The sequence below is a fragment of the Sciurus vulgaris genome (assembly GCF_902686455.1).
Source record: "Sciurus vulgaris genome assembly, chromosome: 4".
NCBI classification, from domain to species: domain Eukaryota; kingdom Metazoa; phylum Chordata; class Mammalia; order Rodentia; family Sciuridae; genus Sciurus; species Sciurus vulgaris.
Window position 1 is genome coordinate 18,396,947 of NC_136464.1, and position 72,089 is coordinate 18,469,035.

The window sequence follows — 72,089 nt, forward strand, 5'->3', positions numbered from 1 at the left end:
CTTTGAGGTAAACACCTGGTACACTTCTCTGGACATCAGCTCCCACCTGTGTGTGGCACTGGCCCCCATTCCTGTCTGCAGAATCCTCCATCCCAGACTCTTCCCACCACTCTCAGAGAGATTACTTAGTTTCCAAGCCCTGTCTCCTCCCAGACCAGCCACATCCTTCAATTCGGCCAATAGGTAATAGTAGCCAAGGAGCTCTTCTGTGTAGGATGCTGCACCACTCCGGAGAGGGGCTTTTCAGCACCTTTTAAAGCTGACATGATGGACAGCTGCCAACTGCTGGGAAGAGTTCTCTCGTCTTCTCAAGGAAGCCATGGCGTTCTTGCTCATTTGACTCCATGTTAACATAGCCTGTGCCTTTATCTGCATGTCTGCTGGGACTCCTGCAGAAGGGCATGGAGAGATGTGATAGTGGCCAGTTGTCAGGGAAAGACCATCAGCCTACACTGATGCTTTCTGCACAGGGCTCTACACTGCACCAAGTGCCAGGAGCGTTTGGTGCTCTCTCAGCTGGGCCAGAGTCCCTATTCCACCGGCAGGATGAGCCTGATGATCATGGTTCTAAGAGGCTAATGTGGTATTAAAAGCTCAGTCTCCAGCGAGCATGACTTTCCAATGGCAGGAAAACGGGGCCATTTTATTGCATAGTGTTATCTTGACCTGGAAAAGCACTTACATGACCACAGGCGACCATCACCCTTGGAGCAGTCAATGTATCCTGAGGCCTGAGTGGGCAGATGTTTTCTTCCTGAGACCCGGGAGTGGAGTGCTCCTGCTCTGGCCGGGCAGTGCTGGGAAGAGCTTCCCTCCAGGCAGGGCCTGCAAGGGTGTCAGGTACTGCCAGCCTCCAGAAGTCTCTTCACTTTTCTGCACAGATCCTGTGAACAAGTGATGTTGCTTTCCCAAGTCCTTCCTGAGATCCTTCAAAACCAGCTGCAGGAAGAAATTTTCTTGGTCTTTTCTCAGGTTTTTAGTTATACAGATTTCATCTGATAGTCTATCTCAGCCCAAACCCTAATATAATTTTTGCAGTAAGATTCGAAGCATGTGTGCCTAGTTTGGGTCTGCATTCTTATACTGATGGCCGTGGCTTGCTTTGAAAATAAGTTTTACCTCGGCAGAGTTTTCTAGCTAATGAATAAGAATGCTGAAATTCACATCAGTGCCAAGTGTGACATTAGTCTTTAAAAAGAATGCAAATTCAACTTTAAACAAATTTAGGTGGAAAGAACCTAAAAACAAGTATGATGGGGTTAAAGTGCTATGACGATTTTTATCTAGGCCAACTTTTCTGGGCATTTGCAAATTAGGAGGAACCATAGTCAAAGATGATATCAGCATTCAAAAGCAATCATCCCACCAGCCCAAACTTCTCTGGCTGGAGAACCAAGTTTCCTACAAAAGCCTTTGGGTGTTGCCATCCAAAAATCCTTCCCACCTGGAGGTGGCGCTATAGTCTGTCTCCAATAGTGCTTTATAGTTGGGGCACAGGTGACTTGCTTTGTTTCTTGTTTTTCAGTGTAACGTTAATACAGGCTTAATACTGTAAGCTTAACTTGGTAGCTTCTTTCCCTTACTTTGCATATCTTCTCCTCTGTAATCTTCCATTTTCTTCCTTTGTTGGCTTTCCTACCCTCCCCTCCCTTCCTTCTTTAATATTATAACAAACTTTACTCTAAATTAGTTCTATCCTACAGCAAAGGTCTCACATGACTGATGGTTGATTCTGCTAGAAATGTTCATTATGTGTATGTGCAATGACACATGTTGGTGGTGTTTTTCCAGTATTTTTCTTCACTATGTCATGATTCTTCTTCTTTTTTTTTTTTTTTCTTTTTTTTGTACTGGGGTTTGAACTCAGGGGCCTATTTTGTCTTTTATTTAGAGACAGGGTCTCACTAAGTTGCTTAGCACCTCACTTTTTCCAAGGCTGGCTTTGAACTCTTGATCCTCCTGCCTCAGCCTCCTGAGCCACTGGGATTACAGGCATGTGCCACTGCACCCAGTAATTCTTAATTGTGCATACAAGGTTTTATGTACCAGTCAAGCTACAGTTTGGGATTCTACCTTAATATCGACACAATTCATTTTGATAACAATCATTCTTCTTTGGAATAAATTTTCTGACTTTTTTGATATGTGGTAAGCTTCCCCAACTCCTTCCCCTATGCTAAAGAAAAAAAAATTTTTTTAAATTGTTTATTTTTCCTTTCTTTTAATCCTCTCCCTTCAGTCTCTGGACTTAGGCTGGGTACAACAGTCTGGGATACTGTGAATAAAGTGATAGGGAATTAAGAGAAAATTGCTTGAAATCTTTCATGCTGTAGCTTAGAAATAAACTGTTTTGTCAATCCAGTGTTCTGAAGAAATATATGCTGACCCATGGAGTCTTGTACCATCTCCACATCATCCATCTTGCTGTCTTTTCTGGGCACTTTTTGGCCCCTGTCATACACATATTTGAAGTTTATTCTGTAACCAGGACAAACTTATCAAGTGGAAAATTCCCCAGGTCCCAGCAGTAAAAACACAAACTTTGAACAAAGACCTTGAGAACTCCTCTTGCAAGACGTGCACTGTGTAATTCACTAGAACTCTTCCCCTGGCCCGCTCGTTTATCTTAGTGGAGCAAGAGCGCCACATACCTTCAGATTTGAAAGTTCCCAAGTGTGTCAGGAAGCCCTTGCCTGGCACTCCCTCAGAAGCCATCTGCTATGGTTTGGATCTGGACTGTCCCCCAAAGCTTCTTGTGTTGAAGGTTTGGTCTCTAATGCACCAACGTTCAGATGTGAAGATCATTATTTGGAAGTGATTTTAGATCCCGAAGGCTCTGAATTGCTCAGTGGATTAATCCCTTGAGGGATTAATAATTTGATGGCACTGTTGGGAGGTGGTGGACACAGTAGAAGGTGGGGTCTAGTTGGAGAAAGTAGGTCACCGGAGTCATGCCCTGGAAGGTACATCTTGTCCCCAGCCCTTCCCTCCCTCCCTCTGCCTCCTGGCCACCATGAGGTGAGGAGCTTTGCTCTGCCACATCAGTCTCACCCTGGTGCTCCTCCTTACCACAAGTCCACAGCAATGGGGACACGCAAGCGTGGGCTGAAACCTCTGATACCCTGAGCCCAGATATATCTTTTATTCTCTAAGTTGCTTCTCTCAGGTATTTTGGTCAAAGAAAGGCTAATGTGCCATCCCCATTTATCCAGAAATCTGGTCCTTACCTAACATTATTACTCAAAGAATTCAGCCTAGACGAGTTTTATCTCTAGTCTGGCCAGCTCCTTTTTGTCATTCAGATCTCAGTTTGAGCATCATTTTTTCAGAGGGATATCCTTGACTTCCAACCTTGGGCATTTCTGGAGGTCATCACATTGCCGGCATTTCTGGAGGTCATCACATTGCCTCCATTTCAATTCTCTGAAAATCTGGTATTTCTTGTTTGTTTTTTTTATTATTGTTCTCCCACAAAAGAATGTTGATGGTTCTCTAAGAGCAGGAACATTCTCTTCCTTATTTGCTATTGAAACTCCAACACTGGGTCAATTAGCTCTCACTGTGTAACAAACCACCTCTGAGGCTGAGTGGCTTAACACAGCACCCCACTTATTTATTTGCTCATGATCCTGTGCATCCGTCAGCAATCCGGGAGGGGCTCTGTTGAGCCAGCTTATCTCTCGCCCCTGTGATATCAACTGCATCGCTCATGCATCTGCGGTTAATGGTCCACTCGCACGTCCAGGGATTGGCTGACCACTAGCAAGGGTGATGGAGATAACTGTGTATTCACATGTCATTCTTCATCAGCAGACTTGCTTAGACTCTTTCATATGGTGATGGTCACAGGGTTCCTGGGAACAAAAGGAGAGGGCAAACCCCAAGGATTCAGCACTTTTCAAGGTCCTTGAAAATATCTTCTGAATATTGGTCATTAGCAAATCAGGCCGGCCAAATCAGGTCCCATGGTCAAGATTAAAGAGGTAGAGAAATATACTCTTGAGGGGAGAAGTTTCCTCGAAGTCACGTTACAGAAAGCGAATACAGAGATGGGAAGACTTTATGCCTAGACAATTTACAGTAAGCACGTGGCACAGCACTTAGTGCATGGACAATTAATAAATACTTGAATGAATGAATGAATGAATGAATGAATGAATGAATGAGTTGACCAGGTGAAATTCCAGGTCTCTCCCATCAGTTGTAGTTTCTGAGACTATCATGTTTATCAGTTCATGGTTTCTGCCCTAAGACTTCATGTTCTAAAATCACTCTGAAATTCACCAGAAATTAGTAGTGACAGAGCTTGACTCCTGGGTGTGTGCTTGTGAGAGGTCCTGTAGCCACAGTGGTGGATATGCTTTGATGAGAACACTGGACATGTGTAGCAAGGATCACATTGTCAGAGACACAAACCTATCAATCTGGCGTATAAACTGATAGTGAATTTAAAAGTCAGTCACTAATAGGCTGCGTTTTTGTAATCAGCCATAATTTATGTGTGTCCTTAAAACTGTGTGTGTTTGTGTGTGTGAACAGAGATTCAAACAGGAAGAATCTCCTTTTTTATAATGCTATGATATTGCTCATCTTTTCACATTGGATGGATAATGACATGTAATAGGTCAAATCAGGTTTTAAAACACATGCCCCAATGCGTCCCATCATTGCATACAACCGTAATCCACCAATAAAATCATGGAAAAATAAAATAAAATAATAAAACACATGCCATTGTGCCAGCCTACAAAGGTGGGGCCTATATAGATAAGCTAAGAGACAGGGCTTTCACTACCTGGCATTTCAAAAATCTCCCAATTTTAATCTTTCTTACTTTTTTATACTGAGACCATGAGGATGCTGCCATGCTCTTCAGATTCTGATCAAAATTATCTTCTGGTACACCCTCATTTGCCTCTTAATTTAATTCCACAGATGGACTTTTATTTGGCGGTTTTAGGGTCCCACCCCTTCCCTGTCAGATTGAGAGACATCAAAAGCTGATGGTGGGGAACAAATAATCAGTTCTGTTGCTGACAAAACTGTGCTGGAGACAGGCTTTAGACATACAGCAGCACAGGCTGACTGGTAGTGGACCCCAGGATGAGACTACAACCTGACCAAAGGCTGTGCTACCCACCCCAGTCTCTCTTGATGGGGACCTGTTTCAAAAGTAAATCAGAAAAGAACAAACTAGAATCCTGACTTCCAAGAAAAAGAAGAGAGAAACTACACCAAGATTCACTGCTTTTTTTTTTTTTTTCTGTAAATGATCTCTTCTTTCAGAGAGAGGAGTGAGGATAGAGGTGGAATATTCATAGAAAGAAGCCAGGGAGGTTTCCTTAGGACCATATTTTGAACCCAGAATCTATTTTATAAGATTTGCTCTGAAAGATCCATGTTTCTCCTGCCTAACTCCCCAGAAACACAATCAAAACCCCCAAACAAAACCCGTGCTGCTTAAATATTTTAATTACATCAAACATGTCTATACCTTGGGCAGAATGTCATTATTCAAGGTTTGGATCCAGAAAAAGTCTGAGACTTTCTTGAGTTGTTTTATCTAACTTGCTGCTTTGGGTGTGACTTGAATCTTTCTCCTGTCAAGCCTCAGTACAGAATGAAGATAAGAACTCCTTAGCCAGTGGACAGAATTTTTGGTTGCAGACCCTGAATATTCCAATTGTTCACTGAATTAAGGACTTCATTTCTAAGGTCCTTAGGTAGGTTGATCAGTCAGTTCAGGGTTTATTAAGAGGTTCCTCTATACCAAGTGCTGTAATTGCTCATAGCAGTATTGCCCAGTTGGTATGGTTGGTAAGTATCAGTGTTCCTCTGTGCTGTGTGAGTTATTATTAGAAAAGGGTAGGCATGCATACACCCATGTCACTCACTAAACTGTCAAGAATGTATTTCCAATGTGTGATACATATTAACATTTTCAAGTACAACTATTTTTCAAATGTATATAGGGGAATAAAAATGCATTAGCACTTTGATTCCCACTATCATTGTAAAGACACACACACACACACACACACACACACACACACACACACACACAGTTTATTAACAGACAAATGGGAATTTTATATCAGTTCTTCTTCTCTTTGAACATAAATTTTCATTCTACTTCCTGCATGGCATTTTATTCTGATGTAATGTATTTTATGTATGGAATCATTTGACAGAAAGCCCTATTATGCTTTTCTGCATCAAAATAGTATGCATAAATTGATAGGTAGCTTTTTATTGTCAGTGAACATAAAGCTCTACACACTAGTTTTTTTCTGTTAGTTAACACTAAAATTATTAATTCATATATTGGTCAAAACAAGAAATGTATTGAAATTTTTGAAAAATGTTCACTAATTAAAGCATAAAATTTTGTGGTAAATGTATTTCTTAATTGGATGAATAGGCTTTTATTTCAATTAGATTATGTATTTTTAAATGAAAATCATTTCAGGATTCACATGAATTCTATTTCATTCTTTTTATCTTCAAAATGTAAATAATCACAAACCCTACTCAAGGTTTGTTACAACAGTTACACACAATTCTTTGAACTCCTTCTAAACTTCAAAAAATTATAGTGATTCATCATAAAAATTATCATTAATGATCTGTTTATTGACAGCTCAGATTGAAGTCCCCTTCAATTTTATTGAAAACAAACTAAAAACTACCTGCCTTGCAAAAGGATTGGTTTCCAAGTCATTAGTCATTCACATTCTCAGCATCAATAATAGGACTTCAAACTGTGTCTTTGTTTAGTGCCCGTGAGGTTTCTACATCAAGAGGTAATGCTTCTTAGTGGGAATTAGTATAGCAGATGAGCTGTTCTTGTGTAGGGAGAAAAGACATCTGACCACCATCCCAGCTGCCTGAGATCCAATCACATAAAGCCATACCTGCTGATCATTGTGCTTATGAACCTACTCTCTGAAACAAAAACACCCAGATTTGTAGCTTTAGATTAAGTCCATGACCTAAATATTCACATGATACCACTGTGACCTCACTGGACTTCAGAATTGAAGAGAGGTATTCAATTGGCTCCTCTGAGCCAGTGTAAGCTAGATGTAGAACACCACTGTCCTATATTTGTAGTCTTCATCTGCACTAGTTGGAAGACTCCAGTTCTAAATGCTCAGACCTCTCTAAGTCTCCATTTCAATCTCTGCAATTTTTAGCCAAAAGAGAATTTAAATAATGATTATCTCTTCCAAATCTGAGTGTGCATTTTACAGGTAAAGAAGCTGCAGTCCATAAACAAATAAGTAATTTGCTCCAAGGAATATAGCTAGTTCGTTAGGAAAAGAATGGAGCCCACAACTGAGGTCTTCTGTTTACAGAGTTGTGCACAGTTCCCAGGTTAGTGCTTTTTAGAATTCTATAATCTCAGAGTTGGGACTATATGGAAAGGTTGGTTCAATCCTTACTCCATTCGGAGTGGGTAATCCTTACCCCTTCACAACATCATCTAGAGGTGAGCATCTGGTTAATGCAGAAATGTCCCCAGAAATGGTAGCTTTAGCCATTGCATCATGTTCAATTCCATTTTTGAGCAGCTTTAAGTATTTGTTTCTTCTTTACATTGACCAGATTCCTTTCTATTTAATTTTAGTAAGTTATTTCTGATCTGCCTTCTGAAAGTTTCAAAATAAATGTAATACCTCTTTCATTGGACAACTTTCAGTTATCAGAAGATTTTAATCATAATTGCAGTACCCTCTTTGCAGCTCTGTATGTATGGCACAGTTAATAGAGTCACACACAAAAAACACGGGTTTACATAGGGGTCCAAAATCTGTGAAAATCATTGGCTACCTAAAGAAGACTCTCTGATGTTATTTACAGAGACATTATTTTACCTTTAAAAATGAAGTCCTTTGAATCTATCATCTGAGATAAAACATTTTTCTCTCAAATTCTCTTTCCACACCAACTTCAACTTTCTTACCAAAGAATGTTATACTTGTTTAGTCAAATTAACTTTCCCTGCTTATGTGGAAGAAGCTTGTATATCATTCAAAGTGCATGATTGGAGAGCACACTAAAGCTTGTATCAAGGATTGATTTTGCTGGTTACACCACATTCCCTAGCTAAACACACTGATGCCTTGTTTCCCTGGGAAAAAAAAGGAAGTTAATTATGTGCTCAGTTCTTCTTCCAAATTCATCAGTTAAGAAAGTGACTCTTCCTTTCTCAGGAAGAATAAGTAAAGATGAGAGAAAGAATGTGTCATTAGACCTGGGAGGGAAGAATTGAAGCTGCACTCTCCAAAATGGCATGAATAGAGTACCTATGACAAATCCACATATGGTGCCTGACTTGATGATGAAATACTTCTTCCCAAAATCAGAAACAAGACTAGTACTTCCACTCTAGTCACTTTCGTCCAATGTTGTACTCTGGGTTCCAGTGAAAGAAATTAGGCAAGAAAAAGAAATAAATGTCATTCATGTTGGAAAGGAAGAAGTAGAGCTATTTGCAGATGATATGGACTTGTACACAGGAAATTCTAAGAAATCCACTAAAAAATTATAACAGTTAATAAGCAAATTCAGCAAGTTTGCTGTATATAAGATCAATGTACAGAAATCAACTGTTTGCATACATGAGCAATGAATAATCCACAAAAAAAGTTACAAATCAAATGTCTGCTCTATTAGATCACACCACAGAATCCTTAAAGTTGTGTGCTGGGAATTGGCCCAGGAAAGTCACAAATATCATCTGATTTTTGAAAAAGTCTTTCCATTTTGCATGATCTCATAGCCTAGACCATGTATATGGGTATGAAAAAACTGAAGAGATTCTTAAAGACTTGTGTCCCTGGTATGTAATGCTGTCAGAAAGTGGAGAGACATAATTCTGTAGGACTTGATTTGGAGAACATAACAGATCATCCACATATTATTTAAAATAGGGTCTTGAGTGATTTGGGTGCTTCTAAGGCTATGATTAAATAATTTTGAGAAGTTAAGAGAGTACTTTCTAAAGTGTTGGGACAAATTTTATGTGTGTGTGTGTGTATGTGTGTGTGTGTGTGTATAGTTGATTTCTCCAAGCAAATGCAAATAGGTAGTGTGAGTCTGCTTGCAGGAGTATACTGAGAAAGTAGAGCATAGCTATAACAACAAAAAGTAAGCAGCTGTCCTGGGGATTGACAGCAATGATGGTATTAAGATTTGAGGCTGTAGGAAAGCAGAGGGCACACTCTTATTAATGATATTTATATCTCGGACAATGCAGCCACCATGTCCATTTGTCTTCCTGACAGTTAGGATGAGGGTGAGTGTATAGGATAATGCATCTTATCTGGAGGCCTCCAGTTATCATGGGCTGTTGTCCTTCAATAGCCTCCCTTTTACAATTGAATATGGGAACAGTTTTGGTAAGAGTTTTGCTAAATTCAGACATTAAGGGTTCAGCTTCCAGATGTGTCTCACATCTGGACAATTGGACCTAGGCTTTCAGGGATAGATGTTATGTCTGAGATTCTGCTAGTGGGAAATAGATCTGTGAAATCATTAAGCTGTGGACTGGGGACTACTCTCCTTCTAGATGTTCCAGACAGAAGTATTGCTTCCTATGTAATGGTGGCACCCCATTTATAAAGTGGGCCTGGTTTCAGTTGACTCACTAGAGTGACGTCACTTCCTAGCGAGTGTGCTGACTGGCTTTGAGGGCAGAGAAGCAGGAGTGGTTGGGACAAAGGTAGAGGAAATGATATTTGAGAATCCAAAGATAGGAACATTTTTTGTTATTCTAAGAAATGAAGGAAAGGTGAAAGGGTTTATGGCAAAGAAGGTAGACCAGAATCATTTGGAAATAAAAAGATTATCTTTGAAATTGTATGGATATTTCTCCCTTTTGTGCTTAAGGGCAATTGTGGGAAGAGTTGGGAGGCTAGCTTTCAGAGGTTGTCATTCTGTCAAAGTATCCAGACTTTCCCCCTTCAAGCTAAAGCAGGGTAAGTATTCTCCCAGTGTCTCCTTTCCTTACAGTAAAGACAATGTCTTGGTCTATATCAGACTCAGAGGTACCCTTGTTAATGGATTTATCTAACAGCTTAATCTGAATAGCTATTACTTTGGTCTATAACTTCTCTCTTTCTTTCTTTTTCTTCCATCTGTCTTTTTCTGAGTCCAAGTAGCATCAATATTTTAAAGCACTAATATTTTAGGTGGTGGAGAGATGTTGCCATGCTGTCTTCTGCTTTTTTAACTAGACAGGGCAGCCCTGATTTAAGAACATCAACAAAGAATGCAAATAGAGCAACTGTTATATCTTTATGCCTATCAAGACTACAGTATTCTCTTAAAATGAAGTTTAAGCAATTTCTGAAATTAGAGATGGACTTATTACTCTTCTATTTATAAAACTGGATTATTGACCCATCAATTTTGTAGAAAAGACCTTTGGTATAGCTGCTAGTTAATACATCCTGTAGTTTCTCAGTAAGTTTTAGAATCTTTAAGTCACACAAGGTCATGAACCAACTGATAGAGATCAGGTAGTACAAGATTAAAAGATCATGGAACAAATCTACATTCTTCATTTAACTGTCTTCTATCCAAGGGTTTAATTACAATATTGGTGTGAAGAAAAGTGAAGAGGGTCTGGTGTAGGGTCAGAAGTACTAAAAGGAGCAGAATAAGGGAGAGGAGAGGGCTAAGGTAACTAGAATGACAGGAGGAAGTTGATTTGGGGTTGGACCAAGAGAAAAAAGAAGAGATTTTAAGTTCAAATTTTTAGATTCTGTATATTCTTATTAACTTTTTCTAAGGAGTCTCTAAGGGAAGTGCATTTAGAATTTTCTTCTCTTTTATGTGCCTATTAATAACAATGGAAAAACACTGCTCATCATTAATTATTTGGAAACTTCAAACCATTCACTCTCAGATGTTATGAAAATGGATCTTCTTATACACATCTCAGACTTGCCAGAGGGGTCACTGAAGTTCAAAACTGCTCTCAGTATGATCCCAACAGGTCAGGAGCCAGTGGATGCAGAACTTTGAGGAGAAAAAGAGACAACTAGGTAACTAGGCACTGGGATTCCAAACCTACCTTGTCCAGGAGAGCCCTGAGTAGTTAGGTACAGCAACTCCAAAAGACCAATCCAAAGATGATTAAAAAGAAAAAAAAATGGAGAGTTAGGTGGCACTTCAATGCCAAGGAAGCAGAACTCTTGTTCATTTGGATTAGAACTCACCTAGCTGTGGGACTCCTGGAAGGGAAGACAGCAAAAGACTTTGATGCTCTCTGATATCATCAAAGTGGTCCAGGTAGAACCAAAAAGTTAGTGTCTGTCCAAATGATGGCACCAAAAAACCTTGGAAGAAAATCAACCAGGACATGGATAAATATGCCTTTGCTTAAACTTGCTGAGCACAAGAAGGCTCCAAAAAGCATTCTGACTTAAGAGAGAATGGTGCAGAGTTTTATGAGTGATAGAAAGAGGGATCAGCAAGGCTTAGCCTCTTTGGGGAATAGTTTGTTTCAGAAGAGAGAATGGAACCCACTGGTTGGGATATGGTGGTTCCATTCACAGTCCTTTGAGGAATCTGCATACTATTTTCTTTTTTTTTTTTCTTGTTTATAACAGCTTTATTATTTTTTTTAATTTATTTTTATTGCAAACAAATGGGATACATGTTGTTTCTGTTTGTACATGGAGTAACAGCATACCATTTGCATAATCATACATTTACATAGGGTAATGATGTTCCATTCATTCTGTTATTTTTTCCTTCCCTCCCACCCCCCCCCATCCCTCTTTTCCCTGCATACTGTTTTCCAAAGTGGTTGTACTTCTTTGCAGTTCCACCAACAATATATGAGAATATGCCTCTTCCCCCACATACTTGCAAGGATTTATTATTATTTGTATTCTATTTAAATTTAATTTTTATTTGTTCTAATTAGTTATACATGACAGAATGCATTTATGCATTTTGATAAACATACATAAATGGAATATAATTTCTCATTTTTCTTATTGTACATATTGTAGGATCACATCAGGCATGCAGTTATATATGTACATGAGGTAATAACATGTGTTTTACTCTATTATCCTTCCTACCCCCTCACCCCTTCCCCTCCATTCACTTCTCTCTATCTAATCCAAAGTAACTTTATTCTTCCCTAGTGCCCCCTACCCTATTGTGAATTCGAATCTGCATGTCAGAGAAAACATTCGGCCTTTTGTTTCAATTAGAGAAAACTACTCTAAGATTTCATCTCACTCCAATTAGAATGGCAATTATCAAGAATGTAAGCAACAATAAATGTTGATGAGGATATGGGGGAAAAGGTACACTCATACATTGCTGGTGGGGAAGCAAAATGGTGCAACCATTATGGAAAGCAGTACAGAGATTCCTTAGAAAACTTGAAATGGAACCACCATTTGACCCAGCTATCCCACTCCTCGGTTTACATTCAAAGGACTTAAAATCAGCATACTACAGTGACGCAGCTGCATCAGTGTTTATACCAACTCAAGTCACAATGGTTAAACTATGGAACCAATCTAGTTTCCCTTCAACAGATGAATGGATAAAGAAAATGGGTGTTTCTAGATGGCAGACTAGAGGGTGGCTGCATTTCATGTTGCTCCAGGACTCAGGATTCAAAAGAGGAGATATTGAGAGACATGGGACCAACTCAAAGCAGCCGGGTGAGTCTCTCCCATTGGGGAGGCATCCCGGATGGGGCAGTAGTCCCGGAATGCAGGGAACTTTGTGAAGTAGAGCTGCCCGACGAGACACCCCTCCCCCTGCTGGAGCAGTGAACTTGGACAACTGGGAGCATCGTAGAGGAGGCTGCTCAGCACAACGCGTGGACTCGGAGCAACCACATGGGCTCCGGGCGGCTGCCCAGAGGAGGAGCTGCGAGGAGAGCTGTTTGGACTCAGAGTGACCACTCCTGAACACCGGGGCCTGCCCGGAGGAGGAAGAGGAGGAGGAGGAGGAGGAGCGCGGCGGGTCGCTTGGACTCAGAGCGACTGCACCAGAGCGACAGGCAGTTGCCAGAGGAGGAGCTGCGCGGAGAGCTGTTTGGACTCAGAGTGACCACTCCTGAACACCGGGGGTTGCCTTGGAGGAGGAGCGTGGTGGGTTGCTTGGTCTCGGAGTGGCCGCATCAGAGCTCCGGGCGGCTGCCCAGAAGAGGCGTGCAGCCAGTTGCTTGGACTCAGAGCAACTCAGAGCGACCACTCCTGAACACCCGGGGGGCTACCCAGAGGAGGAAGAGGAACGGGGTGGGTCACTTGGACTCGGAGTAACTGCACCAGGGCTATGGGTGGTTGGCGGGAGGATGAGGCGCGTAGGGAGTTGCTTGGACTCCTAGTGACCGCACCGGAACACCGGGCAACTGTCCAGAAGAAGAGGCATGTGGCGGGTGGCTGGGACTCAGAGCAACTGTACGGGGCTCCAGGGGGCTGCTAAGAGGAGGGGCCGCATAGCCAGGCGATTAGGTGCAGAGCAGGGTCCCAGGACCTAGAAGGCTTCTTGGTGGAAGAGCCGCACAGAGACACGTTTAGGGGTGGAGCAAAGGTTCCAGGACTGCGGGCAGATTCTCTGAGGAGAAGCAGCCTAAGGAGACTCGTCTGCAAAGGGTGAGGCTCCCAGGCGCAGGAGGTAGGTCCGGGCCTCTGGGAACGTTGCAGAGGAAAGCAGCCCAGCCCAGGGGGTAGTTGTAGATTGAGGGGAACCTCTAGGAGGGGAACTGACCAGCGAGACCTCCTGACTGGGTGAGTCTTCCCTGCTGGGTGAGGTTTTCCCACAAGGATGGTAAAACCAGAGACACAGGCCCAAACAGGCCTTGCCTCAGCCCACAGCCTAGTTCCCCTTTGGATGACCATTGGTCAACAAGTGGAGGCACCTCTGCCCACTAGCAGGGAATGTACCCCACCTGATGGCCACCACTCCTACAGAGGCAGCTTCCTTGTGGAGCACTGCACTATCAACTTGATCCAAGACTTCAGCCCACTGAAGGCTAAGAGGGGATATACTAGAAATCTTCAGGGACATTGTAAGTCAATAGAGGAAATCTGCAATATCTCAGCGGTCCACTGATACCCGACAATATGAGAAAACAAGGGAATAAAATGCCCCAAACAATTCTAGATGTTACATCAATAAAATCCAATGACAGCATGGCAGAAGAAATGACAGAAAAGGAGTTCAGAATGTACATAATTAAAATGATCAGGGAAGCAAATGATGAGATGAAAGAGCAAATGCAGGCACTGAATGATGAGATGAAAGAGCAGATGCAGTCATTGAATGATCGCACCAATCGACAGTTAAAAGAGCAAATACAGGAAGCAAAAGATCATTTCAATAAAGAGTTAGAGATATTGAAAAAACAAACAAACAGAAATCCTTGAAATGAAGGAAACAATAAACCAAATTAAGAACTCCATAGAAAGCATATCCAATAGGATAGAACACCTGGAAGACAGAACCTCACACGTTGAAGACAAAATATTTAACCTTGAAAACAAAGTTGAACAAACAGAGAAGATGGTAAGAAATCATGAACAGAATCTACAAGAACTATGGGATATCATGAAAAGGCCAAATTTAAGAATTATTGGGATTGAGGAAGGCTTAGAGAAACAAACCAAAGGAATGAACAATCTATTCAATGAAATAATATCAGAAAATTTCCCAAATCTGAAGAATGAAATGGAAAATCAAGTTCAAGAGGCTTATAAGACTCCAAATACACAAAATTACAACAGACCCACACCAAGGCACATTATAAAGAAAATACCTAACATACAAAATAAAGACAGAATTTTGAAGGCTGTGAGAGAAAAGAACCAAATTACATTCAGGTGGAAACCAATATGGATATCAGCAGATTTTTCAATCCAGACCCTAAAAGCTAGAAGGGCCTGGAACAACATTTTTCAAGCCCAGAAAGAAAACGGATGCCCACCAAGAATCTTATACCCAGTAAAACTTACCTTCAAATTTGACGATGAAATTAAATCCTTCCATGATAAACAAAAGCTAAAAGAATTTACAAAAAGAAAGCCAGCATTACAGAACATTCTCAGCAAAATATTCCATGAGGAAGAGATGAAAAACAAAGAAGCAAATCAGCAAAGGGAGGAATTATTTTAAAGGAATTGTCAAATAAAGAGGAACCAAGTCGTGTCAAATAAATAAATAAATAAATAAATAAATAAATAAATAAATAAATAAATAAATAAAATAAATGAACCAAATGACTGGGAATACAAATCATATCTCAATAATAACCCTGAATGTTAATGACCTGAACTCATCAATCAAAAGACATAGACTGGCAGATTGGATTAAAAAGCAAGATCCAACAATATGTTGCCTGCAAGAGACTCACCACATAGAAAAAGATACCCATAGACTAAAGGTGAAAGGATGGGGAAAAACATACCATCCACATGGACTCAGCAAAAAAGCTGGAGTATCCATCCTCATTTCAGATAATGTGCACTTCAAGCCAAAGTTAGTCAGAAGGGATAAAGAAGGACATTTCATACTGCTTAAGGGAAGCATAAACCAGCAAGATATAACAATCATAAACATCTATGCCCCAAACAGTGGCTCATCCATGTATGTCAAACAAATCCTTCTCAATTTCAGAAACCAAATAGACCATAACACAATAAGACTAGGTGATTTTAACACGCCTCTCTCACGCTGGACAGATCTTCCAAAGAAAAATTGAAGAAAGAAACCATAGATCTCAATAACACAATCAATAATTTAGACTTAACAAACATTTATAGTGTATACCATCCAACCAAGAGCGAATACACTTTCTTCTCAGCAGCACATGGATCCTGATCTAAAATAGAGCATATATTATGCCACAAAGCTAATGTTAGCAAATACAAGAAGATAGAGACACTACCATGTATTCTATCAGATCATAATGGATTGAAGTTAGAAATAAATTAAGAGTAAAAAACAGGAACTACTCCAACACTTGGAGATTAAACATATGCTATTATATGATGAATGGATAATAGAAGATATTAGGAAGGAAATTTAAAAATTCTTAGAGGTAAATGAGAACAAAGAAACATCATATCAAAATCTCTGGGACACTGTGAAAGCAGTACTTAGAGGAAAATTTATTTCATGGAGCGCATTTAATAAAAGAAGTAAAACTCAACAAATAAACGACCAACCACTACAGCTCAAAGCCCTAGAAAAAGAAGAACAGACCAGCACCAAAAGTAGTAGAAGAACAGGAAATAGTTAAACTCAGAGTTAAAATCAATGAAATTGAAACAAAAGAAACAATACAAAAAATTGACAAAATAAATAGTTGGTTCTTCAAAAAAATAAACAAAATTGGTAAATCTTTAGCCACACTAACAAAGAGAAGACGAGAGAAAACCCAAATCACTAAAATTCGGAATGAACAAGGAAATATCACAACCGACACGATTGAAATACATAACATAATTAGAGGCTATTTTGAAAATCTATACTCCAACAAAATAGAAAATTTCGAAGACAGCAACAGGTTTCTAGAGAAATATGAATTGCCTAAACTGAACGAGGAGGACATACATAATTTAAATAGACCAATTTCAAGTACTGAAATAGAAGAAGTCATCAAAAGTCTACCAACAAAGAAAAGTCCAGGACCAGATGGGTTCTCGGCCGAGTTCTACAAAACCTTTAAAGAAGAGCTCATTCCAATACTCCTCAAAGTATTCCATAAAACAGAAGAGGAGGGAAACCTCCCAAACTCATTCTATGAAACCAATATCACACTGATACCTAAACCAGACAGAGACACATCGAGGAAAGAAAATTTCAGACCAATATCCTTAATGAACATCGACGCAAAAATTCTCAACAAAATTTTAGCAAATCGCATACAAAAACATATTTAAAAGATAGTGCACCATGATCAAGTGGGTTTCATCCCAGGGATGCAAGGTTGGTTCAACATCAGGAAATCAATAAATGTAATTCACCATATCAATAGACTTAATGTCAAGAATCACATGATTATTTCAACAGATGCAGAAAAAGCATTTGATAAAATACAGCACCCCTTCATGCTCAAAACACTAGAAAAAATGGGATAGTGGGAACATTCTTTAACATTGTAAAGGCCATTTATGCTAAGCTCATGGCTAATATCATTCTAAATGGTGACAACTGAAAGCATTCCCCCTAAAAACTGGAACAAGGCACGGATGCCGTCTTTCACCACTTCTATTAAATATCGTCCTTGAAACTCCAGCCAGAGCAATTAGACAGACCAAAGAAATTAAAGGGATACGAATAGGAAAAGAAGAACTCAAACGATCCCTATTTGCTGATGATGTGATTATATACTTAGAGGAACCAGGAAATTCCACCAGAAAACTTTGAGAACTCATAAGTGAATTCAGTAAAGTAGCAGGATATAAGATCAATGCACATTAATCTAATGCATCTTTATACATAAGTGATGAATCTTTGGAAAGAATAATTAGGAAAACTACCCCATTCATAATAGCCTTGAAAAAAATAAAATACTTGGGAATCAATCTCACAAAAGAGGTGAAAGACCTCTACAATGAGAACTACAGAACACTAACGAAAGAAATTAAAGAACACCTTAGAAGATGGAAAGATCTCCCATGTTCTTGGATAGGAAGAATTAATATTGTCAAAATGGCCATACTACCTAAAGTGCTATACAGATTCAATGCAATTCCAATTAAAATCCCAATGACATACCTTACAGAAATAGAGCAAGCAATTATGAAATTCATCTGGAAGAATCAGAAACCCAGAATAGCTAAAGCAATCCTTAGGAGGAAGAGTGAAACAGGGGGTATCACAATACCAGATCTTCAACTCTACTACAAAGCAATAGTAACAAAAACGGCATGGTATTGGTACCAAAATAGAAAGGTAGATCAATGGTACAGAATAGAGGACACGGACACAAACCCAAATAAAATACAATTTTCTCATACTAGACAAAGGGGCTAAAAATATGCAATGGAGAAAAGATAGCCTCTTCAACAAATGGTGCTGGGAGAATTGGAAATCCATATGCAACAGAATGAAACTAAACCCATATCCCTCACCATGCACAAAACTAAACTCAAAATGGATTAAGGACCTCGGAATCAGACCAGAGACCCTGCAGATTATAGAAGAAAAAGTAGGTCCAGATCTTCAACATGACAGCTTAGGACCAGATTTCCTCAACAGGACTCCCATAGCACAAGAAATAAAAGCCATAATCAATAACTGGGATAGATTCAAACTAAAAAGCTTTCTCTCAGCAAAGGAAACTATCAACAATGCGAAGAAAGAGCCTACAAAGTGGGAGAAAATCTTTGCCAATCATACTTCAGATAGAGCACTAATCTCCAGAATCTATAAAAAACTCAAAAAACTCTACACCAAGAATTCAAATAATCCAGTCGACAAATGGGCTAAGGAAATGAATAGACACTTCACAGAAGATGTACAAGCAATCAACAGATATATGAAAAAATGTTCAACATCTCTAGGAATAAGAGAAATGCAAATCAAAACTAAGATTCCATCTCACCCCAAATAGAATGACGATCATCAAGGATACAAGCAACAACAGGTATTGTCGAGGATGTGGGGAGAAAGGTACACTCATACATTTCTGGTGGGACTGCAAATTAGTGCAGCCACTCTGGAAAGCAGTGTGGAGATTCCTTAGAAAACTTGGAATGGAACCACCATTTGACCCAGCTATCCCACTCCTTGGCCTATACCCAAAGGACTTAAAATCAGCATACTACAGAGATACAGCCACATCAATGTTCACAGCTGCTCAATTCACAATAGCCAGATTGTGGAACCAACCTAGATGTCCTTCAATTGACAAATGGATAAGAAACTGTGGTATATATATATACAATGGAATATTACTCAGCCATAAAGAATGATAAAATTATGGCATTTGCAGGCAAATGGATGAAATTGGAGAATATCATGCTAAGTGAGATAAGCCAATCTCAAAAAGCCAAAGGATGAATGATATTGCTAATAAGTGGATGATGACACATAATGGAGGGCGGGAGGGGTTAGTGTTAGGGTTAGAGTTAGGGTTTGGGAGCGGGGCAAGAATCAGGAAGGAAGGACTGTATAGAGGGAAAAGAGGGGTGGGAGGGGTAGGGGGAAGGGAAAAAATAACAGAATGAATCAAACAACATTACCCTATGTAAATTTATGATTGCACAAATGGTATGCCTTTACGCCATGTACAAACAGAGAAACAACATGTATCCCTTTGTTTACAATAAAAAAATGTGTGTGGTGTGCATATATATATATATACACATACACACACATATATATACACACACACTATGGAATATCATATATATGCATATATATACACACACACACACACACACACACACACACACACACATTATGGAATATCATTCAGCTTTAAAGAAGAATGAAATTATGGCATTTGCTGGTAAATGGATGGAGTTGGAGAACATCATGGAAAGTGAAATAAGTCAAACCCAAAAATGCTTTCTCTGATATTATTTGTATTCTTGATGATTGGCATTCTAACTGAGTGAAGTGAAATCTCAGTGTACTTTTGATTTGCATTTCCCTGATTGCTAGGGAGGTTGAACATTTTATATATTTATTTGTTGGCCATTTGTATTGCTTCTTTTGAGAAATGTCTGTTTAGTTCATTTGCCCAAGAGCCAAGTCATAAAACCAGCCCAGGTGTCTGGCAAGATGAATAGATTAAGAAGATGTGGCATTTCCATACAGTGGAGTTTTAATCAGTCATAAAGAAGAATGAAACTAAGGTATTTGCTTGTAAATGGATGGAACTGGAGAACATGCTAAGAAAAATAAGTTAGACTCAATGTCAAAGGTCAAACATTTTCTTTCATATGCAGAAGGTAGAGAGCAAAATAAGCAAAATAAAAAGAAAAAAAGAAGTCCCATGGAAACAGAAGGGGATCAGTGGAGTCGAGGAAGGGGGTGGAGGGAGGAGGGGATGGAAAAAGGAAAGATCTGTAAAGTAAAATTGACCAGATAATTCTATGTTCATAAATACACCACCGTGAATTTTGGCCTCATGTATATCTATAATGCACCAAATAAAAAAGCAATAAATAAAAAGAAGGAAGAGCAGTAGAGGAAGGGGAACAGGGAGAAAGAGAAGGGGAGGGAAAGAGAATGTACTGGGGACTGAAACAGAGCAAATTAGATTGCATACATGTATGATTACGTATGTTCTTCAGTCCCTGGAGAACTCCAAGATCCTCTTGCTGCAGAACAAAGACTAACCTACCTTACTTGAGGATTGAGACCCTTCCAGTACAACACCATAACTGACCGTGGTAGACACTCTGGTGCCCTAAGACCATCTCTTGGCCTGACTTTAATTTTAGCACCTGCTGTGGTGAGCAGCTCCCAGGGACTAATCCTCACTTCATGATGACTGTGTCTCACCTCAAGCATAAGATTCTACTGTCTTCTCTATAGCAGAGAAATCAACACCTTTAGGGACAAACCTCAATCAGTGGGTGACTAGAGCCTATGGACTAGGGCCCCTTGCTTCCTATTATTCAGGTGTGAATTTCTGTATGATTCTTAGTGGGTACCAAGGAAATTGGGTCCCTATGACTTAGAGATAAAACTCAGCTAACGCATCCTTAGAGTGATCGTCCTTCCTTTCCTGTTTCACCCTACCTACTATCTGCCTGCTGCTCTGGGGCTTCGCTCCTATATGTATCTAAGTCCTCCTCTCAGGCTTGGGGCTGAGGGTGAGGACTAAAGTTAGACATAAGTTATACCAGACATCAGTTATACCTAATACATATTCAATGTATAGTCATCAAGCATTTATTAAGTACATTGTAAACCAAATATTGGTGTAAAGGCTGGAGATTCAGCAGTGAAAAAAACAGGAAAATACAATTGAAGACAAATCCAAAAAACCAAAGGCTGAATGTTTTCCCTGAGAAGTGGATGATAATGCATAATGGGGGTGGAGGGGGGTAAGAGAAGAATGGAGGCACTTTAGATTATGTAGAGGGAAATGAGAAGGGGGTATAAAAGATGATGGAATGAGACAGACTTCATTACCCTATGTACATGTATGATTACACAAATGGTATGAATCTACATTGTGCACAACCATAGAAATGAAAAGATGTACCCCATTTGTGTACGATGAATCAAAATGCAGTCTGTATAAATAAAAAACATTTTAAAAAAGAGACCCGCCCAATCCCTACACCAGTCTGCCCCCCATAGTGCAGATGGTTGCTGGACACTTCACTTGCCTGCCCACACCCCGCTGACTCGGTGCGCTCTCCCTGGGGCTCCGCAGCTTCTTTGCAGCCTGGTGCAGGCATTTCAAATTACTCCTGAGGGTGTGGCCACCATTATTGAAAGGGTGGCTCCTTTCCTGAGACACCTACAGGAAACTGGAGGCCCTTTGACAGATACCTCTATTTACTCATCTACATCCTACACCCTTCCCCATCCTCTTCCTTTACCTCTAGAAATAGTGTAAATAATAATCAAACTCATCCTGTTTATTACAATAATGTTAAAGTCTTTACAGGGGCTATCTGGTTCATAGCTGCATTTTCTTTATATTGGGTGCTGCTAATATTGATCTCCCCTTCAAGGAGAGGTACTGGAACACTGCAGGGTCACAATAAGCCTGCAGGGGGAAACTTGAGTACCTCAGATCTTCACTGCTAGAGGAGAATATACAGAAAGAAACAATATGAAAAAACAGGGGAAGAAAGTGTACCTAACAAACCAAGATGCTATTGTGATAGAATCCAATGATAGCATTGCAGTAGAAATGACAGAAAAAGCGTTTAGAATCTGCATAATTAAAATGATCCCTGAAGCAAAAGCTGAGATAAGAGAGCAAATGCATGATCACTCCAATAAACAGTTAAAAGAGCAAATGCAGGAAGCAAAAGAATACTTCAAAAAAGAGACAGATTCTGAAAAACAAACAAACAAACAAATAAATACTTGAAGTGAAAGAAACAATAAACCAAATTAAAAACTCAATAGAAAGCATAACCAACAAAATAGATCTCATGGAAGACAGAATCTCAGACAATGAAGACAAAATATTTAATCTGAGAAGATGTTAAGAAATCATGACAGAACTTCCAAGAATTATGGGATATCATTAAAAGAGCAAATTTAAGAATTACTGGGATTGAGGAAGGCACAGGGATACAAACTAAAGGAATGAACAATGAAATAATATCAGAAAATTCCCCAAGCCTGAAAAATGAAATGGAAAATCAAATACAAGAGGCTTACAGAACACCAGGTGCACAAAATTACAACAGATGCACACCAAGGCACATTATAATGAAAGTACCTCACATCCAAAATAAAGATAGGATTTTAAAGGCTACAAGAGAAAAGCATCAGATTACTTATAAGGGGAAACCTACTGATATCAGCAGATTTCTCATCCCAGACCCTAAAAGCAAGAAGAACCTGGAACAATATATTTCAAACTCTGAAAGAATGTGGATGCCAACCAAGAATCCTAGACCCACCAAAACTAACCTTCAGATTTGATGATGAAATAAAATCTTTCCATGATAAACAAAAGTTAAAGAATTTGCAAATAGAAAGCCTCCACTACAGAACATTCTCAGCAAAATCTTTCATGAAGAGGAAGTGAAAAACAACAATACAGGTCAACAAAGGGAGGAATTATCCTAAAGGAAAAGCCAATCAAAGGAGAAACCAAGTCAAGTTAAAAACCAAAAATAACCCAAAATGACCAGAAATACAAATCATGTCACAATAATAACTCTGAATTTTAATGGACTAAACTCAATAATCAAAAGACATAGGCTGGCAGATTGGATTAAAAAGAAAGACCCAACAATACACTGCCTTCAAGAGACTCACCTTATAGAAAAAGACATCCACAGTCTAAAGGTGAAAGGATGGGAAAAATATACCATGCACATGGACTCAATAAAAAAGCAGGAGTCTCCATCCTCATATCAGATAAAGTGGAATTCAAACCTAAGTTAGTCAGAAGGGATAAAGAAGGACATTTCCTACTGCTTAAGGGAAGCATAAAGAGCAAGACATAACAATTTTAAATATTTATGCCCCAAACAATGGAGTATCTGTGTATATCAAACAAACCCTTCTCAATTTTAAGAATCAAATAGACCAAAATAAAATAATAGTGGGTGACTTTAACACACTGCTCTCACCACTGGATAGATTCTCCAAACAAAAACTGAACAAAGAAACTATAGAAGTAAATAATACAATAAATGATATGGACTTAATGGACATTTACAGAGTATTTCATCCATCATTGAGCAAATATACTTTCTTCTCAGCAGTTTGTGAATTCTTCTCCAAAATAGATCATATGCTATGCCACAAAAAACCATTAGCAAATACAAAAAAAATAGAGATATTCTCTTGTATCCTATCAGACCATAATGGAATGGAATTAGAAATCAATGATAAAGTAACAAACAAAAACTACTCCTACACCTGGAGACTAAATAACATGCTATTGAATGATGCAATGATAACAGAAGACATCAGGGAAGAAATCAAAAAATTCTTAGAGGTAAATGAGAACAATGACACAACATATCAAAATCTCTGGAACCCTCTGAAAGCAGTACTAAGAGTAATGTTCATTCTATTGAGCTCATATATTAAAAACATAAAAAGTCAACAACTAAATGACCTAACATTACATCTCAAAGACCGAGAAAAAGAAGAACAAATCAACACCAAAAATAGAAGACAAGAAATAATTAAAATCAGAGCTGAAATCAATGAAATTGAAACAAGAGAAACAATTCAAAAAATTGACAAAACAAAAAGTTGATTCTTTGAAAAAGTAAACAAAAACTGATAAACCCTTAGCCTCCTTAACTAATGAGGAGAATGAGAGAGAAAACTCAAATTACTAGAATTTGTGATGAAAAAGGAAAGATCATGACAGACACCATTGAAATATATAGCATAATTAGAAGCTACTTTGAAAATCTAAACTCCAACAAAACAGAAAATATTGAAGACATTCACAAATTTTTAGACATATGATCCTCCCAAACAGAATCAGGAAGACATACACAATTAAAACAGACCAATTTCAAGCACTGCAATAGAAGCCATCAAAGGCCTACCAACAAAGAAAAGCCCAGGACCAGGTGGATTCTTAGCCAAATTCTATAAGACCTTTAAAGAACTAATACCAATACTTCTCGAAGTATTCTAGGAAATACAAAAGGAGGGAACCCTTCCAAACTCATTCTATGAGGCTAGTATCACTCTGATACCAAAACCAGAGACTCATCAAGGAAAGAAAACTTTAGACCAATATCCGTGATGAACATAAATGCAAAAATCCTTAACAAAATACTGGGAAATTGCAAACAAAAATATATTTAAAAGATAGTGCACCATGATCAAGTGGGTTTTATTCCAGGGATGCAAGGTTGGTTCAACATCCAGAAATCAATAAATGTAACTCATCACATCAATAGACTTAAATAATCATATGATTATTTCAATAGATGCTGAGAAAGTGTTTGATAAAATACAGTACCCTTCATGATTAAAACACTATAAAAAATAGGAATAGTAGGAACATACCTCAACATTTTAAAGGCTATCTATGCTAAGCCCATGGTCAACATCATTTTTGATGGAGAAAAACTGAAAGCATTCCCTCTAAAAACTGGAACAAGACAGGGATGCCTTCTTTCACTACTTCTATTCAACATTGTCCTTGAAACACTAGCCAGAGCAATTAGATAGACCAAAGAAATTAAAGGGATACAAATAGGAAAAGAAGAACTCAAGCTGTCACTATTTGCCAATGACATGATTCTTTATTTAGAGGATCCAAAAAACTTCACTAGAAAACTTCTAGAACTAAGAAATGAATTCAGCAAAGTAGCAGGATACAAAATAAATACACATATATCTAATGCATTTCTTTTAATCAGTGATGAATTCTCTGAAGGAGAAATTAGGAAAACCACTCCATTCACAATAGCCTCAAGAAAAATAAAATAAAATACTTGGGAATCAATCTAACAAAAGAGGCGAACGACTTCTACAATGAAAACTACAGAATACTAAAGAAATAAATTGAAGAAGACCTTAGAAGATGGAAATATCTCCCATGTTCTTGGATAGGCAGAATTAATATTGTCAAAATGGCCATTCTACCAGGGGTGCTATACAGATTCAATGCAATTCCAATTAAAATCCCAATGACATTCCTCATTGAAATAGAGAAAGCAATCATGAACTTCATCTGGAAGAATAAGAGACCTCGAATAGCCAAAGCAATCCTGAGCAGGAAAAGTGAAGCAGGAGGTATCATAATACCAGACCTTAAACTATACTACAGAGCAATAGTAACAAAAAGGGCATGGTATTGGCACCAAAGTAGACAGGCAGACCAATGAATCAGAATAGAAGATACAGAGATGAACCCAGAAAAATATAGTCACCTTATACTAGACTGGTGCCAAAAACATACAATGGAGAAAGGATAGCCTGTTCAGCAAAGGGTGCTGGGAAAACTGGAAATTCATATGCAGTGATTCATATCTCTCACCCTGCACAAAACTCAACTCACAATAGGTCAAAGACTTAGGAATTAGAACAGAGACCCTGCATCAAATAGAAGACTAAGTAGGCCAAATCTTCATCATTGGCTTAGGATCAGACTTCCTTAACAAGACTCCCAGAGCACAAGAAATTAAAGCAAGAATCAATAAATGAGGTGGACTCAAACTAAAAAGATTTTTCTCAGCAAAGGATACAATCAATAATGTGATAAGAGAGCCTACAGAGTGGGAGGAAATCTTTTTCACATGCACTTCAGATAGAGCACTTATCTCCAAAATTTATAAAGGACTTACAAAACTTTACACCAAAAATACAGAGAACCCAATCAATAAATGGGTCAAGGAACTGAACAGACATTTTCAGAAGAAGACATATAGGTAATTAATAAATATATGAAAAAGTGTTCAATATCTCTCATAATTAGAGAAACGCAAATTAAAACAACTCTAAGATTTCATCTTACTCCAATTAGAATGGCTATTTTCAAGAACACAAACAATAGTGGATGTTGGCATGGATGTGGGGAAAAAGGCACACTTTAACATCGCTGGTAGAATTGCAAATCGGTGCAGCCACTCTGGAAAGCAGTGAGAAGAATCCTTAAAAAACTTGGAATGGACCCACCTTTTGACTCAGTTATCCTACTCTTTGGTTTATACCCAAAGAACTTAAAATTAGCATATTACAGTAATTCAGCCACATCAATTTTATAGCAGGTCAGTTCACAATACTAGATTGTGGAACCAACCTAAATGCCCTTCAACAGATGAATGGATAAAGAAACTATGGTATATTATTCAGTCATAAAAAGGAATAATATTATGGCATTTGCAAATAAAGGATGGAATTAGAGGATATCATGCCAAGTGAAATAAATCAATCCTGAAAAACCAAAGGCTGAATGTTTTCCCTGATAAGTGGATGATGACATATAATGAGGTTGGTGGGGTGGGGAGTGAGAGAAGAATGGAGGGACTTTAGATTATGTAGAAGGAAATGAGGGGGGTATGAAAAATGGTGGAATGAGACAGACATCATCACCCTATGTACATGTATGATTACATGAATGGTATGACTCTACATTGTGTGCAACCACAGAAAGGAAATGATGTACCCCATTTGTTGTACAATGAATCAAAATACAGTCTGAAAAAATTAAAAAAATAAATAAATAAAAGAAAATGTCCATCTGTTATGAGACTATGAAGAAACACATTTGCATCCTCAAATTAGGAAAGTAAATTCTTTCCAGGTTATGGAGTTAAGAATTATGCTCTTCCTGTTTTTCTTCATACAGTAACCAGAAGTTAGACTGTCTCTTTTTCCTATCTGTCTTCTATGATTACTTCAAAATATAACATTGTTTTATTCTGATAATGAGAGTAATACATTTGTATCATACAAAATTCATAGGGAAAGCATAGAGGAAAAAAGTAAAACTAGCCACCCCCACCCAAAGGCATCCAAAATTATCACGTTAGTTTAATAGGCATTTAAAACAATCTGGTTTTTAAATACTGTATATTTAAATATTAACATAGTAAAATTTAAGTACCAATAAATTAAAATCAATTGAAGTCATCATGCCTATTTAAAATCTGCCTTTTTCAGATCAACTTTGTAATTATTTTCATCATTCAAAAACAACCAGAGGTATTTTGATAGATATTCATTAAAATCTTACATTATTTAGGTGTATCTGACATTATAAAATTCAGTGTCCTTACCAAGGAACGAAGGCATAATTTTCCACATACTTAAGCATCCTTTCATGTCCTTTAGGAGAGATTTATAGTCCTTCACATAGGTTCCAAGTGTTCTTACTAAATTTATTCTTAGATATTTTATATTTGGGGGAAACCTTTTCTACTATATTTTAAAATTAATCAGAAAAGATAGTTGTTTTGTATGTTTGTGTTTTACTGTTCAGTATACTAAGTTTTGTTTTGTTTTGTTTTTACTAAATCTATGCTTTTTCAAAAGTCGTTTTGAATCTTCCAATTAGGTAAGGTGGGTACAAGCTCCCCGCTGCCTTCTTACACAATAAGCACCTTCCTTCATCTTGCTCTGCGCCTACCCATTATCTTATTGTCCGAGGAGTTGCGGTGGGTTAGTAGATTGGTCAGAATCTAGCAAAGCTAAATAGGTCACTTTTATCAGTATGTACTGAATGTGTGTGTGTGTGTGTTTTACTTATCAGATTTTGGTTATTAAAATAATGCTAGCTTCAGAAAACAAATTGGGACTCTTCAACTCTTTTTATGAAAGAGTTAAAACAACATGAGTGTTTTCTACTCCTTAAAGAAGTCAAGTGTAAAACTCATCTGATATCTGACATCATGGAGGTTGTTTTTGGAATTAGAGGGAAAAAGCCTTCTTTGATTCTTACAATTCTTATTTTCTACTTCTCGAGTTAACGTTGATCTTTTATATTCTCCCAAAATATTATAAATGTCATTACAATGCTTTAATGGCATTTAAAACTTTTTGTTTTTTCTATACCTTTAATGGACTCTCATTTCTAATGGAAGATAGTCCTTTCCACTAACCCACAGTCTCCCCTTCTCCCCACTGCAGATGTATCTGTTTCCCCTACATGTAAAATTATTTTATAGAACAATCTCTTTGGTTTATTAAAGGTTTTCTGTTTCTTTGCTTTCTAATTCATTTCTGCTTTCACTTTATTCAACCTTTTCTACTACTTAGGCAAATTTTGTTTCCTGACTTCTTAAACTGAACAATTATTTCCTTTATATTTATTCTTTAGTCTTTAACAGTGAAGCATTTATGATGATGTGATTTCATTTCAGTACAGTTTTGACCATATCTCATAAATTTGATATGTGGAAGTTTTATGGTAGCTATTCTCTGCACTGTTCATTTCCTCCATGATGTAAAGTTTATTTGGAAGAATGCTTTAGAGTTTCCAAGGTTTTAAAATTGAAATATTCATTATTAAACTTCTGTTCTTATTGCTTTATTTCCTGTCATCCCATTTAAGAGCATCTGCTTCTTAGGAAGGTGGAATTGCAGTGTATTTTCTGTAAAATCTCCAATTAGTCTATCTCTTAGTTGTCTCTGCTTCTTCTGACCCCTGTTGTACTTAGCTTGGATTGCTTGGTGTCAGATTTTTTTGGTATGTTTCTCACTCTGCTTCTCTAAATAGTAAAGTCAACTTGAGGATGGAATGCACATTTTATCATTCTTTGTGTGTCCACACATTATTTAACATTTTAAACGTATTATGTGATCAATAACTCTAAGTATATTACTTTATATTTCAGGGATAGTTAAGCTGATACAGCTTACCCAGGGAGCAAAACCCTTGCTAAGTGATGATATGACTGACCATTTGATTAAAATGCACTTACAATATGCGTCCCCCTTCTGGTCCTGAAGTGTATCGTAGGAGGGCATCCTTTCTTGACAATGATTGGTCACATGATAACTGGTATAGATTAATACTCACCGTTTGTTGAGCCCATGTACTTTCCAGGCACTGCTTTAGAAACTTTGAAAAAATATCATTTCATAATCCTCACCGTTTCTCCTTCAGATAGGCATGATCATCATCCTATTTCACGGACGAGGAAAATGGAACCTGAGACCAGCACCCTGCCCAGGCTCTTTCAACTGGCAAAGACGAAGCCTGGATTGGATCCTGCATCTTTTTCCTTTACTTCTGTTCCACTTTTGTCTTATTAATTTCTTCTTTCATTCACTTACTCATTCTGTCTTTTACTCTGTCCCAAATTCAAACAACCAAATATTTGCTGATTAATTTGCCTAATATAGTACTAAAAGACAAAGAACATAAATGTGAATAAAGCATGTTTTTGGTGACCATCCAGCGTCCACTAGGGTCTTTTTTTTTACTTATTCCAAATCTAGAAAATGTCAACAGAATGTACTCACTGTCCCTGGTCTTCCCTGGTGTCCCTCTGCTTGTCTTTCTCTGCTCCCACGACATTCAGGTATTTACCTCAACAGTTTGTCCAAGCTGAGTTGGATACTGGCTGCCAAAACTGAAGTGGGTGAACTCTGCTCTTTGTATGTGCAGAAAGAACTAGGGTTTTAATGACCTTTCTCCACCCACCCTCAACTATGTTTCCCTTAGGACAAAAATATGAGTTTAAAGCCAAAGTCAATTACAACAGTGTTATTATTTCTTATGGAGAAAATTGATGCTGCTAACCTGCAATATGTGCCAGACTCCAGAAACTTACCCAGAAACGATTCTTGGAGACAGGAACACAAGCTTTAGAAACATGTTTTATATGAAAAAAAAAAAAAAAAAAAAACAATCAGAGTCTTTGGTCTTTGTTTGCCCAGACTGTTGGTCATATGAGCTTAGAACAAACTTCATGAGCTCTCATCCATAACATCTTCTCTTCTACATTTTGGCCTCTCTTGTGGCACATTACCTAGTTCTGGCCCACATAATTGCCATCAGACCACCTGTCAATCACCGTGCACCACCTAGCATGACAAAGATTGGACTAGAGAATGGAAATGAAAGTGGGGCTCCCTGGACCCTGCCTCCCTAATTTGAAATCTTCCATGAGTTTTTGGTTTTACTGAGATTTCAGCTCTTAACCAGAATCATCATCACCATTATCTTGTCATTTCCCACCATTCTCTCTTCTTCACTCTGTTTTTTTCTTGCTATTCAAAACTCTTAAATTATATGATTATTAATCTATTTGTGCTTTCCCTCTCAATAGCAAATAAGGCAGGCATTTTATTACTGTCTCCATAGTGCTAAAACAGTGTCCAACCTAGAGTCAGCCCTCAGCATAGATTTGTTGAATGATTAAATGAATCATAATGAATCATCATAATGATCTTTACTGTTTTCTTTTGTTCACCATGTTCCCCATAATCTTCCCCAGCTTCTTCATCACCTTTATTATTGTTAATATTAACATCATTTTGTCATGGCCTCTCACACAGCAGTGGTGCTTTGTAATTCCTATGGAAACTTCCCATCACTGTTTCCTCTGATATTCTCAGTGCTCATTCCTGTTCTCAGGCGAAATAGAAATGTGACAATTATTGTTTTCTATCCACAGATGAGGACATTAACCATCGAAGAAGTCAATGAACTTGCTAGGAGTCACAGTCCAGAAGGAGCAAGGCCACTGCATTGTTTGTTCCTCTGCCATGGTGCTTCGGACTCACTCTGCTTGGGGCAAGGGTTGTTTGTAAATAACTTTTTTTTTTTTTTTTTTTTTCACATAAGGGAGTTTATTAAGCAAACAGAGTGTCTCCCTGAAGGGTAGGAAAGAAAATGAGAGGAAAAGAGAAAGGGCACAAGCTAGAGAGAGTGGAAAAGCCAAGAGGAGAGAGAAAGCAAGTGAGTAGGAGAGAGAAAGCAAGAGAGAAGATGGCGGGGTAGCTATTCTTTTTTTTTTTTTTTTTACTTTTAAAATAATGACTCATTTTTCTTTTAATACGTAGTTATAAATATATTTTGTCAAAATACATGATCAATATGGTCAAAACATTTGCACATAAAGTCATAAATAAGGTCAAGGTGAATGTTTAGGTTTTTTTTTTTTTTTCTTTTCTTTTCTTTTTTAAGATAAAAGTCCAGCTATAAGGAAGCAGTCTGTGTGGTGTGTGAGTGAGTGGATGGGAACGTGTGTGTTTGTGTGAATGTGTGTATCTGTCTGTCTCTCCTCAAGGACTACCTGATCTCAGCGGCACCCACATCCCTCTACCACCATCTCCTGATAATTTTTCAGTACCACCTTGTCATACTCATCCAGGTACAACATGGAGATGGCACTCAGTTCAGTGGGTACACAACAGGCCTTGGGGATACTGGAATTGACAGAGTTGACCAGGGTCTGCACAATGGCGTGGTTGGTTGAGTTGAGGTGGTCCGCCAGTGGAAAGGGGCAGTCCCCATGGCAGTAGAAGGCCTGGTAGCCTGGTGGGGCCACAATCCAATCATTCCAGCCCACATCACTGAAGTCCACATAAAGTGAGTGGCACCGGCAGTTCTTATTCTTCTTCCTAGACCGCTGTGGGTGATGTTTAGGGCTACGCTTGGCCCTCCGGCGTCGGGTCAAGGCATGGCCCCGGCTATCATGGCCAAAAGTGACCAGGAGGGGCCGGAGCTGGGCCCAATCCCCACTCCCTTGAGGTAATGATCGGCTAATCCTGACATGCTGGCCCTGGTGGGTCCGTGTATGATGGAGGTGAGTCACCTCAATGGCCAGCCCATAGTTGGGCTGCTTCTCCCGGGTCCAGCGAAGGACTGCAGGACTCACATCAAACGTTTCCCACTGTGTCACATTGTGGTGGACCAGTCTCGTGTCCAGTAGTCGTGTGATGAGATGCCCAGGCACCACTTCTGCCGGGGACTTCATAACCTCATAAATGTTTATTCGGTGGAAGCCCTGCTCCCAGTATTGTGTTATTGAGATCTATGGTTTCTTTGTTCAATTTTTGTCTGGAAGATCTGTCCAGTGGTGAGAGCGGCGTGTTAAAATCACCTAGTATTATTGTGTTGTGGTCTATTTGGTTTCTGAAATTGAGAAGGATTTGTTTGACGTACATAGATGAGCCACTGTTTGGGGCATAGATGTTTATGATTGTTATATCTTGCTGATTTATGCTTCCCTTAAGCAGTATGAAATGACCTTCTTTATCCCTTCTGACTAACTTTGGCTTGAAGTCCACATTATCGGAAATGAGGATGGATACTCCAGCTTTTTTGCTGAGTCCATGTGCGTGGTATGTTTTTCCCCATCCTTTCACCTTTAATCTATGGGTATCTTTTTCTATGAGGTGAGTCTCTTGCAGGCAACATATTGTTGGATCTTTCTTTTTAATCCGGTCTGCCAGTCTATGTCTTTTGATTGATGAATTCAGGCCATTAACATTCAGGGTTATTATAGAGAAATGATTTGGTTTCCCGGTCATTTGGTTCATTTTTAAAATTTTGTTTATTTATTTGTTTGACACAACTTGTTTCCTCCTTTATTTGACAATTCCTTTAGGATAATTCCTCCCTTTGCTGATTTGCTTCTTTGTTTTTCATCTCTTCCTCATGGAATATTTTGTTGAGAATGTTCTGTAATGCTGGCTTTCTTTTTGTAAATTCTTTTAGCTTTTGTTTATCATGGAAGGATTTTATTTCATTGTCAAATTTGAAGGTAATTTTTGCTGGGTATAAGATTCTTGGTTGGCATCCATTTTCTTTCAGGGCTTGAAAAATGTTGTTCCAGGCCCTTCTAGCTTTTAGGGTCTGGATTGAAAAATCTGCTGATATCCGTATTGGTTTCCCCCTGAATGTAATTTGGTTCTTTTCTCTCACAGCCTTTAAAATTCTGTCTTTATTTTGTATGTTAGGTATTTTCATTATAATGTGCCTTGGTGTGGGTCTGTTGTAATTTTGTGTATTTGGAGTCCTATAAGCCTCTTGAACTTGATTTTCCATTTCATTCTTCAGATTTGGGAAATTTTCTGATATTATTTCATTGAATAAATTGTTCATTCCTTTGGCTTGTTTCTCTAGGCCTTCCTCAGTCCCAATAATTCTTAAATTTGGCCTTTTCATGATATCCCATAGTTCTTGTAGATTCTGTTCATGATTTCTTACCATCTTCTCTGTTTGTTCAACTTTGTTTTCAAGGTTAAATATTTTGTCTTCAATGTCTGAGGTTCTGTCTTCCAGGTGTTCTATCCTATTGGATATGCTTTCTATGGAGTTCTTAATTTGGTTTATTGTTTCCTTCATGTCAAGGATTTCTGTTTGGTTTTTTTTCAATATCTCTAACTCTTTATTGAAATGATCTTTTGCTTCCTGTATTTGCTCTTTTAACTGTCGATTGGTGCGATCATTCAATGCTTGCATTTGCTCTTTCATCTCATCGTTTGCTTCTCTGATCATTTTAATTATGTACATTCTGAACTCCTTTTCTGTCATTTCTTCTGCCATGCTGTCATTGGGTTTTATTGATGTAACATCTAGATTTGTTTGCAGCATTTTCTTTCCTTGTTTTCTCATATTGTTCAGGTATCAGTGGACTGCTGAGATATTGCAGATTTCCTCTGTTGATTTACAATGTCCCTGAAGATTTCTATATATATCCCCTCTTAGCCTTCAGTAGGCTGAAGTCTTGGAGGAAGTTGATAATGCGGAGCTCCACAAGGAAGCTGCCTCTCTAGGAGTGGTGGCCTTCAGGTGGGGTATATTCCCTGCTAGTGGGCAGAGGTGCCTCCACTTGTTGACCAATGGTCATCCAAAGGGGACCTAGGCTGTGGGCTGAGGCAAGGCCTGTTTGGGCCTGTGTCTCTGGTTTTACCGTCCTTGTGGGGAAACCTCACCAGGCAGGGAAGACTCACCCAGTGGGGAGGTCTCGCTGGTCAGTTTCCTCCTAGAGGTTCCCCTCAATTTACAGCTACTGCCTGGGCTGGGCTGCCTTCCTCTGCAAAGTTTCCAGGGGCCCGGCCCTACCTCCTGGGCCTGGGAGCCTCACCCTTCGCAGATGAATCTCCTTAGGCTGCCCCTCCTCAGAGAATTTGCCCACAGGCCTGGAACCTTCGCTCCGCCCTAAGCCTGTCTCTGTGTGGCTCTTCCACCCAGAAGCCTCCTAGATCCTGGGACCCTGCTCTGCACCTAATCGCCTGGCTGTGTAGCCCCTCCTCTGAGCAGCCACCTGTGGCCCCGAACAATCGCTCTGAGTCCCAGAGACCCGCCACAGGCCTCTTCCTCCAGACAGCCGCCCAGTATTCTGGTGCGGTCACTAGGAGTCCAAGAAACTCACTTCGTGCCTCCTCCTCCCACCAACCACCCGTAGCCCGGGGCAATCAATCACTCCGAGTCGAAGTGACCCTCCCCGTTCCTCCTCCTTCTCCAGATAACCCCCCGGGTGTTCAGGAGCAGTCCCTCTGAGTGGCTCTGAATCCACGTGACCCTCTGGGCAACTGCCCGGAGCTCAGGTGCGGCCATTCAAGACCAAGCGTCCCACCACGCTTCTCCTCCAGGCAGCCCCCCTGTGTTCAGGAGCTGTCACTTTAAGACCAAACAACTCACCACTCGCCTTCTCCTCTGAGCAGCCGCCTGGAGCGCTAATGCAGTCACTGCGAGTCCAAACGACCCGCCGCGTTCCTCCTCCTCCTTCTCCTACTCCTCCGGGCAGGCCCCGGGGTTCAGAAGTGGTCAGAGTCCAAACAGCTCACCACGCAGCCCCTTCTCTGGCAACCGCCTGTAGCTCTGGTGTAGTCACCCGAATCCAAGCGGCCACGCTCCTCTTCCTCCTCCTAGTCCTCAGGGCAGGCCCCGGGGTTCAGAAGCGTCGTTCTGAGTCCAAACAGCTCGCCGCGCGGCTTCTCCTCTGGCAACCGCCTGTAGCTCTGGTGCAGTCTCTCCGAATCCAAATGGCCACGCTCCTCTCCTCCTCCTCAGGGCAGGCCCCGGTGTCCTGAGTCCACACAGTTCTCCTCGCCACTCTTCCCCTGGGCAGCCGCCGGAGCCCCAGTGGCTGCTCCGAGTCCCAGCGCTGTGCCGAGCGGCCTCCTCTACGGCGCTCCCAGCTGTCCGAGTTCACTGCTCCAGCGGGGGGAGGGGCGTCTCGCCGGCAGTTCTACTTCACAAAGTTTCCTGCGTTCCGGGACCCCGTCCCATCCGGGATGCCCCCCCAGGGGGTGAGAGTCACCCGGCTGCTTTGAGTTGGTCCCAAGCGTCTCAATATCTCCTCTTTTGAATCCTGAGTCCTGGAGCAACATGAAATGCAGCCACCCTCTAGGCCGCCATCTTGAAACCTCTCTGTAAATAACTTTTGAAGCAAGGTCTTTTCCTTAAATCTCACAAGCACTTTACTTGAAGCAGTGATTACATTCAGAAAGGAGTAGCTCTCCTGACCACATCACCTCCCACAGATACCACCTTGGTAACTAGCCTTCAACATTTGAATTTTAAAAGAACATTCAGATCATAGCAAGGACCAAATGGCACCAAAGTCCTCCATGATTTAATCTCTTGCTTCCTATTCAGCCTTTGCACCCCACATCCCAGTGCTCTAGCTGTAAGGATGTTTTAGTCAGCTGTGTTGCCACGGTGATAAAAGGACCTGACCAGAACAACCACAGAAACCACAGAGGAGGAAAGGTTTATTTAGGGGCTCATGGTTTCAGAGGGCTCAGTCCATAAACAGTGGGCTCCATTCCTTGGGGCTCAAGGTGAGACAAAAACATCAGAGCAGAAGAGATGTCGGAAGAAAGCAGCTCTCTTGATGATCAGAAAAGAAAGCAGAGAGATATTTCACTTACCAGATACACAGTATATACCCCCAGGCACGCCCCCAGGAACCCACCTCCTCCAGCCATACCCCACTTGCCTTCAGTTACCACTCAGTTAATCTCATGGAAGATTATTTCACTGATTGGGTTAATACCCTCTAAACCTTCTTGCATTTTCTCACATGTGAGTTTTTGGGGGACACCTAATATTTAAACCTTAACAAAGGAACTGTTTGCATGTTCTAAGAAGTCCTGGTTTTCTCGACTATCTTTTTACATACCATTCAACCATCTTTTTTAATGTCCCTAACTCCTGTACTATCCATTTTCATGTCCCTAACCCCCTGCCCCAATCTGCCTGTTTCAAGAAGACTTTTCAGGTTCCCTCTACCTAAAATTGACCACTCCTCCCTTGGATGATGTTTATACCCTATAACATATCTTCTACAGCCTCTTTGGAAAATTAGTATAGATGACAGATTCTTAAGCCTCTTGAGGGTACTAAGTATGCTAGCATTTTTTTGTCACTCTACCTAACACTGACTGATAAAGGTAGGTAACATTTACTGAACACTTTCTATCTGCCACCCACTAGGACTATTGATTTATATACATCTTTAATATAATCCTCACGATCCTATGAAGAAAGTGTCATTATTGCATACATTCTACAAATGAGAGAATGAATTCCAAGGTGGTTAGATTTCAAGCCAAGTTCACTTCTTTAGTACTATCGGCAAACAAATGAATACATTCAGTTCCATATACAAATTTGAACTTGAATCCTTAGCACCTAGCCAAGAACATAAACACATTTTAATGAATGTGATTCAATGACAAGAAAGAAAAATCACATGAAATGATCTGTAATCTCCTACTTGTGCTGTGTGCTCAACTTTGCTTGGGACAGGTATCTTGTGAATGATATGCCTCGTTCAAATAGAGTTCCCATTCACAACCAGGGCATTTCTTCTTTTGTGTTTAAAAATTAAGAGGAACTGGCTTCAATGTTCTTAACAACTCTCCCTGTACCTGTTCTGGTGGGAAGATATGGTGGGTGGTATTCTCAACAATATGACCTATTAACATGGCTTTCTTTTCTTGATGCATTTTCCATTTAACAAAAGATGTCCCAGCAGTAAGTCCCAATTGCAGAGATTGTACACCATTTCCGGGTCCCTCCCAGGCTGCCTTCACATGAATACATTCTGACTAAGAAGGTTGTGTTACCCACACAGGATGCCTACTTCAGCATACTTAACCAAGTCACCAAGCCGCTTGCCTATTTTCTTCCTAGAGTCTAGCTTAAGAAAAGTAGCTTCTTAACAAACTTCTCAAACCCATAATTATAATAATAATTTCCTTGATCCATGGCACTGTTTTCAAAATTTCAGAATAAAACAAAAGCACATGGGGAGAATTTTTTTCTCCTGACTTCTAGGAAAATCAAGAAAGCTTCAGAACTTGGGTTGAAAAGAATGAATGTATTTGCCTTTATCTTTGCTAATTCAAATGTGGCCTTTGTCAAAACGCAAGTGAACTCACCATGAATGTGAGCAGGGCCCCATTCTCCTCTAAGACACCTGAAACCACACTGGCTTTTCTTAAAGGATAGTTGAGAAGCTCTTTGAGATTCTCTGGTCCAATCAATCAGCCCCCAGAATAGAAGGAATGAATAAATCAACACAACTGCCTTAAATCAAGAAAAGGTTCTATATCCCTAATTTACAAGAAAGACAACTGAAGCTCAAAAAGTTAGTTATTTCCATACTGCTGTAATAGCCTATGGTTTGATGAGCTCAGAAAGTTGGTCATTTCCATACTGCTGTAATAGCCTGTGGTTTGATGAACAAATTTTGGAACCTGACAGTCATAGAGTTGCCACTTGCCATTTATGTGATCTTGGGCAGTTATATAACCTCTTAAAACATTGGTTTCCTTGGATGTTAAGAGGTGATGACAGTGATATCCATTTCAAAGGATTAGACCCAGAATAGACCATTTTCTGTCTTGTCCATCTAGACTCTGGTGACTCAAATGCAGCTTAACATGGAGAAATGCTTGATAAGAAGGAGTAGAATGAATGAATGATATCACAGTGCAGAGCAGCACTAAGTATTTAGTAGCTGTTGGTTATTATCATTATTACTATCCAAGAGAATGGCAGAAGCAGGATTCAAAGTCAGGTCTATGTGTCCTTGAGAGCAAGGCCACATGGTTCTTCTTCAGAGCTGTCCCTTCCTTCCCTCTCATCCTTTTCTCTCCTTCCACTGCCCATGAATCTCCCTGTCGCTGAGACAATGAAATGACTTTCCAAATAGATTCCATTGCTTTATTCAGTCTGTACCAAATTGCCTAAACCTGATCAATAATACCTTGAAGATTCCCAATTGTCTAGGAGGAGTTCCAGATTTTGTAACCTAACCCTCAAAAGTACTGTTTATTTTTTTCCCTGAGACCCACTAACTCTTCTAAACTTCTTTCCCACAACACTTTAATTACAGACTGTACTTGGCAGTCTGAACAACTCCTGTGCACCAGAGTTCTTCCTCTTTGCATCCATCCATCATTCCTGTCCACACTGATGCAATTGCCTTGTTTTCCCCCTCAGTCAGACTAAACTCTGCCCACTCTTCAAATTCCAGCCCGAGGAAGCATTCCCTGGCCACTCTAACCACTGTTATCTTTTTCTTCTTCTGAATTTGACAATATTGGAGAGTATGCATCTCACGTGGCCTTTTTAAAAAATCTGAAAACATATTTATTTATAACCCAATCTCCATGCTACTTGTATTATTGATTTGCAAACAAGTGTGTCTTATTATTCCCTGGACAGGTGCATGCTAGTGTTTGTTGAAGCATTAAAAGGAAGTAAGCAATTTCTCTGTGAACTTCTATCTCCTCAACTATAAAATGAGAATAATAGTTTCCATATTTCTGGGATGTTGTGAAGGCTACAACAATAATATATTGCACTCCATAAAGTGCTTTGCACATAAAATATGCTCCATAAATAGTAGCTATTGTTGTGAAATATTTTTTTTTGTTTTCTAAATTTGAGTAAAAATGGATTGAGCATGTTCTAAAAATACCAAACAATTTTTCTTTTTCAATTTGCAAAGCCAGCTCTATAGCCTTTTGCCCTTCCAACTTTGGAGAAATCCAATTTCCTACATATCAGGTGCACCTACATGCATGATGACTCCTGTTTTTGTAACCTACCTTCCATCATTAATGCAAGTCTTTCAGACTCTTCCTAGCACTGCCTCCTTATTTCTGTATGATCTTCCAGGCAAGGTCCAGTGTGTGTAGAAAGCAAATCAGACATTGCTTCAGGGATTGCTTCAGGGATGGAGCTGCTAAGACGAGCCCAGTGAGAGGGCCGGGGCCTGTGAAGGAGCCAAGGTAGTCAAAAGGCTTAGGACTCCCTCATCCTCACCTCACCTTACCTCACTTCCTACAGGGGCGCCTCCCAGAAGGCCCTTCAAGCTACCTCTTTCTTTGGGGTTGTGCGTGTTTTGATTAGATTAGTTTTATGCTAAGCCTGGAGGCGGAAGTGTGGGGATAATATCAGGAGGGGTTGGACCTTGTGCAATTTCCTTTTATGACTAGCAATGGCACAGAGAAATCTCCCCACGGGTCTGTTCTGTTGAGATTTTTCTTACTTCCAAAGGTCAAGAAGGAAGGGATGCGGGGGTAGGGAAGAGATTTGGACAAAATTCTAACCAATGAAGAAATCCCAGTCTCTGAAGCCAGACCCCAAGCTTGCTGGAGTTCCTTTCTTCTGGAGAACAGAGTGACATTTGTGAGCACTGTATGTGGAAGAGCTGTGCATTTAATGGCTCGCTTGAGCAGAGTGCTGACTCTGGTAATTAACACTTCAAGAGTTTTACAACTTCCACTCTTATGGTCAACAATTAGCATCCTAACCGCAGTGCTGTCCTACCAACCATGGCCCTAAACAGTGTTTATAACCTCCAATGGGCCATAAGGCAGAAAAGTGTGTTTGCCACAGCTCAGCATATTTATATGTTATATTTATACTAGCAGACATCTGGGTGTTGGGTTGCAGGATCTGAGGCATGCATTTTGTCTGCCTTCTTTCTGGAAGAGAAACAACCCTTTAAGGCAGTCACCTTCTTGTGCTCCTGAAATTCTCTGTATGTGAATCACTTAAGGCATTTGCTTAAAATATAGATTTCTGGGACCCCATTGCAGAAATTCAGAACTGGACCCTAAGTGACTGGCTCAAGAAACTGAATTTGACAAAATCCACAAAACTATGGAAGTACCTATGGTACCCCAAGCTACCAAGGACGGGGAGCACATGACCTTCTGTGCTGTGGAACTATGTAATTGTTTTTCTTCTTCATTACTCATTACCTGGAGGAAACCAACTCTACTTTTAATCTGATTTGAAAGAATACACAGATTTCTTAAATTCTATCACTTTTGCATTTATTCTTCAACACCTATGTTTACTGAGCCATTTCTGTTTGCCAGGAAAAATATCAGATGCTTGACTACACAGAGGAAAAAGACATGGGCTCTGAATTCAAGGAATTTCTAATCTCTTAAGAAAGCAAAATGTGCAATTAGATGTTATAAGAGCTCTGAAAGAAGTCCATAAAGATAAAATGGAATCAGAAAGGAGCAATCAAGTCAACATGATGGTATCATAAATATATTTCATAGAGAATTCCAGGTGTTTACCAAGCTGACACACTTAAAGAAAGGTCACATTCTAGAGTGATGGAGCAAAGACACAACATTCCAAAATAATAAGACATGTGCTGAAAAGCTGAAGGTAGTTCAACATGGCTTAGAAGATAGGATGATGGGTGGCAGAGGAGGACAGAGTAAGGAATGATCACTGGGAGTTGAAGAGGAAGCAGATCATAGCTGCACATGCTAAGGAATTTTATCTTTAGACTCTAGGATAGTTTTCTCAAAGTGTGGACCTCATAATTTTGACATCAGAATCACCCAGATGAATCAAAAATTTATAGAGGTGGGAATTATAGATTTTTATAACCATCCCAGATGACCAGTACACCAAACTTGGTATCCACTGGCCCATAATACAGAGCTACTGGAGGGTTTTAAGCAAGGGAGAGAAGTGATTAGAAAGATTACTCACCTTGGTAGATGATGGATTAGTCCGATTGTGACTATCAGGAAGGATTCCAGGAAGGCAATTAGCAACCCATAGCAACCCTCCAGGTGAGGGATTGAGCTACAGTTATGTGCACCTCAGGCACAAAGAATGGGAGATAGATGGGAAGGCATGCTAAAGGGGTGGGATTTATAGGGGAGAGTCTAAATAGAAAGTAAAAAATCTTGAGAATGTAATGATGTAAAACATAGTGTTTGTTGAAAGTTTTAGTCACTTTTCTAAAGTTAAGTCTATTTCTTATGGTAAAGCAAAGTTCTCTCTAATCACAACTTTCTTTGTTAGGGCAGGCCCCTTTTTCATTATTGTGTGTGTGCATGTGCACACACATGCACACACAAATTTGAAAAGCCACAATAGTTTAGAACAACTGTAACAATGATAGTGGATGGTACAGCAGACAACTGTATCTATTCAAAGACATAATTTGGCACTGAAGGGAAGGGAGGAAATCTGGGAAAGAGAAGGAAGTGAAGAATGAGATCAACCAAATTTTGCAAAATGCATGTAAGAATATGTCACTATGAATCCTACTTTTATGTATAAGTATAATGCACTAATTAAAGAAATAGCAGGAATACCAGTAGAGTAGAGGAAGGGAATCAGGGGAGGGAAGGGGGAGGTCCTTAGGAACAAAAAGGAACAAATTATGTTATGTGCATATATGAATATATCACAATGAGCCCTGTTATTATGTAATTATAATGCACTAATAAAAATTATAATTCTACATCACACTCCAATAGTGATGTGGTTGAGACATAGTCACTCATCTATGTACTTAGGTTCACAATAGACACAGGGGATGGTAGGCTCCACAATGTAGGCCACAGAGTTCAGTCTGTGATTAATAGTGTGGACCTGGGTTTGAATCCCATCTACACCAGCTCTGCTGGGTTGGCAATCCACTCTCAGTTCCCCATTTGTCAGTTATGCATATTTATTCCTCTTTCATAGGGCTATTCATTCATCCATCAATTCACTCATTTGTAAAATATTTATTAATCCTTCATTTCATAAATGACATAGTGGCCAAACAGAAAAAAGAAGTAGTTCCTGCTCTCATGGGAACTTATGTTCTAGTGGAGGGAGGCAGCTGGTGAAGCCAGTTAATATATATCTGATGATAATAAATGCTAAAAAGAAAAACAAAACACAATGGAAAAGAGCAGAATTAAGGGGTAAAGGAATGATCCTTTTTGGAAAGTGTGGTCAGGCAAAGCTTTCTCAAATATGACACTTGAGCAGAGACATGAAGAAAGACAGTGACCCTGCCAAATATCCCAAGAGGAGAATAATCCAAGAGAGCCAATAGGAAGAGCAAAGACCCTGGAGCAGGAGAGGACCTGTCATGTTTAGGGATCAGCAAGGAGTGGGCTAGAGAAAAACAAGTGAGACAGAGAGAAAGACAGGCAATTAGCCATAGGATATCTGGGGAAAAGAATCTTCTAGATGGAGAGAACAGAGTATATGCAGATTCTGAGGTGGAGGATGTAAGCATGTGTGAGGTAGGAAGCCACCAAGTTATAAACTTGTAGTGGATGAGATGAGAGGGGGAGGTGGCCAGAGGGTGTGGGATATCTGAGGCCATGCCAACAACTTGGGGTTTAATTTTGAGAAATGAAGCATGGTTGGAATACGCTGAACAGAAGAAAGACACAGGGGACGGATGCTATGATGGATCATTCATTTGGACAACATACCATAGGGATCAGGTGTGCCAACTGGGAGACCAGTAAAGAGGTACAAGCAACCATCCTGGAAAGAGAGGATGAGGGCTCCATCCAGAAGGAGGGAGTGAGAGGGAGAAGTGTCATATTTCAATTATATTTTGAAATTAGAACTGAGAACCTTCACGGATGGATTGGATGGGAGGAGACAGCTTTGAGTGGTAGCTCCCAAGGCGCACAGCCTCCAGTTACAAGTAAGGTGTTCTTCCCTTGGTGTGTCATGCCATGGAAGCTCTTAATATTGTTCATTTAGCAAGGAAACAGTAAAGGAGGCCTCAAAAGAGGACCCGGATTCTGGAAGCTGGGGGTCTATCACTAGAATGCTTGCTATGAGTCATTCTGGATTTTCTGTACCTAAAGGAGAGTAGGCTGCCTATCTTAGGGGAAATGCAAACTTCATTGTCTTTTCCACATGACTGTCTGTCACATCTCTGTCTTAATGCAAACCAGACCTTATCCAGAAAACTTATTTAGGCCTTCTAACTTCTTACACTATAGGAGAAAACTGCAAAGAAAGGGAATGAGCCATAGGCATTTTTCTAACGGTACAAAGTATGACAAACGGTGTTTCTGTAGCCAAGGGTCTGCAACAGGAATCCCCATGAAGGAATTTCTTGTGCAGTTATACGAGGTGCAGCAATTTAAAGGGGTGCAGAAAGGAGAGCTCCCTTTTGTGGGTTGATTCTTCGTTCACTGTCCTTTTTGCCTGCTTGCTGAACCCCAGGATTTACATTTCTAACAGAATTACCCCGATGTTGGTTGTCTCCCACAGAATGGGGAGGGAAGCACGGATAATGTGAATACAGGCCCCATTTTCCCAGGTTATATCATGTCCCCAACAAGGTCGACCCCGCTGAGATGTGCCTCTTCTCACCTGCTTCTTTCCCAGCACTATAGCTGCTGGCCCGTGGGCACAGGTGCAAGGCTGGTCTCCTTCCTGGAGAGGGCTGTTCTTCTGCCTGCTCGCTTAGAGCCCTGTGCCAGCTATTACGTTCCTGTGTACTGACAATAATGCTGATTGTTTTTTTTTTTTTTTTAAACTGTTTTCACTTTAAATGTAATAAATTAGCATGAACTCAGGGAATAGTGTTTTATAACTGAGGATTCAAAAGTACCTCCTTTTTCACTGAGCAACAATAAGGATTGCTTCTGGAGTATTTTCTTTTACAATAGAAACAATAACTAAAAGGTTAATTGTTATAACATGAATGTTCTCCAGATTGGAGTGTTATTTGTTGCTAAGTAAACAAGATGTCCTCACAGATCCACATTTTATGGTGCTATGAGCATATTTGGACTTTTATCACCTTGATAATCAGGAATAGGAAATTCAGAGTCATAATAGTGGCTTCTACTAAGGACTAAGTAGGAAGTGATTAGGAAAGAAGGCAAGTTACTGTCATCATGGAAGAGTAAAGTTGTAGAATTGCCTTTATCAAGTCTGGAAACATGAATGAAGAACAAGTGAAATAGAACAAATGCAGCCATCCCTTGGGTGTCTGTGGGAGACTGGTTCCAGGACCCTCTTAGATATGAACGTCTGCAGATGCTTAAGTCCCTTCTGTAAGATACACAGTATTTGCACACCCTCCTGCTGTGTGCTTCAAATCATCTCTAGATTAGCCATAATAACTAATACAATGGGAATGCGATATAAAGTCATTATACTTTGTTGTTTGGGGAATGAAGACAAAAGAATCTCTACATGGACAGTACAGACTCAGTTTTTAAAAATGTTTTTCACATGTGCTTGGTTGAACTTGCAGATGCAGAACCTGTAGATAGAGAGGGGCCCACTGTGTATCAAATTGAGCTACACACCAGCAGAAGTTGAGGTCCATCTCTTGGGTCAAATTCTCTGTTATTTCTCTAGCTTCCAGCAGGAAGATTATGTCTTCCTGGCACAGATTATGTCTTCAATAAATATTTGTAGATTAAGTGATCACAGATGTGCTTGGCATTAGAATTGTGGGTGAAAGAAAAGTGACTCAGATTCAAAAGGAATGGTCTCATGGTAAATTTTTTTTTTTTAACCTTATCATGGTCTGAGGTGAGGGTGGGAGTTTGTACTGACACTCCATGAGCCTTAAAGAGATCTCTTAGAGATACAGTCTAAGTCCAAAAGAAACCAGGTCAAATCTCATTTTTGAAGGTAATGTCTCCAAAGAGCAGCAATGTGAGTCCATTTCTCTCCACTCACTTTCTTAGAGACAACCCATTGACCATGCTTGGATTGTGATTTTCTTTCAGTTATCCAGTTCATAAACATATACTTTGGGCTGAAAGGTGACTTATGAGATTCTTAGGTGGTTCATTGAAAAATTGTGCCTACTACCAGAGAAGACAGCACAGCAGTCATGTCACCTATGGTGGTAAGATAAGTCAAAGCAGCCATTTTGTTGTGTGATAAGGATGATCTGGAACAAAGGAAGTTGTTGAGTCAGTTTCCGAAGTATGTTTATCTCCTCCTACTTATCTATACAAAGGGGCTGTCTTGAGAAAAGGGCCTCATTACTCAATCCTGCCAGACTCATGACCTGTTTTCAGTGTGGCTTAACAAGACAATACTCCCTAACCAAACGTAGCTCCAGGAAGAAATTGGGAAATGGATGTGCTCATTATCTTAATTATGTTCCGTGTTTCATGGTTATTTGCCCAAGTGCATCCATTTATATACTTTTAATATGTGTAATTTATTTTATGTCATTTATAGCTCAATAAAGCTGTAAAACTTTAAAAATAGAATTATTAGGAAAATAACAATGTTCTTACAGATAATGAAAGCAAACCAGAAATGAATACTCAAAAAACAGATGGAAACCTTACCCATTATTCAAAATTGAATAGTTAGTATTCAAAATTGCACTAGAAGAAATTAATAAATCTCTGAATGAACAGCATAAACCAGTATTATCCAAATTCAGCCATGAGGTGATCAGAAGGAAGGAATATTTGCTGGGAAGATTTCAGAACTCAGAAAACATAAAAAAAAAATGAAAGAAAAAATTGAAATAAGGACAAAACTAGAACACATGAGCAAATTAATATAAAAGATAATTCCTTAAGAAAATTAAAATATGAAAAGAATTCTTAAAAATAAAAAAAACCAGAAAAACAGATTTAAAGGATTTATGTGAAAGTGTATGTGTGTGTGCATATAGTCATTGTGTGTATATAAATAGTGCTAGAGGAGGAAAAAATTCAAAGCAGTGGAGCAGAGCAAATACCAACAACACTACAAGGAAATGCCCCTTAATTAAAAATATATTTTTGAACACACATATTGAAAAAGTATAGCATGTCCTTGGGAAAAATTACTAATAACAGACAAAACTGAAATTTAGTCTACAAACAGAAAGGAGGAGGAAGAATATAAAGAGGAAGAAAAGTATCACTTCATAGAATGAGTACTACAAATGCCCAAATTGTGGTTTCTAAATGTCACTTCCCATTCAAAGGAACCAGAAGTCCAGGCTTCCAATAGAAGGTGTACAGGTTAATCCTGGAATATTTTATCCTGTGGAAAGCAGGAACGGTCTCAAAGTCAATCAGGGTCATGACAAAAGGAGTTAATAATCACATGAAGAAGTTCCTACTGAACAAAGAAGAGGAAATTTGTCTATCAGTAAGGACAATAACTGCAACAGACAGAAAGACACTAAATATGCCAGAATCTGGGTTCATAATAATGCCGATCATAGTGACAGCAATAAAATTAATGAACTAACTTTTGTACTTTTCAAGATGGTAGAAAACATTCATTATTTTGAAAACTGCTGATGAAAGAAACTTTCTCTGTCTTACTAGTAAGATTTATACCTTAAGATAGCAAAACAGCTAGTAAGAATGTTTTCCTTTTTTGAAGTATTCCAGCCAACAGATGAGAAAGGAATGAAGAATTTTTTATATCACGGTTCTACAAGCTCTAATGAATTAGTATATCTAATCATTGATCATAAATGGCTACTATCATCTCCCAAAGAGAAATAACTATTCGTTATGTATTTCCTAATGGAAATTTCCATGTAAAGTCACCTTATATCCTCAAAAATGTCAAAATCAAACCTGAATATGTTATAACATTTAGGTCTAATTACTAGTTAGTAGGAAATTATCAATTTTGAAATATACATTATATATATATCATGGTAACTTACATAGTAAATAATATATATATTATTTATTATATATTGGAATATTATATATTTATTATATATTGGAATATTATATATTTATTATATATTATTATATATATATTCCAAACTTATTCCTCTTGTCTATCTGAAAGCCTGTATCTATGAATGACATTTCCTCATTCCCCAACCATTCACATCCTAGCATCTCTTATCTCCATTCTAGTCTCTTCTATAAATGCAATTTTTATAGATTCTGCGGTCACTAAAAGAGAGATCTTAAATGTTCTCACCACAAAAAAGTGAAATGGTAATTATGCTAATGACTTTGATTTAACAATTCTGCAATGTGAACATTTATCAAAACATAACACTGTACCCTGTGAGTATATATAATAATATATGAATTAAAAATAGAACTACTTAAAAATATCAAAGAAAAAGAGGATTGTTAAGTAGTAGGATTCATAATAATTTAGTTATTTTTAATACAATGTTAAAATTTTACTTTTATAAGACAAGTTTTTGGTATGTAATAAGTGCATAAAAACATAAAGTACACATTCCTACTGGAATAAACCTGACTTAAATCCCTCACACACAAAAAACAGGAAGTTAGACCAATAGTAGACTATTAATACTCAATTTAATTTAACATCTACTCTGAATGCATTATTGCTATGCAAGAAAGAATAAGTAACAGAAGTCATAGATCTTTCTGCCTTAAAATCCAAAACATTACTTCCTTTGTGTGTGTATGCGTGTGTGTGCGTGTGCATGTGTGTGTATGTGTGTGTTGGTGGAAGGAAAAAGGAGAGAAAATATCATTGAATAAGTTTTTATAACTTTCTGATAACCTTAGTAAATACTTTATATATTCTATCACTTAATTCTCACAATTACCTTGGGAATTACCCGTTTTTTTGTTGCTTATTGCTAGTGCTCTGAGAAGCAAATTCACTAACTTTAGGTTGTGGCTGCCTGATTCCAAAATCCATACTTTTTTCTGTTACCATATAATTATTTTCTTCTCTTTTGCCTATAAAAAGAGTTTGAAAGCTGGTGGCCTCTCAGCTCAGTATGGCACATGGATATGATTCATTAGCTTACCACTGGTTGATTTACATCAAGTAATTGTCATCATAATTATTATTTTTAGATAGTTGGTGGACAAAAATTCAGATCTTTGGGTTCGTCTGAAAAATAGAAAGAATAATGAAAGGAGCAGATGCCCTCTTCAGGTAGCAAGAGAACTGTAGCGTTTGTTCCAGTCCTCACCAATCCCTACTACTCTTCCACAAGGCAACTTTGTCTCCTAAATTTCCTGCCATAGCCCCTAGCCATCTGTGCTTATAACCCCTGGTCCACACTGTAGCATTCAACTGATTAAACCACTCAAAAGTCCTTGTAAATTGTTTTGTGTCATAGTTATTTGTCTGCATGTCTTGTCTATATAATTAGACTGTTTGCTTCTAGAAACAAAATATTTCTCATTATTTTGCATTTCCCATAGCATACAAATTTTAAGCATCCAGGGTATAAGTAAATAAATTGTGTTAGTCAATTAATGAAAGCATAGTGGGTAGTTGGTATTTTAGCTGATAGTTATAATCTTAATGATATAAGATTTCCCACTTCTCATTTGAAAGGAACTGTCATGTCTGCCAAAGGGAAAAGTAAGTTGTTAAAACAGAGTGGAGATAATAACTCTTTTGCTGCAGAGTAAAAAGTGTTGGATGGAAATATAGACTTTTTATCTTTGAAAACCCTACCTCATTCTCAAAATCATCACTCTCTGTGGAACTCATATTTTACAGCTGAAATAATCAGTTTCTGTGGATTGTTATTACTCACCATATCTTTTCTGTTGAGGGAAAACGTGTTTTCAAAGCACAGGTTCCCAATCTTTCAAAATAAGTCATCTTTGTCGAAAATGAAAACATGACTTTAGTATGTCCAGATGTCACCATATAGAAGGAAATTTGACAACCAGAGCTACCTATGGGGAGCTATTGTGGGTATTTCTGTAGACTTGCTGCCCACAGGGACGCGTGGAACAGACAAATGCTTTGAATGGCTCAGCCCTAGGGAGTGGTAGGACCAAACACCAGGACAAACACAGTAAAGGACCCTTCTCACTTGTCTGCCTTTTGTCCCTTTCCCTTCTTGTGACATAGAGGAAACAATTTGTTTTTCTATCTTTGAAAAAACTTTGAACATTTTACTTTTTCATCATACACGGTAGCTAGAAGAAGATTGGACTTGAGAGAGCAGTGTATTTTCTGTGAAAGGTTGTTTAAGGATTACTTCCCTTGAAGGGAATTTGCTAGGTTCTTTCTGCAGTTGAATTCTGAGATCCCGGTAGAGGAGGAAGCTGAGGGCATTTCTTTACATATAGCCATTGTGCAGAGCTAGAGGGGTCTTGAAGGGTCAGCAGGGAAAGACCAGCTGCATGGCCCCAGGCAGTTTGGGAGTGTAACTGTAATGAAGCATAGGGCCAAGAGCTAAACTCTAACTGGCAGTGGCTACAGGTTGCCGTAAGGAAGGAGGGTCAGTTTAGCCTTGTCACTAGAATCTCCTATATTGGAAGGTGGGAACATGATGAACGAGTACCCTGGAAACCAATGAGGCATTTCCCAAGGGCCAGAGGGATCAGCAGGACACTCTCATATCAGGAGATGGTACAAAGAGTAGGCCAGTTTGCAGACATCTTGACATTCCCCTTATCCTCCTATTAGATCAAATTTTTCATGGCAGGGCCCTTCATGATCTCATTCCAACTTCCCTTTCTTATCTGTCACTTATTCTTTTTTTTTCATACTCACCATCTAGGTACCATTTGTATCAAGTCATACTTACCTACATACATTTGACCATCCTCTTTGAAAATATCTTTCCTCCTTATGAAACACTCCTAGGATTCATCTTTACCCTCTATATTTTACCTCCTGGCTCCTTGAAGGCAAACATGAGACTGATTATTTATGTCTTACAAAGCCACACATATGTCTCAGGTACAGTAGACATCATAGGCAAAGAAGAATGTCAGTTACCAGGGTAACTCTATGAAGCATTATCCCTTATGAACAATAGTCTCACATCATTTGGGTTTGAACTAACAATTCCTACCCTTCTATTTCAATTCCTATATTTCCTATATACTAAACGGGTTCAATCCTTATGCTCTACTTTTTCCTTGGGTCTCTGGTTTCTATGCCATGGGCTGTAGATCTCTAAGCTAAGGAGTTGGCCATAAATCAGTGGACTTGGTTCTACTACTGTCTTGATATCAAGAAATTATCAGTACCTCTCCCAAGTCCAATATTAAGAAACCAGATAGACAAATACAAAAGTTACATGAACTCTACATGTTAATTCAGATGATAGTTTTGCAAACCTCTTTTTTTTTTATGAAGCACTTTGTTAAAATAATATCATATATGAGCTCTCAGTATATGGGATAGACAGTGTGAAACCTCCATGTAAGATTTACTGGATGTTCTTATGTGGAATAATGAGAGAACACAGATTTCTATTACTGATTAACCTCGAGCTGCTTGTCATTAACTTGAGTTATTAAGACAATAGAAGACAATCTACAGAATGAGAGAACACATTATGGTTAAGGTTTAGATATTAGGTACCCTCCAAAAGTTCATCTATGAGACAACGCAAGAAAGTTCAGAGGTGAAATGACTGGGTTATGAAAGTCTTAATCTAATCACTGCATTAGTCCTCTGATAGGTATTAACTGGGTAGTAGCTGTAGGTGGGTAGGGTGTGACTGGAAGAGGTGGGTCATTGGAGTTGTGCCTTCGAGGCTTATCTCCTCCCATGGGGAGGACAGCTCCCTCTTCCTGCTCCCTGGTGCAATGTGTCCAGCTGCTTTCCTTTGCCACAGTTTGCTATGGTGTTCTGCTCTACCTCAGGCCCAAAGGAATGGAACCTACTGTTCATGAACTGAGACCTCTATAATCGTGGACCCCGAATAAATTTTTCCCCTTTAAAATTGTTCTTGTTAAGTCTTTTTGGTCACAGCAATAAAACAGGTGACTAGAACACTTAGAAATAATCATGTGATAAGGTGTTGTATCTAAAATATATAAGAAACTCAAAAAACTCAATAACAAAGATACAAATCGCCTAATTAAACATGAGTAAAAGATCCAAATATACATGTCTTCCAAGAATACATACAAATGACCAATATGTATATAAAACAGTGCTCAACATCCGTAGTCATAAGGGAAATACAAATCAAAACCATAGTGTGGTAACATCACACCTCAATTTGAATGACTGTTATCAGAAGGATGAAGATAGCAAGTATTAGTGAGGATACAGAGAAAAGGGGACCCATATACACTGATGGTGAAATTTTAAATTAGTTCAACAATTATGGAAATCAGCGTGGAAGATCCTAGAAAATTCAGAATAGAATTACCATGTGATCCAGCAATCTCACAAATAGGTATATATTTAAAGAAAATGAAATATTGAAGGGATATCTGTGCTCCCATGTTCCCTGAAGCACTGTTCACAACAGACAATATATGGAAACAACCCAAGTGCCTATCATCTGATGAATGGATAAAGGAAATGTGGTACATACACAACGGGATGCGATTGAACCGTAGAAAGGATGAAACCCTGTGATTTGGTACAACATGATGAACTTCAGTGACATAATATTAAGTTAAGTGAATCAGTAACAGAAATATAAATATGGCATGATCTCTTTTATATATGGACTATAAAAATTGATTTTATAGAAGTTGAGAGTAGAATAGTGGGAAGAGTATAGGGCTAGGGGGTTAGAGACAGAAACAATGGGCACAGTGTTAAGATTAGATAAGAAAAAATAAGCTCAGGTATCCTATTCCACAGCATGGTGACTATAGTCAATAGTCATGTATTACAAATGTCAAAAATAGTGAGATTTTTGAGCACCCCACCATAAGTAAATGATATATGTTTAGGGTGATGGATATGCCAATTTACCCTGATTTGATCATTAAACAATGTACAAAAGTATCAAAATGTAGTTTGTAAATATGTACCACAATTATGCACGAATCAAATAAGTTTTAAAAAATTGATGGGAAAGAGAAGTCAACAGGGAGCAAGAAATTGTTCAAGATTAAAGGGAAAAGAAACCTTGTAAAAGTACACATTAACAGCATCAGCCATCAGACCTTTCACAGACCGTTTTGGTTTAAGATAAACACTGTTTCACCATGACAAATTGTCATTTTGCTTAACTGTGGCCTTGAGTTGGCTTGTGTTCTTATGGGCTGCATCTTAAAGACGATTGGTATGTCCAAGAACTTTGACTATACATGTACTGTTGCCCTGTTGCACTTGGAAATTAAAAAAAAAAAAGCAAAAAAACAGTTCAAGTAGAGAAGGAAGTAATGAAATCAAAAGAGCAGATTTTTATTTGAGATCAAAAAACTTGATATTTCTGCAGATGTGGGTATTGCCTATAGATCTGCCTCTTGAGAAGTGTCACCCTAGGCAATTTACTTAACTTCTCTGCACCATAGTTTCAATAAGACAGGTATGCCCATGCCTGTTCGAAGCAATGTTTTTAGAATAAAACATGTAGACCGTGTGAGGAAAGTTAAGCAATTGCTATTCAGTGATTGCCCTGCCCACCTACTCCATACTTACAATAGGGAATGACAAACAAGAAGAGCTACTAAATCAAGAGCAACACTTCATGAGAGCTGCCTATTGTGGCTATAGATTTTAATTAAAGAATATCAAGAGAGGCCTTTATTTCATCTCATAAACTTAGTTTATGACTGTGTCAAGAAAAAAAAAAACTGCATGACTTTCCCTTCATTCTCAACAATAATCCATGTGTCTGCCTTGTTCAAGCTGCTGAGTTCTGAACTCTGGGAGAATCTCCTCAAGGAGTCCAAGTCAGAGCCTGCCCAGAAGCTTCAGGGATACCCAGGGAATTGGAATGTTGTGCATTCTGGGAAAACCTTGATCCCAGAACCATGAACCAGGGGCAGCACTTATGAATCTCTGGCATCCTTAGTCCTCAAGAAACTCAAGAGAAGTTAAGCACCTCGCTGAGGTACCTCTACCTCTGAGACCAGGAGAGTTCAAGGAGATACAGGTGCAAGAGCCCACAGTGCACAAAATGTTTTCCTTTCCATCCCCTGCAGGACTCCTACCACAAGGTGAGACAGTAACCAACAATAAAAATAATAGCTCACCTATGGAGATTCAGAGTTCAGAGAGAGGATGCTCGACAGAGCAGGTGTTTAGCACCACAAAGCTACTGGACAAAAACAACATCAACAAAACACAGAATTTAAGGAGCTTCAGATACAGCACAGTAAGACACAGCAAATTCACTGTTTTTAAGTTAAGACTTTCAAAAGATGAACTGCAGTCTATAATGATTAAAGAAGTAGACAACTTGTACAGATCGATTGCTACAGAGATGGGCAAGGCCTGGAAAATCAACCATTCAAAAGGCTCCCAGATCAGGTCAGCTCAATAGTGAGTCCTCTATAAATTAAAAGAAAAGGTAATTCTAACGTTATTTAAGTTGTTCCTTTTTAGAAAAATGTGAAATTTTTTCTGACTTCACTTTATGAAATCGGTATTATATTCCTACCCTACAAAGAAGTAGACTACAGGCTCATTTTAATCATGAATTAGGGTACTACAATTCTAAATAGGCTATTAGTAATTTGGTAATATAACAAAAGATTATTACAATATGACATAAAAGATTTATTTGAGGAATGAATACATAAGTTCAAGTTAGAAAAGTTTCTCAATCCATTACATCAATTAGCAAAGGACAATATATATGAGAACATAAATTATTATGAAAGACACTAAGACATTTGATAAAATATATATCATTTATAAAAATTGCAAAGTAAATAGAAACTATATAATGGTGCTACTTAAATATAGTATGTTCCCCAAACCAATAGCATATAATAGTCTAAAGAGTAAAACAGGAAGACCATTTCTAATAATAGAAAATGAACACAATGCCTATTATCAAGACTTTTAATCAACATTGTCTTATAAACTTAAGCAAATTAAGTATAAGAAAATAAAAGAATAAACACTGGAAGAGATATAGATCTCTCTCTCTTTTCTTTTTTTTCTTTAGGTGATAATGTGAATGTGATTGTATACCCAGTAAAGTCCAGAGACTTTAGCAAAAACAATAGCAACAACTAAAATAAGTAACAGTATTTGGAGCCAGGCACCATGGCACATGGCTGTAATCCTAGTGACTTGGGAGGCTGAGGTAGGAGGATCATGAGTTCAAAGCCAGCCTCAGCAAAAGTGAGGCGCTAAGTAACTCAGTGAGACTCTGTCTCTAAATAAAATACAAATTAGGCCTGAGGATGTGGCTCAGTGATCCATTACACCTGAGTTCAATCCCTAGTACCCCCCCCAAAAAAAAAATTAACAGTATTTGGTAGGTGCTCAGATACAAGATAATTCTAATTCTAATTTTAATAACTCACATAGCTTCTATTACTACATACAAATATACATGTGTATATCATCTTAAAGTTCATGAAGTATTACACAGAGCAACACTAACTGATGTAGCAGTAAACCTTAGAAATGCAGTAGCCTATCATAGTGGAGGTTAATGATTCCTTCATGAAAAGTTCAGTAGGTGGGGTGGGGTGGGGTGGAAGCAGGTTCATTCCTTGGAGTCTTTCAAGAAACTTGGGCTGATAGAAATTCTGCCACATTTACTTCAAGACATCCATGGTTGCCCTAGAGATTAATATGCAACTAATGAATATAGAAAAAAAAAACCTTGGATATTCTTGACTCAGGCCTAAATGTGATAATATTTTGACCACATTCTTTTGGCCTTTATCTCAATTCCTTGGAACCATGCAGATACAAGGAATCTGGGGAATATAGTCCTTATGGGTACTGGACAGCCACTTCCCAGGAATAACTCTTATGGAGAGGGAAAGTGGCTCTCTTGTGTGTGCTCTACAAGTAAGCATCATTATTTCCCACTTTATAGGTTAGAAAACCAAGGCACAGAAAAGCTGAATAGCATGCTTAAGACCACACAGGTGACAGCAGTAGAGCAAGGATTTGAACCTAAATAATCTTACTCCAGAATCCATGGCCTTAACCATTGTTCTATACTACCTCTACAGCTTTCATTTCATCTAGAATTGAACACCAAGAAATACCGAGAGAAAACAAAATCATCTGTACTATTAAAGGAAACTATTACGTTACTAAGCACAGATTCACAAGAAGGACCTGCAAGAAGGAAACTATAAAATTCCACTGAAGGACCTTTAAAAATATGAACAAAAAAGTATTGTACATTCTTAGATAAGACAACACATAAAAATGCCAATTTTCTCAGAATTGGTAACATGAAAAAGTTTTTTAAAATTAGATGTTTATATGAAATTTAAAAAATGTTCTATATTCATCTGTAAAAACACAGGAGTGGGGACATTATCCTACCAGATACTAGAGAATGCCATAATGAAATAAAAAATGGAAATATCAGACAAATAGATAGGATGAAGAATCCAGAAAGAAATCCCAGCATATATCAAAAGTTAATAGATGTTAAAGATACCATTTTGAGGGAGGTTTCAAGATGGCGGCCTAGAGGGTGGCTGCATTTCATGTTGCTCCAGGACTCAGGATTCAAAAGAGGAGATATTGAGAGACTTGGGACCAACTCAAAGCAGCCGGGTGGGTCTCTCCCGTTGGGGAGGCGTCCCGGATGGGATGGTGGTCCCGGAACGCAGGAAATTTTGTGAAGTAGAGCTGCCAGCGAGACACCCCTCCCCCCGTTGGAGAAGTGAACTCGGACAACTGGGAGCATCGGAGAGGAGGCTGCTCAGCACAGCGCTGGGACTCGGAGCAACCACTGGGGCTCCGGCGGCTGCCCAGGGGAGGAGCAGCGAGGAGAGCTGTGTGGACTCAGAACACCGGAGCCTGCCCTGAGGAGGAGGAGGAGGAGGAGCGTGGCCGCTTGGATTCGGAGTGACTGCACCAGAGCTACAGGTGGTTGCCGGAGGGGGAGTTGCGTGGCGAGCTGTTTGGACTTAGAGCGACCACTTCTGAACACTCCTGCCCTGAGGACGAAGAGGAGGAGGAGCGCGGCCACTTGGATTCGGATTTGCTATACCAGAGCTACAGGCAGTTGCCAGAGGAGGGGCTGCGTGGCGAGCTGTTTGGACTCAGACCACTTCTGAACACCGGGGCCTGCCCAGAGGAGTAGGAGGAGGAGGAGGAGCGTGGCGGGTCATTTGGACTCGCAGTGACTGCATTAGTGCTCCAGGCGGCTGCTCAGAGGAGGAGGCGAGTGGTGAGTTGTTTGGACTTAAAGCGACCGCTCCTGAACACAGGGGGGCTGACTGGAGGAGAAGCGTGGGGGGTCGCTTGGTCTCAAGTGGCCGCACCTGAGCTCCGGGTGGTTGCCCAGAGGACGCGTGCAGCGGGTCACGTGGATTCAGAGCCACTCAGAGTGACCTCTCCTGAACACCCAGGGGGTTACCTGGAGGAGGAGGAGGAACGGGGAGGGTCATTTCAACTCGGAGTGATTGATTGCCCAGGGCTACGGGCAGTTGGCGGGAGGAAGAGGCACACAGTGAGTTTCTTGGACTCCTAGTGACCGCACCAGAATACTGGGCGGCTGTCTGGAGGAAGAGGTGTGTGGCAGGTCTCTGGGACTCAGAGCGATTGTACAGGGCCCCAGGTGGCTGCTCAGAGGAGGGGCCGCATAGCCAGGTGATTAGGTGCAGAGAAGGGTCTCAGGATCTAGGAGGCTTCTTGGTGGAAGAGCCCCACAGAGACACGCTTAGGGGCAGAGCAAAGGTTCCAGGACTACGGGCAGATTCTCTGAGGAGAAGCAGCCTAAGGAGATTCATCTGCAAAGGGTGAGGCTCCCAGGCCCAGGAGGAAGGGCCGGGCCCCTGGGAACTTTGCAGAGGAAGGCAGCCCAGCCCAGGCGGTAGCTGTAAATTGAGGGGAACCTCTAGGAGGGAACTGACCAACGAGACCTCCCGACCGGGTGAGTCTTCCCTGCCGGATGAGGTTTCCCCACAAGGACGGTAAAACCAGAGACACAGGCCCAAACAGGCCTTGCCTCAGCGCACAGTCTAGTTCCCCTTTGGATGACCATTGGTGAACAAGTGGAGGCACCTCTGCCCACTAGCAGGGAATATACCCCACCTGAAGGCCACCACTCCTAGAGAGGCAGCTTCCTTGTGGAGCACTGCACTATCAACTTCCTCCAAGACTTCAGCCTACTGAAGGCTAAGAGGGGATATATATAGAAATCTTCAGGGACATTGTAAGTCAATAGAGTAAATCTACAATATCTCAGCGGTCCACTGATACCTGAACAATATGAGAAAACAAGGAAAGAAAATGCCCCAAACAAATCTAGATGTTACATCAATAAAACCCAATGACAGCATGGCAGAAGAAATGATGGAAAAGGAGTTCAGAATGTACATAATTAAAATGATCAGGGAAGCAAACGATAAGATGAAAGAGCAAATGCAGGCACTGAATGATGAGATGAAAGAGCAAATGCAGGCATTGAATGATCGCACCAATCGATAGTTAAAAGAGCAAATACAGGAAGCAAAAGATCATTTCAATAAAGAGTTAGAGATATTGAAAAAAAACCAAACAGAAATCTTTGACATGAAGGAAACAATAAACCAAATTAAGAACTCCATAGAAAGCATATCCAGTAGGATAGAACACCTGGAAGACAGAACCTCAGACATTGAAGACAAAATATTTAACCTTGAAAACAAAGTTGAACAAACAGAGAAAATGGTAAGAAATCATGAACAGAATCTACAAGAACTATGGGATATCATGAAAAGGCCAAATTTAAGAATTATTGGGATGAGGAAGGCTTAGAGAAACAAACCAAAGGAATGAACAATCTATTCAATGAAATAATATCAGAAAATTTCCCAAATCTGAAGAATGAAATGGAAAATCAAGTTCAAGAGGCTTATAGGACTCCAAATACACAAAATTACAACAGACCCACACCAAGGCACATTATAATGAAAATACCTAACATACAAAATACAGACAGAATTTTGAAGGCTGTGAGAGAAAAGAACCAAATTACATACAATTGGAAACCAATTCGGATATCAGCAGATTTTTCAATCCAGACCCTAAAAGTTAGAAGGGCCTGGAACAACATTTTTCAAGCCCTGAAAGACAATGGATGCCAACCAAGAATCTTATACCCAGCAAAACTTACCTTCAAATTTGACGATGAAATAAAATCCTTCCATGATAAACAAAAGCTAAAAGAATTTACAAAAAGAAAGCCAGCATTACAGAACATTCTCAGCAAAATATTCCATGAGGAAGAGATGAAAAACAAAGAAGCAAATCAGCAAAGGGAGGAATTATCCTAAAGGAATTGTCAAATAAAGGAGGAACCAAGTTGTGTCAAACAAATAAATAAATAAAATTTAAAAAATGAACCAAATGACTGGGAAACCAAATCATATCTCAATAATAACCCTGAACGTTAATGGCCTGAATTCATCAATCAAAAGACATAGACTGGCAGATTGCATTAAAAAGAAAGATCCAACAATATGTTGCCTGCAAGAGACTCACCTCATAGAAAAAGATACCCATAGACTAAAGGTGAAAGGATGGGGAAAAACATACCATGCACATGGACTCAGCAAAAAAGCTGGAGTATCCATCCTCATTTCAGACAATGTGGACTTCAAGCCAAAGTTAGTCAGAAGGGATAAAGAAGGTCATTTCATACTGCTTAAGGGAAGCATAAACCAGCAAGATATAACAATCATAAACATCTATGCCCCAAACAGTGGCTCATCCATGTATGTCAAACAAATCCTTCTCAATTTCAGAAACCAAATAGACCATAACACAATAATACTAGGTGATTTTAACACACCTCTCTCACCACTGGACAGATCTTACAGACAAAAATTGAACAAAGAAACCACAGATCTCAAAAACACAATCAATAATTTAGACTTAACGGACATTTATAGAATATACCATCCAACCAAGAGCGAATACACTTTCTTCTCAGCAGCACATGGATCCTTCTCTAAAATAGACCATATATTATGCCATAAAGCTAATGTTAGCAAATACAAGAAGATAGAGACACTAGCATGTATTCTATCAGATCATAATGGATTGAAGTTAGAAATAAATGAAAGAGTAAAACACAGAAACTATTCCAACATCTGGAGATTAAACAATATGCTATTATATGATGAATGGATAACTGAAGATATTAGGAAGGAAATTAAAAAATTCTTAGAGGTAAATGAGAACAAAGAAACATCATATCAAAATCTCTGTGACACTATGAAAGCAGTACTTAGAGGGAAATTTATTTCATGGAGCACATTTAATAAAAGAAGTAAAACTCAACAAATAAACGACCAACCACTACAGCTCAAAGCCCTAGAAAAAGAAGAACAGACCAGCACCAAAAGTAGTAGAAGACAGGAAATAGTTAAACTCAGAGCTGAAATCAATGAAATTGAAACAAAAGAAACAATACAGAAAATTGACAAAATAAATAGTTGGTTCTTCAAAAAAATGAACAAAATTGATAAACCTTTAGCCACACTAACAAAGAGAAGACGAGAGAAAACCCAAATCACTAAAATTCGGAATGAACAAGGAAATATCACGACAGGATTGAAATACAAAACATAATTAGAAGCTATTTTGAAAATCTATACTCCAACAAAATAGAAAATTTCGAAGACATCAACAGGTTTCTAGAGACATATGAATTGCCTAAACTGAATGAGGAGCACATACACAACTTAAATAGACCAATTTCAAGTACTGAAATAGAAGAAGTCATCAAAAGCCTACCAACAAAGAAAAGTCCAGGACCAGATGGGTTCTCAGCCGAGTTCTACAAAACCTTTAAAGAAGAGCTCATTCCAATACTCCTCAAAGTATTCCATAAAATAGAAGAGGAGGGAACCCTCCCAAACTCATTATATGAAGCCAATATCACACTGATACCTAAACCAGACAGAGACTCATCAAGGAAAGAAAATTTCAGACCAATACCCTTAATGAACATTGATGCAAAAATTCTCAACAAAATTTTAGCAAATCGCATACAAAAACATATTTAAAAGATAGTGCTCCATGATCAAGTGGGTTTCATCCCAGGGATGCAAGGTTGGTTCAACATCAGGAAATCAATAAATGTAATTCACCATATCAATAGACTTAAAGTCAAGAATCACATGATTATTTCAATAGATGCAGAAAAAGCATTTGATAAAATACAGCACCCCTTCATGCTCAAAACACTAGAAAAAATGGGATAGTGGGAACATTCTTTAACATTGTAAAGGCCATTTATGCTAAGCCCATGGCTAATATCATTCTAAATGGTGAAAAACTGAAAGCATTCCCCCTAAAAACTGGAACAAGGCAGGGATGCCCTCTTTCACCACTTCTATTCAACATCGTTCTTGAGACTCTAGCCAGAGCAATTAGACAAACCAAAGAAATTAAAGGGATACGAATTGGAAAAGAAGAACTCAAACTATCCATGGTCGCTGATGACATGATTATATATTTAGAGGAACCTGGAAATTCCACCAGAAAACTCTTAGAACTCATAAGTGAATTTAGTAAAGTAGCAGGTTACAAGATCAATGCTCATAAATCCAATGCATTTTTATATATAAGTGATGAATCTTCAGAAAGAGAAATTAGGAAAACTACCCCATTCACAATAGCCTCGAAAAAAATAAAATACTTGGGAATCAATCTCACAAAAGAGGTGAAAGACCTCTACAATGAGAACTACAGATCACTAAAGAAAGAAATTAAAGAACACCTTAGAAGATGGAAAGATCTTCCATGTTCTTGGATAGGAAGAATTAATATTGTCAAAATGGCCATACTACCTAAAGTGCTATACAAATTCAATGCAATTCCAATTAAAATTCCAATGACGTACCTTACAGAAATAGAGCAAGCAATTATGAAATTCATCTGGAAGAATAAGAAACCCAGAATAGCTAAAGCAATCCTTAGCAGGAAGAGTGAAACAGAGGGTATTGCAATACCAGATCTTCAACTCTACTACAAAACAATAGTAACAAAAACGGCATGGTATTGGTACCAAAATAGAAAGGTAGATCAATGGTACAGAATAGAGGACACGGACACAAACCCAAATAAATACAACTTCCTCATACTAGACAAAGGTGCCAAAAATATGCAATGGTGAAAAGATAGCCTCTTCAACAAATGGTGCTGGGAGAATTGGAAATCCATATGCAACAGAATGAAACTAAACCCATATCTCTCACCATGCACGAAACTAAACTCAAAATGGATTAAGGACCTCAGAATCAGACCAGAGACCCTGCAGATTATAGAAGAAAAAGTAAGTCCAGATCTTCAACATGTCGGCTTATGACCAGACTTCCTTAACAGGACTCCCGTAGCACAAGAAATAAAAGCTGGAATCAACCACTGGGATAGATTGAAACTGAAAAGCTTTCTCTCAGCAAAGGAAACTATCAGCAATGTGAAGAAAGAGCCTACAGAGTGGGAGAATATCTTTGCCAATTATACTTCAGATAGAGCACTAATCTCCAGAATCTATAAAGAACTCAAAAAACTCTACTTCAAGAATCCAGTCGACAAATGGGCTAAGGAAATGAATAGACACTTCACAGAAGAAGATCTACAATCAATCAACAAACATATGAAAAAATGTTCAAATCTCTAGTAATAAGAGAAATGCAAATCAAAACCACCTTAAGATTCCATCTCACCCCAATTAGAATGGCAATTATCAAGAATACGAGCAACAACAGGTGTTGGCGAGGATGTGGGGAGAAAGGTACACTCATACATTGCTGGTGGGGTTGTAAATTAGTACAGCCACTCTGGAAAGCAGTGTGGAGATTCCTTAGAAAACTTGGAATGGACCCTCCATTTGACCCAGCTATCCCACTCCTTGGCCTATACCCAAAGGACTTAAAATCAGCATACTACAGAGATACAGACACATCAATGTTCACAGCTGCTCAATTCACAATAGCCAGACTGTGGAACCAACCTAGAAGCCCTTCAATTGATGAGTGGATAAAGAAACTGTGGTATATATATACAATGGAATATTACTCAGCCATAAAGAATGATAGAATTATGGCATTTGCAGGCAAATGGATGAAATTGGAGAATATCATGCTAAGTGAGATAAGCCAATCTCAAAAAGCCAAAGGACGAATGATATTGCTAATAAGTGGATGATGACACATAATGGGGGGAGGGAACGTTTAGTGTTAGGGTTAGAGTTAGGGTTAGGGAGGGGGCAAGTATGGAGGAAGGAAGCACTGTATAGAGGAAAAGAGGGGTGGGAGGGGTGGGGGGAAGGGAAAAATAACAGAATGAATCAAACAACATTACTCTATGTAAATTTATGATTACACAAATGGTATGCCTTATGCCATGTACAAACAGAGAAACAACATGTATCCCATTTGTTTACAATAAAAAAAAAAAAGATACCATTTTGATTCTGTGGGGGAACGATGAATTATTAAATAAGCAGTGATAGTGTGAATGGTTTTTCATGATAAAGAAAATAACTTTGGGCCTATATATTAGATCATCTATACAAATAAATTCTAGGTGAATGAAAGACTTAAATATAAATAGCAAAAATATAAAATTCTTAGTAAAAAAACAAGAAGATTGCTGCATGTATATAATCTAAAATCAGGGAAAATACTTTGTAACCCAGATAAGACCAGAAGCCATTTAAAAACAAATAAACATACTTGCTTATGTAGAAATAATTTTTAAATGCCTTCTGCATAGCAAAAAATAGATCAATAAACAAAAACTATGTATTAGGAAGAAATTGCTGTGCAGTCAACAAAAAAATTAACAACTTTAATTATATATAAAAAGTTCTCGCAAATGGACCAGAAAAAAATAAACCACTGAACAGAAAAGTGGGCCAAAAGTATGAATAAGCAATTCAAAGAAGAAAAATTCCAAAAGGCCAACATACATATTTAAAACTTCTTAATCTTACTAGTAGTCAGGGAAATACAAATTGAAATAACAATGAAATATCACATAACTATCAAACTGACAAAAATTGCAAAAGCCTCTGTTATCCCTTCCTGATGGAAAATTTAAATGTACATTTACAGATTGCTGGTAGAAATTTGAATTGCTTTGTCTTTAGGGAAAGCAATCTGGCAATATCTGCTTTAAAATGCACATACCAATTGACCCAGCATTTCCTTAGAAATAAACAAATCATGTCTTGAGATGTAAGCAGTCCAATCCATCAGAAAAGAATAGTTGACTTGTGACTTATAATATTTTTGAACAATAGGAATGATCTAAATTCCTGGTTTGAGTTTGAAATGTTACATCTCGTTTGTCTCTGATTCAGGGATTAGTGATCAGTTAAGGCTAATTTAGGGAGACCTCTCAAATTTGGTTCCAATTTCAAGGTGTCTACACTCCCACTCCCTGGAATCAAGCTAAGATGATGAAAGTCTTTCCCACTGGATTTGGGGCTGAGTAGAAGGGCATGTGAAAGGACTTCTTCTGAAATCTCCGTAGGAAGGGAAGATGCAGGAAAGGGGTTCATTCTTTCTTCCTTAGGTAGCCCCTTCCCACACTGGCTCTGGGCTCGGTCATGTGACTTGCTGTAGTCGAGCAAGAAGAGACTTTTAAAGTGCTTATATATTTGAGCTTGCTTTTTCTTGCTGCCCTTGGGGTCCTGGGACCATCACAGTGTGAACCAGGTTGATTTAGCATGCTGAATGATAAGGACATTTGTCCCATTTATCCTAACATTCAGCCAGTTAACCATCAAACACACAAATGGGGCCAAGGGCCACTAGTTGATGAGATCAGGAGAACTGCCCGGATTGGCCCAGCCCAAATTGTCATACCCTAATAATTGAGCTAATAAATGACCATGTGACTTAAAGAATGATTTGTTACACAGCTACCGCTGCCATGTTGCTCAAGGGCCAGGAGACAAAATTTCAGAAAACTTGAAAGTCCTTTGAGCATCAATGCTTCAAAGTGGGAGACTCATCTGAGTAGAATCAAGCGTAAATGCATAGAAATGAGTATGAAAGGAGGTATGGTAACCAGAATGGAAATTGAAAAGATAGGCAAAGGTTTACACTGAACAATAAGAATACCTAATCAAGTTGATTGAATCTTTAAAAGAAAACAAACAAGTATAAAATAAAAGCACTGAAAATTGTGGATGCTTAGATTGTATGAATAATGGAGTCTGATTATAAGCACATCTCATTTCTCTAATATTAGGTTAAAATGGTTTTAAAGACACATGGTATACCAGATATAAAAACAGGAGACTCAGAGAACTGAATCATTTTTGTAAAAGATCCAAGCAACACCCAATTAGTTCAAACTAGCACTTATGATGTGTAGCTTAGGAAGAATTGTTTTGGATATGAGACATGTAGTGAGGAGCTGGAGAATTATGGTTAGTGTAGATCCATCCAAATGAAATATGTCGACCAAGAAAACAGAAATTATTATTATGAACTTCTTCTGAGCTTTGTTTTCCATAAAGGTTATCAATGAGAAATAATTTACTTCTCTGCCCAAACCCTTCTATGTTCCCAAATGATCACTTATTAAGTGCTTTGGGTCGACTCAGAAAAGAACTTTAGTTGAAAGAATGGTGTCTCATCTATGGCAGATATGAATGTCAGTCTATTTCTGTCCCCATATTTCTTGGTGAAAATATCACTGTATATTTTCAACACATCAGGCATTTCAAAGCACTTGTAAGCACATTCAAAGACTTCTACTGAAACTTACTGTCCTCAGAGGATGAATATTACTCCTTGGGTATAAATGAGAAAATTTAGAGCAGACATGTTGACTTACACCAGAGCTTCTGACCCAATATGTTTAGTTTATGGTTCCAAATACTGTCAACTGCCTCAGCCAACTACATGGCTGGACATCTCCCTCCTAGTTCACTTTGATTCTCTACTGAAGCTTTTCTTTCAAGAGCTTGGTGACAAACTCTACAGTGCTGACAGAAGCCTCCTATCCAAGATGTCAGTTCTGAAGTCCCTGGACAGAGAAGTTATCTTGTGCCTAGTGTCTTCCACCACTGTGGAGGGGCCCTGCCTGCTCCCGCTGTGAATTAATACTCTTCCATTTACATCCACTCTCCTGCTCTGTCCTGAACAACTAACCCAGACATGCTACTTTATGAATATGGGAGCAGTTGTTTTGCTAAATTAATTTGTTCTTCATTTTCAAACCTAAGAGCTTCTTTGAAGGCAAACAAAAGAGAATAGTAAGTTGGATTTTAATTTTTGGAAACACATACCATGTTCCCCTAGAAATCTAATTTTCTGGATTAATGAATCATATCAGATATCGTAGATTAGAAGTTACTTCTACAGCACCGAAAACAATGTGAACAAATTGAAGTCGCTTATTGAAAAAGACATGGTGGTACCCACATGTCACACATGCTTGAACATAGATTTGGGTTTTCTAGAATCAGTTGAACTGGTTCTTTGCCATTAGAAATTCTCACTCGGGCTTTTCCTCAGATTGGTCTCTAAAAGGACTAGGATTTTCCCTTTTCTATTTTTTAGAACTTTAGGGAGGATATAAACTTTAGGGAGATGCTGAAATATCAACATTTCAATATCAACAATATCAATATTCAATCTAACAGCCCATTTATATAATAACAGTGGTATTTTACATTATAGCATTTGTATACTATCACAGCATCATCATTGCCAAAGCACTACTAAACATGTGATTCATTTGATCCAGATAGATCTCAAAAGCATTTATCAGGAACAATGCTATGGGACCAGAATAATCTGGTATTTTATGAACACTTTATGAACATGAGCATTCAGGCAGACAGCTTAGGGGATTCCCTAACCTTCAGTGGAAGCACTGCTGGGGAACCCTATTCTTTCCATTTAGGCTTTCTCTCCTCTGGAATGTCCTATTTCACTTTATCACTAACTATTCAGTGAATTCAGGAGATATTCTTACTCCCATTTTAAGACCCTGGGGTTGAAGAAATGAATGTGGGTGCTTCGAGGGACACTGATAGGCTGCTCTTGGATTGTCCCATCTCTCCAAGATGGGACAGCAGTTACTTGTTGAGGGTCCAAAAAATGCATCTTTCAGTACTGGGCTCTGACTGAACTTAATTTGCAGTTTAACTCAGGGAACTAAATGTTGATAAGGCTTCCTGTGATTTCTTTCCTATTTTTTAAGTTGTAGAATAATTTGAATATTTTATAGCACAAAATATACATGTTTATAAAATAATACAACATAAGCATCCTGCCCACAGAGATTTGCAAAGGTTAACATTTCACAGATACTCTTCAGATGTCTATTTTCTTTTCCCCAGAAATGAAATGTTATAGATGTAGTAAAAGCACTCTCCCACCTTCTTCATGTCCCCGCACTTCATGTATTCCTCTCCTGAATGGTTTTGTAATTGTACAACATGTGTATGTATTCATAAAAATATATTCTGAATGTTTAGGTTTTTTAAATTTTCATGTAGTTAAATCAATACTGTATGCCTTCTTTACCATTTTTCTTTCAATGTTATGTTTTTGAGATTTATCCTTATCAATGAGTCTAAGCTTATTCATTTTAACAGATGTGTGCTATTCTAATGTTAGGATAAACCATTTATGCTAGGTACAGGAGCACATGATTGTAATCCCGGCAACTTGGGAGGCTGAGACAGCACGATCCTGAGTTCAAAGCCAGTCTCAGCAACTTAGCAAGAACCTCAGCACCTTGGAAAGACCCTGTCTTAAAATATAAAATGAAAGGGATGTGGCTTAGTGTTAAATGCTGCTGGGTTCAATCCCCAGTATCAAGAAAAGAAAAAAAGAAAACACTAAACCATTGGTTATTTCTCCATCTCCCAACTAATAGAGAGAGAGGTGGCTTGTTTTCACTGTTAAGCTGTTATACACTTTAGTACCCATCTGAATCAATGCCACTTATCTGTTCTTTCTCTCAGTAGTAAGTAATATACCCCTGACTTCCTTGCTCATATTCTGACAGTAGGCAGCACAAGTAGCTTTGGCAGTGTCTCTGGCAGTAGAATTAGGGAGAACCTTGCTTGCAGAAGCTATGTTGGTGGCAGTAACAATGGCAGCAGCAGGTTCCAGACTAACAGCTATAAAAGAAGCAGCAGTGGCCTGGGTGTACAGGATTCTGACTCATGTTCAGACACTGGGCTCAAATAGCAGGAGCTTCAGCAGCAAAGCACACTGGCCTCTAGTTAGATTTTAGTTTTGAGGACCTAGAATTAGTACTAGTGTCCTGTACATATTATTGGTAATTTTACTTACTCGTTGTTTTAATCTTTCAGTTCTCAAAATATGCCTGTAATCAAGTCCTGTATTAAATACCTTCTGTTTAATGTACCTAGAATAATTCATTTTCCTGATTTGATCCTGAATGATAGAGTTTCTAACAAATTCCTGATTATTAAAGATGTACTTTCATTTGTGCATGTCTTATGTCCTATACTAGTTGGTCAGTTCTTTGAGAATAGGGGTAATATATTAAGGAGAATTGGAAGAGTATGGTGTTGTGATAAACATTGATCCATGCCACAATAATTACAAAATTCGCCACAATACCGGCTGATTCAGGTTTTCCTGCACTTGATGACTCAGGAATCTAGCCTTCCTCTCTTGTGGCATACCACATTTATAAGTGTCGTCCAAGCATGACATGACAGGAAAGAGAGAGGTGAAGGAGCTCCACCAAAGCATAAGTGTCCTCATCAAGAAATGACTCATGATTTTCTCATTTCCACTTGTCAAAACTCATTCATGTGGTCCCAATACAATAGGAAATTTAAGAACCCTGAATTTTTTTGTAGTACTCAATGTCCTCATGATTTTTAAGCTAGACAGAATAGGGTTCAAGTTTACATTCTATCTCTTACTAACTTGTGGCATTAGACAAATTATTTAACCTCTCTGAGCCTTAATTTTCTACCCATAATAATTTTCAACCTGCACAGATGTTGTGCATTTTAATTGAGGTGATAGCTGACGTGCTAAGAATGGTGATGATGATGAAGAAGAAGAAGAAGATGATGATGGGTGCAGGTGACGTTTGAGAGAGCAACAACAATCAAAATAATAGTAATAATATCTCATATAGTGCTATGAGTTAAGCGTTATCCTTAGTCATTTACATATATTGCTTCATCTAATCATTTTAATTTCTCCAGTTTGAATATAAAGAATATAGTTAAGTAACTTACCCAACATCTCACAACTAATAAATGATTTTAACAAAGGAATTAGGGACATAATCCAAACCCCTGATTCAAATGATATTTTTAAATTAATTGAATTATTTTGTCTTAAACAGTTGTTGAGGTATATTCTATGGAATATAATTTCTAAGAGACATTCATAGGAGTTGTGCAGAAAAAGGAATTCTGTTGGCAATACATTTGAGAATCATCATTTTTCCAATTCCCACCATTTTGGAGATTCGCCATTTGCAATTATGTATTTTTGGTCTTCAGAATTCATATACTATTGAAAACTGGTTGCTTCTTGAACATATTTGCCCATGGAACACTTTGCTTTCCCTTTGGCATCTGGAGGGACTAGTTCTTTGAACCCAGACTGGGAAACCCTGGACCAGATTATCTGAGCCACCCAGTCATCTGATGTTCATAGAAACAACCTGGAGCCTGCTCTTCCAGAAGACTCAACTAAAGTGGAACCATGGACAGGAAACTGGGTAACCATTTAGTCAGGCTGTCCTTTTCTTTGTACAAGTAAAATGTATTACCTCCTCTCTATTTCCTGATGCACACATCACACCATTTTGAGAAAATTCCATCCATTCTCTTGTTTGACTGAATCCATGAAACACGGGCCTGCCTAGGATGCTGTTGGGAAGAGCTTCCTTGGTCAAATGGAGATGTGGGACAGATCCTGGCAGGGTGCGTCATCTTAGCTGGCCTGCAGAGCACATGTGGCTCTCAGATTCTGTTCCAAATGAGCCTGAACATGAACAGCAGTCATTTCTTACTGGACCCTTCAGCTGGCAGAGAATGAACGCAAGGAGGAGAAAGTTTGCTCAGGGCCTTGATCAAGTGGGAGGGGAAGGACTGTGGAAATAATAAATGGTCATGCATTATTTATCACCATTAGGGCTCCGGCACAACAACATCATTCCATTGACTTCTCACTTTTAAATGAGCTGGGAAGAGGGCCAAGGTTGTTTTTTAGATTCCCCTGAGAGAATCTGAGTGAGTCTGTGGAATTTGTATTTTATTAACTCAGAGAGTTTCCCTTTTGTTTCTTCTGAATGACACAGGAGGGAAGTCAGTTTCTATCTTATTTTAAGTTAAGCTCAGGATTGTTGGCAGTTCCTTAATCATACACTAATCATTTCTTTCACTATAGAAGATTAAGAACTCTTAAAAGTCTAAATAAAAAATATCAGAATATCAAAGCAAGAGGAGGACAGAAGATGAACTGCCACCCTTCCAATGTCCCCTGGAAATAACATCCATTTAGTCAGGGTGGTGGCATTAAACATTATCCAGGAGAACATTTGACTTAGAAGTGGGAGCGATTCCCTCATTTCTAGGCATCGTTTGAGAACAGGAGTAACAAAGAGCTAAGTCTTGATTTATACAATCCAAGATTATTATTCGAGTATATTATAATTTTTTTTACAAAATACAGGTTTTGACTATAGATCAGATACTAATCACTCCATATTCTGATAGCCAGGCTAAGATATAAATAGTGAATCAACTTAATACTGATTCTCCACATACTCAAAGTGAGTGGAGTCAGCTAGCTGCAGGAGAGGGGGAAGTCTTGTGGTCAGTGGCCAGCCAACCTCCAGCTTCCTGACCTGACTCAGCGGTCTCCAAAAGTAACAACTGCAAAAAATTCTTGGTCCAATCACTGGGGTAGGATTACTGAGGCAAATGTCTCACAACACACATGACAGAAGAGCAATAATGCTGGAAAGAAAGAAGGAGGGAGAGCAAATTGGAGGGAGTTTTTCTTCAAAAAGCTCTAAGGTGTTCTTGATTTCTCACCAGTCTCCAGTGTTCCATTTCTCGACAGACAAAAGAATTTCTGTGATTTTGCCTTGTTTTTCACTCTCTGCCGTGAATGGAAAAGGTGCTGGTGAGAATATAGAGATATTTCCAGCACTGAATCAGAAGCCATCTGGGGATCTCAGGTGAGGACAGGGGACCCCGTGGATCATGGTCCAGCATCTCGGATGGAGCTGCATTCCGACCTCCTAGCCTCTGGTCTCTCCTGACCCCAGCGGCAGAAGGAGGATCCAGAAGGGACAACTGAGTAAGGAAAGGAGAAGAGTTCAATGGAAAGAGCAGAAGTCCTGGCCATACCCCAGCTTCATTGTTCAGAAGCAGTCCGTGAACTGCTTTCTGACCTGTGAAGTTAGGGTGACACCATGTCGGGGTGGGAGGAGGCTCTGAGTTTTGGTTGAGGAAATCTTGAAGTGTCCATCATGGTGCTACGCTTGTGTTAGTCCTCTTCCTTCTCCAAGTGCTCACATCTGAGCCTGAAGCCTGGGGTGTGAGTGCCAGGGTAAGTTACACATCTGGCAACCACAACATAATGTAGGCCTGTGCCAGGCACCGGACTTACTGTGTGAGCAAGACATACAATCCTGATTCTTAGGGAGTGTTCAGTATGGTGAGATAAGCAGATGTCACATAATCAAGGAAATACATCGTCACAAGCTGTGATAATTATAAGTGGGGGAAAGTACAAGGTGCTATCATGGCCCACAGCAGAGCACATGGCTTCTGCTGGCCACAGGATGGTTTGTAGAAGCAGGTAAGGGTCCTGTGCTCCCCTATCTCACCCCAAGGTTTTTAACAACTCCTATCACCATGATCCCCTTCATAGGAATTGGAGTCTCTTCTTCCTCAGGCAACTTTCAAATGTATTTTTCCAGGACAGATGAGGCACTGTTTTATAATCTCAACAGAAAGAGATCCTTTCTTGGGATCACTGACAAAGGAACCACTTGAGTTGGAGTACTGGAGGAAAGAGTGAGAAAATAATTTCATTGCAAGGAAACACTGCAACAATTTCAAACTGCTGTGATGGTTCTTGATAGTCTTTGAGTTCCCTCACAGTTTAATGTGTGAGATGTAGTCAATATGGCAACCAAGGTTCAGCCTGGACTAGCTCCAGAGGCCAGCTCTGCCTGTTAAGAAGCATACAGAAAGACAAAGGGTAAATTGCAGTGAGTGCTGTAAGGGTGAGATAGAAGCACTTGGATTTTACTATGGAGGTCTGAAGAACTATGCTGACAAAGAAACCTAAGTGGACCCAGATTCTGGCCACATTGCCTCCCTTTAACCAAGAAGTTTCATTGGGGTAGACAAGTTAGGGTAGATTTTGTCACACTGCTGTAACAAGCAAATCCAAGTTTCTGTGGCTGTAAATATAGTCATTCAATGGTGTAAACACAGTCTTTTGATTTTCGATTACTTCCATATTAAAAATGGGGAGAGAAAAGGGAATGAGTAATTAGCATGGGAGGTTTTCATGGGCCAAGCATGGAGGTGGCTCACATTATTTCTATTTCATTTCATTGAGCTACACTCAGTTTTATGGTGCCAACTTATCTCAAGAAGCCTAAAAACTAAAGTTAAGCTATATAACCAGGAGAGAAACAAAATGAATTTTGCAAACCCATAGCAGTATCTCTGGCAGAATATGTTCTCACTCAGGGGACTTCCAGTGACTGCCCCAGCACTGGGAAGCAGTGCACTGCATGCTGTTGAGATTCACTGGGGAGGAACCTGGCTGACTGAGATTTGCATCAGAGTCCCACTCTTACCATCTTTGTAAATCCAGGCCCCCTTTTTTTTGTTGATAAAGTTGAGAGAGCACAATGCCCACTTCATAGGACTTTTGGAAAGATTTAGGTGAGATTCCTGCCATGTAGCACATGCCAGTTAACTGGAGTCATTATGTCACAGTGAAGATTC

The 72,089-nt window shown here is 39.1% G+C and overlaps 1 protein-coding gene across 1 annotated transcript; it reads right to left on the minus strand.

The window, feature by feature from the left end:
* Positions 1-31,160: 31,160 nt before the first annotated feature.
* On the minus strand, positions 31,161-32,083 carry LOC306659019 (bone morphogenetic protein 4-like). Its single transcript, XM_079136268.1, has one exon. It carries the CDS (start codon positions 32,046-32,048, stop codon positions 31,371-31,373), a length of 678 nt encoding a protein of 225 aa, XP_078992394.1. The 5' UTR covers positions 32,049-32,083; the 3' UTR covers positions 31,161-31,370.
* Between the last annotated feature and the right edge of the window lie 40,006 nt (positions 32,084-72,089).

Excerpts from the sequence above, each read along its gene's own strand:
- LOC306659019 (XM_079136268.1), bottom strand. The coding sequence starts at position 32,048 with ATGAAGTCCCCGGCAGAAGTGGTGCCTGGGCATCTCATCACACGACTA.